Below are 70,607 nucleotides of genomic sequence, written 5' to 3'. Positions count from 1 at the left end.
GGATTTTTTAAATTCGACACCCATATACAATATACATTGTTGTACATATATTGTTACAATACATCAACATACGCATCAATAAAGCCCGAATGGTTTATGTATGAAAATTATACATAAATATATATTGCATTTCGTCAAATGTGGAAAATTGTATTGATTTTACAACATAAGTATGATGCATTATTAGATTATGTCAATGGAAGTGAAGACATTTGGGAGTTTTTTTAACAGTATACAGAGAATATTTTTACGGTAAATAAGTATTTACTACCTATAATAAGATTTTACATACGTTTCATATTATACATAAATATTGTAATACATATTGTAGGAATATAGTCAAATCAGAAGTTTTACTAAATACCCAGGCAAATAGTCAAACAATTTCATACAATTTTATTATCCGCTTAGATATTTTGCTAAACTTTATTTCAAATCAGACAAAAAATAAAAATGAAATATTTGGTATTATTTTAAAAATTTAACTATATTTTTTTTATTAATTATGTATTGCTATTCTAAAAATAAAAACAAAATACTATGTATTATTTATTAAGATGTAAAATACATAGGTACCGTATGAGTGTACTTCAGAACTATATTGTTTTAAAATTAAAATTATAAATAAATATAGATAATTACTAATTAGGTGTGATAGTACGTATATTTTTTTAAAAACAAAAATATAGACCGGTTTATCTATATTTATTCATATATTTAAATATTAAATATTTTTTTCTTATAGAATAGCAATAAATAATTAATAAAAAAATGTAGTTAAATTTTTAAAAAAATTCAAAATGTTTCATTTTTATTATTTGCCTGTCTTTAAATAAGCATTTAACTAAATGTCTAGACTTTAGATAGATAGTAAAATGCCTGAGTTAACAATATGCCTACGATATATTATATATAACTATAAACATTTAATATTATAATTGAACACAAAAATGTTATAATATTCAATCATAGTTAAGAACTTCAACAAAACTTTAATAAAATAATAAAGTTAATTTTGAATTTTCAACATTTTTGTTTATCATAAAATTATCACTGATAATATGATTATATTATAGATATAGCCATACAGTTAATATTTTTTATTTTTTCATTATTGTCTCAAAGATTGTTTTTGAAAAGGTTAAGAGCTTATTTGTACTAAGTTTTAACACATCGTGTTTGTAAATCAAAGTTTAAAATTTAAAATCAGTTTATTTGATGAGTTATAAAGAGTTCTACAAAGTAACGTTAAGTAACAACGTATAAATTACGTTTTGAATTTTTTGAAAATAAACAAATATAGTTGTCTTGAAAATTTAATCGAAATAGGCTTGTTCAAAAATGTAATTATTCAATATATTCGTTGATCCGAGACTATGAGTTGTAGTTCTTTACTACCTACACTTATAGTACTTATGTTCTTATACGATGATATTGTGCAACTCATTAAATACTTATTTTAAAGATTATAACTAGCCAATTAGTAGCCATCAATACTTGTTTAATATTATTCAAAAAAATGTAATATCTCTTTTGCAAGTATAACTATTTTGTATAACAATTAATACGTAACATTTTATAAAACTTCTAAAGTAATCATACAATCGACCGATATACGATAAGTAATTATTTGAATAACAATTCATTCTACATTAATATTATATTGTGTCATTATTTATATTGTTATAAGATAATATATAGATATATAATTATGCAGTTGGTTGAGATTTGTTTTAGGTAAACCGTATAGGCCATAACTCATAAGGTAAATATTTATCTTATAAAATATTCAAACTAGTTATGAAATTTTAGAAGTATTATATCCAAAAGTCAATAACCGTAGACCATAGTTCTACCTTCATGTCCAAAATAAATAATGTTTATACGCTATAAATTTGTTTGTATTTATTAAAATATTCGTTATAGTTATTAATTATTATTGTCTTTTTATTATTTACTATATATTTTACGTGTATTACTGTGTTTAGCGAAAAACAAGTTTCTATAACTTCGCGTTAAAATATGCACAGTGAACACGTATGTACAACGTGCACGGCGGTTTCGACGACAGGTCTCTCGTACTCTAACGAGTGGCGTAGTCAAGGGGGGATGGATAAGAGGGTTAGAGCCCCCCCAATTGGCCTTATTTTTATATTATTTTGAAATATTTAAATTAAAGTATGGAAATTGTCTTATAAATTTTAGTTATTTAAAATAGTAAATACGTTAACAGCAAATCAACGTTAATATGTTATCAGTATTTTTATTTTGTTGTTTTTGATTTTCAATAACTCAAGTTAGAACTTTAAAAGTGTTTCCCCCCCTAAAAAATCCTAGTTACGGTACTGACTCTAACGTCTTGTGGAATAACTTTTTATAAAATTAAACTAGCATAATATTGATAGATGCACTATTTTATAAAAGAAATCAATTGCATGCAATTGTACAGTAGTATAAGTAGTCGTCGATTGCTGTAGAATAGGTATACCTAATATATGTTAAATTCGTATGATCATATAACGTTCTTGGTTCCTGTATAGTGTTAAATTAATTTTTTAAAATTAAAACAATTTGAACCAAGTTTACATGTCTTACGCCTATTATTTAAGAAACTGTAACCAGCTTACACGTGATATTTATACTTCTTTAAAATCGGCTTTTTTAATTAATTATAGTTTTATAATTTTAGCAACAGTTTCATCTCATTCATATTGTCGCATTAATAACAAATACTTATATTTATTTATAATTATTGTATAATACAGGAGAAATATAAAAGATTTCACAATTTAAATGAGGAATTTTCAAATCTTCAATGTACACCCTATTAGTATTATTTTAATAGATGATGTGATATGGATAATATAAAAAGCAAGAAATTAAATATGTGAATTGGACATGTCAAATGGGTTTCCGTCTACGAAAAATGATGTAAGATTTATTATTATTATTTCATCAGATTATACATAAACGTATCACAATAATTATGTATTGTATACGATAAAACATGCGTATACCGGTACACGTCTCGCAGATTTGCAGCGATATACGAATCGATCGTTACATGCAATACACGTAAGGTTGCGTTCTATTTTTCAACAGTACGGTCTGGCAATACTTCGTTTGTCCAACCGGTGTATAGCGTAGGTATCGCCCTATCTATAAATAGATACATCCACTAAAGTTATTTGTTTCGGTTTATTTTTTTTTTTTTTTTACCAATCCGTTCGCTGTCAATCATTGCGTCCGTGGCCGTCGCCGAATGACAGCTCGGTGCGTCCGTTGTATAGAATTACCCATTAAGCATTTGAAAATAATTACCGGCCATTTTTGGTCATGTCGGAGAAATGTCAAACCCGCTGCCGGGGTCCCATGGTGTCGCCGGTGGGTAAGAAGTAGCTATGCCTCTATTATTTTCTCATATGGTCGTATATTGTCAAAAAACATTTGTTGAGTGGATTCAAGACAATTTTGTTTTTAAAAACGAGTTGAACCAATGAAATAAAGTGATGTAGATAGGATCCTCTGGATTTGGAATTTAGACTCAAGAGAATCATAATATTGTTATGTTCAATTCCCGTTCTGGGGAGGCGGGAGTTGCAATGAATTATTTTTATTTTTTTTTTTTACTGCCCCAAGAAAAGAAATTCACAAAAAAAAAACCATAAAGAAAACATCATCGATATACTACATTTTGTTGTTTTGGTCAGAATTTAAAATAAAGAGTATAGAAAAGTTTTATCCTGCGGGCCAGTGATCTTTGAAAAACTCGAGTAACTACCGTTTTTTCAGCATACGCATCTATAGGAAAACCTTTACGAATAGGCCACTACTACGGAAATAATATCCATTTATAGCGGTGACTTCTTTTACCACTAGAACAATATTTAATACATTCGTTTCGTCTTCTGTTTTCATTTTGAAATTTTGCACTGCTATAATTATTATAGTTCTCCAATCAACAACGTATGATGATAAAAATTAATCAAACTCCCATTTTACAATACATCACCTATAACTAACCTATTCAAGTTTATTATAACAATTATACTGGTTCGAGTGATGGTAACTGGACCACAATATGATTATGTTTTACGATCAATGTTTTTTTTTAATGGGCGACTCGTTTCTCTTTGGTACAATTATCGATAATTTTTTCTAATTAATCATATATTCAGTGCGATTGATATGTTGCTACTTATTTATACAAAAGCACGTGTTTAGAGGCGAAACTAATCATCAAAAGATGAAAAATAAATAGAATATGCAATTTCAATTAACAAACCGTTATAATAATTGTATTTAAAGTTTGTTGGACTTTTAATTTATTTTCTTATTTTTATGTTCAATCTCATTCTTTAGATTCCTTAAATTTCTACTGGTTCGCACATTTAATTTGTACTGTTTTTCTAAAAGTTTTACTTTTTTTTTAGTTGCACAATTTATAAGATTCATAAACTGACAATAATTACTTAAGTTACAATGAATATAATTCAATCGATAATCCAATTTGTCAAAATGAAACTTCAAAACTAATAAACTAGAAAGTTGACTTATTTAAAAAACCTTAAAAGGAAATATGAACCACAAGTAACCAATAAAATAAAATAATATTTAATCGTTGTTCTTTAATATATACATTATTTTTAAAGTTGTCTCACACATATCAATATTTTGTAAAAGCGTTTTTGCGTGAAAAAGAACAATATCTATGATCAAAGTTTGTAACCTTATTTAAACATAATACAGAAGACAATATTCACTGAGTCGTATCGTTTTTATGTCATCAAAAAAAGCAGTTAAAATAATGGGTTTTAACCGTTTTTGTTTTATTTATCATATAACGTAAAGCAAGTATTTCTGTAAGTCTTCTGTATCATGTATAAATCTTGTCTCTTAATAGTTTAATTATGAATGTAGCCTAAATAGTTCTTTTTTCAAGCGAGAGAACTTTTTTACATAATATTATCTCATAAGTCATAGTAAAGTAACTATAATAATTGGGACAATTTGTAAGTTACTTTTAATCTGAATTAGAATATTTAAATGTATTTAAGATTTGAAATTATGTATAGCTTTTCCCAAAATGTCATTGTAATTGCCTATATCAAACTCCTTAAAAAGCGACTTTTAACATCCTTTATGGTATTTTTAATTGTGTTAAATACTAAATCTCTAAATGGTGTTTTTTATTATAAATATGAAATAAATAATTATTTATTATGTAGTTTTCAGAGTATCTCATTATTAAGTATGTTACTATAATGGATGTGTTAAATTTGAATTCAGTTATAAGTATTAAAATAATATGTAATAAGAATATTATTTTTACAATATTATTCTTATACACGATTACGGTTTTAAAATATTTAAACAAATGTTAAGTAATTTGTAGTTATTTGAACTTTTTGAATTGACTAGTTTCATTACAATTTACGCTGATCAAATTTTTATTTGTCGATCAAAAAACTTTCAAGTGTACTTAATACAAGATTTCTTATAAATATTTAAAAATATCAATTATAAATAGACACAGTTTTATTTTACAATAAGAGTTTGAAGTTTAAATTTTGATGAAATCGAATATTTAAATGAATAACAACAGTTTTTCAACAATCGATTTTATATATTTTGATATTTTGTAATCGTGATGACTTTTCTTCATTGCGTATATTATTATTTTTTATACGTAATACATTTTTCAAAATATTTAGATTAATTTCAATAGCCATATTTACAATATTTATATTGTTTATTTATCATTTGTGGACACATTTCTAGCGAATTTATTTTAATAATTTAAAAAATCATAAAACAACTTTATTTAAATGGATTTGTCACTAAACAATAACCCAAAAATATCCATCTGTAGAGTAGAAAATGTGAACTACGATTTACTGTATCTATACCATGTAAAATTTATTGCTCTGGCACACTTTTGAGTTTTAGATTTTTTTAATATTATAAAGTCTGCGTGTTATTATGTGAGAAATAATAAATCTTTTATGAATTGTACATTATAATCGACGAGTATTTGGACGTACATACTCCATACACATAGTATTCCTGTTATTTTGAAGATGTGTCCATTGTAGTATCGCAAAAATTAAATTAAAAACCATTGACGAGACTAAATTAAGGTCATTTTATAAATTACTTTTTTCTCGTAAATTCCGTTTGCCGTACTATTAAATCTATCATGCATTTTAATATGGATTGCGAATACAATAACAATGATCTAGATAATAATTAGATAAATTACTTATATACACACTTGTTAGTATATCTATATTTATAATCATCTTAATAAATATTCACAAACTTATTATTCTGTATAATTCATAGATATAGATAGACATGGGCAAGGAAAATCTTATTTTAAAATAATAATAAACAAAAAACCTAGGTAATAAATAAAAAACCACTGATGTATAAATATATATATATAAAATATAATAACAATTGTTATTTGTTCAGTTGTTCATATATTAAAGTATAAATAAACACACGTGTATAAGTAAAAAAAAAAAAATAGTAACTTAATGTAATGTTTAAATAAACAAATCAATTTTACTGTAGTAAAATATTTAAAAAAAATTTTATGGGCCAACATGATTGATGTTAAAAGAAGCATCACTCTCCAGGAGGCATTTTATTTATAAATAAATGACCAAACCAGCGATTAGGTTTGGTACGATTGACTGTTGTCTGTTACTGTTTTTACTTTTTTCTAGCCCATGTATTATAATAAATACTTATACCATATGTAAAACATAGATTTTGTCGTTGTTATGGAACGTGGATTCTTTTATTTTATCTTTGTAAAACACCGAACTAGAAAATTAATATTGAGTCTTTTTTAAATTTTTATAAATATTATGACAAAAAAAAAAAAATAATAAACACACATGCATAAATTCATGTCAAAATGTCAAATGATATAAAAATATATTTTTAAAAATTGGGTTGTCAGACACAATATATTCATACGTTTTCTATTTTACTTTTAAAATAAAACATTACACATACCTTAATCAATATCAGTTTCATATAATTATCATTGTAATACCTAACTGCATTTTGGAAATCATTGAACATAAACATAATATAAAACTAATATGGTTGTATGTATGGTTTTATGTGGTTGTACATGTATGGTTATATATGGTTATTGGTTATATTAATATGATTATATTGGTATAGTATTATACGACGGTTTAGATAAAATTCGGAACTTATGTTTTTACATTTCCAACTACCTATACCTATGTACTTAAATTGTGCATATAAAATGCGAGTTAAGTTAAAAATTAATATAATAAAAAGTGATTTAATGTTTAAATCGTGTATTCGTGTGTCTCGTATACCTAACGTATTATAATTTATGTGTTTTCGTGTGACCAAAAATATTGTTTAATATCGATTTACGTACCTACATATTATTATCAATCATAATAATTATTTTAGTGGGACAGTTGGTTGAAAATGTTGAGGTCAATCAAACCCAAATCAACAGAGTGAACTCACACAGTTAATTCAATTTTAAACCGTCAATAAGCCCATTTCTATTCTAGATTAAAACTTTACAGATGATTTAAACGCGTTCTTAAATAAAGCGTTATAATTATTTTCATTAAGATAGTTTTTCAAAATAGTCATATAAATATTTCACATCAAAAAAATGATTAATACATCGAACAATACTAATTAGTATAATTCAGTTCTGTGACATATATATATTAAAAATATGAATATGAATTTAACAGAGCTAATTTATAACAATTTATGTACCGATCAAATATAATAAACTAATAACTAAACTTTATTAATAATTGTAAAATAGATTTCAATACATGTGTATTGAACTTAAGTATTTAGTGATGATGAATAATATTTTATTTATTTTATTTTTACTAAGAATATTTTTATAGACAACTGGGCTTCAATGAGATAACACGTGTGGAGGCACAGGGTTATCTACATCTTAATTCTTAACATTTAAATATTTCAAACATAAATGTTTACAATTTAAGAGCGGAAGTTAATATATTGTACAATAATTAGAGACACAAATAAGATAAAAATAAATAACAGGATATAAATTATAAATTAAAGTGAATTCAAAGATTTCACGTATTAACAGCATCATGTTCATACATAAGCAAGTATGAAATATGCTTTTTAAAATAGTGACAGTTGTATAATATTAATAAAGTAAATAGGCATAGAGTTGTAAATACTAATCCCAGTAACATCGAAAACCTTTCGACAGACCTTTTTTTGTTGTTCAGGTTTAGGAGTATTATTTGTTCAATACATACTGGTATTAATACTAAATTTAAAGATAATATTATTATCTTGGTATGTTATAAAACCTAGAAAGGTAATAATTCTTTACGTTAACGTCAAATTTAATATGTTATGCTCATAAATAGTAATTAAATGTTTATCTGAAAAAAGGTTTAGACTAGCTTATAATTAGTTCTAATTTAAAACTTAAAATCATGTTCTTTTGAAAGTAAAATCGATACAATGTTTGATATTAGTGATTAGGATATTAATTTATCGATAAAAGTATGGCATACGGTTAGAAACTTAAATTTAAAACTATAAATAGTTAAGATAAATTATAAAATTTTATTTTACATATATTAGAATAAAATATATACAAAATGTATATTATTATATTCATGATTCATATGTACTTAATAATTTTTTTATAGATTTTTTTTCAATATTGTTATTTGTTAATAAATAAGTAAATAACTATATAATATATATTTTTTACATAAAAAGCATTTATTTTAATTGTTAAAAACTACACTATAGTAACTGGAACATATACAGTTTTGTCATTAATAAATGATATGTTACACTTAGATACATTTAAGCTAATTCACAATAGATTAGTAAGAACATTGTTTACAAACTTTTATTTACTAAAGTGATTAAAATAAATAACTAACTATGAAATAAATATTTTTTTTTTTTTAATCAATTTTATCAATAATAGTTATGATTGGTTTCTAATCGTAAAGTAAATAATGACTTATTTGTTTTTAAGTTGCATCTTAAATATTTTTTTAAGCAAAGATAAGTAATAATATAAAATATGTATGTCCTAAAAATGAGAACTTAAATTATTTTTAATTGATAATTATTACAGATAAATAATATAAAATATACTAGGCAGTAGGTATTCGGGCTTAATATTAAGTTATCGTATAAAAAAGCAATTAAATTAAATTTTTTTAAATTGACAGAAATATCTAATTTATTATTGAATCAGCTATTTAAAAAACTATATTAATTAATGATTAAAATAAATTATAATTACTACATAATTTAGTTATTAATTTATAAGTCATAATATTGAAATTTTACACAAATCGTAAATAACTTAATAAATTCAGATATTTAATGTTATTTTTGTAGTGATTTAAAATTCAAATGGCCTTTATTTTTTCAACATAAATATAAGATTTACAAAAGTACTTTTTGCAAAGACTACGTAACTTTATATATAATTATTAAATTTGATAAGATGTAATTTTTGTAAAGACAGAGATTTATGTTGTTTTTGAAATGATCAATTCAGTCATCTATTAAATAGTATTTACGTATATTTTTAAAAATCCTTATAATATATTAAATGTTTATTTTTTTTTTCTGATAAATAGCCCGTGCAAAAACTAGCATACGATGTGAAATGTAATGATTTTGTTTAATATAAAACTTTGTAGCATAAAATTAAAAAAAAATTAATTTGAGAAATCAATTATTAATAATACGTTTCTCAATAATAACAATTCATACGGCCAATAGACTATACTTATAATTTTGAAAATTATCTTGAAATTATATTGTCAACATATTTTTATAGATGTAACAAAAATTGAATTATTATTGAAGTTAAATATGATATCTATAAAGCTTTAAATTTTTAGAAGAAGAAAATTATATCTTACATATTATAACATACAATTGTTATATAGTTGATTGTATGTATGTAGTATATACGCTTTAAAATAAGCATGTTTAGCTAATTATTTTTTTGTTATAATTGTATTATGCATTTTTTTATTTGTTTCTACGAGTACTTAATTATAAATATATTCATTTTTTTTTTTTTTAATATTTTACTGTTACTTTGTTTGATTGTATTTTTGCCCTTTTTTGACTTTCAAAATATATTTTGTTGTATTTTATATTATTAATCCTTTATTTTTATAATAGTTATGACTTGACCATGAGAAATCCATACAACAGTTTTAATTGATATCAATATTAATTAAAAGACAGATACAAATTAAAGCTATTGGAAGAATTTAATTATTGTAAATAATAGGTTTTATAAAAATATTAATCATTATTCATTAAATAATTTATTAAAAAAAATTATATGATACGATAATCTGCATCGAATATATAATACATATACCTATTATAGAGTATGTTAGTTTTGTACAAAGAGTTTGGACTTTAAACAATTCACAAAAATTCTCACAATTTAAAGCAGTTATGAGAGACCTGCAAATATGTGTAAAGGCATAATCATGGTAATAAATTTAAATGTATGTTTATTATAATTATTATTATTTAAAAAAATATATAATCATTGAATTTAAATAGGTTTAATAAATAACATAATAATATATTTGAATATACAAATCATAGTATATTATGTAGTATGTACAATACATATTATTATTATTTATTATGTAAGTACCTCCTCTTGTTTAATTTATTTAAAATTTGAAATATACAATATTAATTTTTTACATGCTACATACAACGGATAAAAATTGTTAGATTTAATGATAAATCTCTCGAAGCAATATAAATATGATTCAGATATTTCTCATCTAATAATCTACAATAATTTAAAATTATAAAAGCCTTAGTGTATAATTTTTAATTATATTATCGTTTGATATTTTGTCTTGGTTGGGGGTTTTTTATAATCTATCTAAATTCATGTTTTATATAGGTCATAACATTTAAATATTAAAGATATATTTTAATTCAATTATTTATTTTTTTTTAGTAAAGCTATTTGTATATAATACGCATGAGCACAATAAAATATAAGATGTTCATAATTATATTTCGTAGTTGAGAATTAGCAATTTATAGAATTAATTTCATGGAGTTTATTCAACGAGGTCATAAGAATTTGATAACCTGTCTGGCATTTATCATAAATAAAGATGTTCGTTATTGTTCGAGCATTTAAACAACGCATAGACGTTATAAATGTAATAAATAATATTTTTAATATTTTTTTAAAAATATTTTAGAAGTACCAATCCACGTGTTTCTTATTTATAAATTATAAATGTATAAATCATTTTTAAATAACGTAAACACCTTATAGTATATAATATATATCAGAAAATATATTTAATAACGTTAATGAAAAAATTATCTTATTTACTGATTATTATTAACATATAGTAATAAATTAGTTTACTGCCTTCACTACAAGATTTTACAGAATAAAACGATCTTATATTAAGTGAGCACAATGTGTAGTTGTCATATTATTTGTAGGTACCAAAACAATTATTCGTTTTATAAGGATTTTTATCAACTTATATTTAACGACACCTTTTGTTTATACTCTTGTATAACATATGATATAGATAATTTAATATTATTGTCTTTAAGTACAATATTGCTTTATTTACACAGAAATTATTACATTTTTACTATCTTTCATATACCATCCTAACATTTATCACGTGTATTTTGACTGATTTTTGTTTTTTTAAGTTGTTCATATTTTTTGTGTTATCGGTTAGACATTAGACAATATAGTATTTATATTATTAATTGTTGATAGTTAATAGCCTTCATATAAATAAGGTTTTGAAATTAGAAATTTTAAATACATATATAGAAATATAGAATGATTGGGCAATACTGTAAATAGTTAATATTTTTAAGGATTATAAATATATGTTTATTCTACTATTCAAGAGTAGCTAAATATTAACGGTTTCTCTTTTATATCACATATGTAATATAATAATTTTTATATACAATGATACACAATATATAGGTTACTATATGTAATATTTAACTACAATAGTGTAACAAAAAAAGTTATTGTTATAAAAATATTTATGGATAAAAAGTGTTATTATGAAAATATTTTAAAAGTGTAAATATCTAATTCAATATTTACAATATTAAAGTATTTAGTTTAATATGACTTAAATTAGGCACTTTTAAATTTTTATCTTCTATACAAATATTAAAATTCAACAACTTTTAATTAAATATTTCAATAGAAATTAATATAGGACTATGAATTTAATGTACTATTCAGTTTTAAAAAAAGTCTGTAATTTATTATAATTTAATAAATTACCTAAGAAAATTTTAAAATTCAAAATAAAATTTTATTAATTGAATTCGTTATAACATGATTCATTGGTACTTTGTTTATGGAAAACTATGATTTATGATAAAGAAAAAAAATACACTTTGATAGTTGATACAAATAAACAACCTTCTTAATAATTAGTGTGTTGATAGCAATCAATATATTTAAAATTTGATTTAAAAACTTCTAAATAAGAAAATGTCTGTTTATATATCTGTATTAAAAAATAATCAACTTTATTTTCGGCTAAAGACTCAAATAATTATATTTATTATAGTAATATTTTGTGACATAAGATTAAAATAAACAAATTTCAATTATAATAAAACTAATTGATTTTCCTTATGATGACTTACACATCTACCTACGTCATGGTTATGAGTATATTGCGTTTCCATATAATAAATTGAAAAAACACCGTTCACAAATAGTATAGTTTATTTTGGTTATAAATTCAGTCCAGGACATTATATTATTATATTAGTTATAATCTCAATTTACCTAATACTATTTACGTAATGAAATAGAGAATATGCTTGCTAATATCTTGATAATTAAATAAAAAATGAATATTCTATATTGATATAGGTTATAGGACATAGATAGTACCTACTTATATGTTTATTACGTAAAAATACTCATATATTTTAACTATAAAACCAAACACATTTATTTTTTTTAGTTATAATAAATTGATAAATTAAATTATGCGTTAATTCAATTAAAAAGAACACTATGTAGGTAACTATCTACAATCGACTATAATCTTATAATCTACAGCCATTATTCAGCAAGCCAAACTTTACGTAAAAATGATAGGTTATTCAATTATTTTAAGTTGAAATTAAACGTGTGAAAACTCTATATGCTAATTAAAACAAGCTGTTTATATATCGTATCATGAAATAATACTGGCAACAGTTTCTGGATGTAAATATACATATATATATATATATATATATAAAAAAAAAATTCAGTTGCAGTAATGACTTATTTCTCTGTGTCACGATTGTCACCGTGTAGATTAGATAAAAGTAGGCATTTTATCGAGAAATAAAGAATACAAATGTATAATGAAAATTGTATTGCTCTTTAAATGTTTAATAGTTTTTATCACACTTTAATATATTATGAGTTGATTTTTTTTTACTCGTCCTAAAATTAAGTACCTACTGTATTTTTGGTACCTAATTAAAATTGTTATAGTTAAATTTTTGATTTGCTTATTTATATATAAATTAATATATATATATTAGCGTGTGTTATGTAAATTATAACTTTGCCCTCAATAAAATGAGAAATATATTCGTTGAATTATTTTACAGAATAGGTCGAGTGATACAGGAAAACACGAGTATAAACCACCTAATTGGTAGCAACTTTAGCAACTATAGAGATGCATGATAAAAAATCCGTTATATATAACGTATCGCGATTAATCTACAACAAAATAAAAACAACAATTTATTTAAAAATAATAATTATTTTAAATTGTCTACACTCAGGAAGCTATATTTACTGGTTAGATATATTGTATTATTAATTTTAAATACAATGTATATTTAAAGTAAAAATAAATTATCGATTACATGATGCCTTAAATATACTTTTGTTAGTGTGTATGTGTAATAATAGTCATGAGTTTAAAAAATTAAATAATGTTGACTTAGATTAAGTTCTATCAAAACATTTAAAAAAAGTTATTTTTTTTAATAGAAAAAATTTAAGGTTTGACAAAACACTTACACTTACTTAATTGATTATAGAATAAACATACCTAATAATGTTTATTCTGTAATGCTTATACCAATATTTCATGTAAAATTATTGTATTACAATAGCCTTATTTATCTCAACCTTGGAACTACCATTTGAGTTTATTTTAGGAATTCGGTCAAAGAACATTTTAGAACATAACATCCTATTTATTTTAATAAACAGGTTGAATAAAATTGCTCAGGTACTTGGTATTTAGATGGTTTATTATTTCATATTTACATGATAATTGTTTTAAAATTTTCGAGAAAAATTTAATATCTTATAAAACATGAATAAAAATAGAGAATAAATAAAAATAAAAAACAAATAAAATAATATTGATGACACCGACAATCTCCTCAAAATTATTTTCTAGTTAAACGTCAAGGTGTAAAAAACACATAATATTTTAACACTTCTTTCCATTGAAAAAAAAATCCAACAACAGTCTAAGCACGTGCCTATATATATATAATTAACATAAATAATCTCGGTCGTATGAGAATTATGACACAGATTATACAATTTAGTCTGTAGGAACTGTTGGTGTTGCGCGTGACTATTGAATAAGTATATAAAGATTACTGATTGTAGTATATTATTAGTATATACGAGTATTACGTACACTCCGTGTATTTTCATAAGCTTTTTATTACTATTTACTATACTTTTACTAAGAAAAGCCCCAAAAGAATTAATAATATAGTCGTACTATAGCGTATAGGGTGTTTTGTATCTTCAGATGGTAGGTGCTCTACGAGTCTTTATGGTTTTCAGCGTTTTATTATTTTTAAGTTTAATTTTTGATATATATTTACATAATAATATTTACCGTCGGTGTGAATATATTATTAATACTGTAGAGCAAGTGATGAGACATAACTTAAGAACAATTTATTCTAAGCACAGATTGTTGTTTTTTCATCTAACAAAAATTATGTCTAACGCCTATTAAACCTCAAATAAAGTTATTAAACAAATAAGTTAAAATAATGTATTTTAATTTGTAAGTTATTAGGGCTATTAAAATATAATTATTTAAATTGTTACGTTATCAATTATTATATTATAATTGGGGAAAAGCAATTTTATTTTTCAGATTGGTCTTACAGAGTTTCATTCGATTTTCTTTTAAATACTTTTGTATTGTATCTGTACGCATGTGCAATACTTGTACAGCTGCTGACTAATATATAAAAGTAAATATTAATGGAATAGTTATTATTGTTGGCGTTATCTTTAAATGGATTTGTTATCTTAAAATAAAAGATCTATTGCTAATTATATATATATATATATATATATATATATATATATATATATATATATATTATATGCTATGTGTATACATATATTTATATATATATAGGTATAATAAGTATATAAAGTTTAGGTGTGTTTCAAAAAATAATGTCATTATACGTGTAAAGATGATAAAATAGTATAATTCAAGGTCTATAGACATTCTTTTACTATGTTAACTTGATTACAATAATTTGTTTACTTATTTATAAATGACAAATATAATAAATATACACAAAAATAATGAAAATAAATATTTCAACGATTAATCGTATCAGTGTTCTTGAATTATATTTATATTTTATATTGCAATACGAAGTAATGTAGACATGTAGTATCTACTAATTACCATGCGTGACTAAAAATGTATTTAATATATTAGAACATTTTATAGGTTGTCGTAGAATTGTAGTTATTGTATCCATTTTATATTAATATAAAATATAATATGTAGTCACATGCATATAAATTGTACCTGTGCGCGCGTAGACAACATAATGTCATATTATTATCGTTAATATTTAAGCCCTCTTTAAGGTGTCATATAGATATATTTCACTATCATATTATATTCTTAATCATTAATGACAATACAACAGTATAGGTAGTAATGCAATTTCATCGGTATAAAACTCTTATAACTATGATGAGAAACCTCTAAAGCGTAGCAGCGTTATAGTTTAATCTTGAAACAATGATTAAAAATTAAAAATTTTTATTCCCTTTACTGCTAGGTATAATTAAAACATGGATTAATAGCTGTAATACTCACGGAAAAACATGATCTATAAAATCTTGAGAACAGACCAAAGTAATCAAAATATACTTTTATATATATATTACATTTAACTGTCATTATTTTTATGGTATATATATACTACCTATAATCTATATAGTATATTGTATATATGTAGATGGGTAAGTAGTTAACTATTATATTTATGTTTACTTCTAATGCTATTAATGAAACATCCTGCTGAACAAATAATAGAATATAGTGCATAACATTTACATACCTAACCTAATGACATAACGATTTTACAACGGTCTCGAAATAATTATATAGGTATATTAGTATATAGGTTTTTTAAACTGACAATATATTTTCCTAGATTAGTTCCTCAATAATATCGTTCAAAAAACTAAAGAAAAAATAAAAACGCTTACTCTAATAATATTTCAGGTAAAGCTTATCAATTTTAGTTTCACTTACAGAAATCAGCCACTATTTAAAGTTATATTATATTATATTACAAATACGTGTATTTTAGTCTATATTGTGGGTGTTATTTTAACTTAGCCATTTTTACTGTATTTCACAGGCTTTCACGGGGCTAAAACAAAGTTTAATATAACAGTCTTTCTTGCGGACAAGTGGAAAACTATCGTATATTAAGGGCGAATTATTGCAATATAATAAAATTTATGTCAACTGTGGAGTGAATTTTGTATATGTTCTCAGTTGTATACACGCTAAATGCACAATAATGCGATAACACTTATATTGTATTCCAAATACGATTAACAAACGATTGTATTAATATATGCATAATATTCTATAATATAAAAGTACAGTCCAATATTTTGTAATATTCTAATTATTATTATAAAAAAACATGCTTAATAGATATAATGTTCAGTTATTATATAGTAAAAACTTTGAATAGCGGAATCCTCAGTCACCATTTCCGTCCGCTATTCAGAGAAGTTTAATAATTTTTGAAATTGATAAACTGTAAATGTGTTCAAGAAAAAAAAACGCTAGGTTAAATTAAATTATAGTATTATTATTTTATATTTTAAATAATGATATAATAATCTTAATATATTAAAAATATATATTTAAATAAGTATAAAAAAAAAGAAATACATAAATATAATTCAATTTTGGGTGAAAAAAAAACGATTTTTTGATTTTTTTTTTTTTTTTTTTGTTATCGTTAAAATAATGTAAGCGTATTTTTCTTTCTTTCTTTTGTCATGATATTTTGAATATATTAGTAAAAGAAAATATCACGTTTTCTTTCTTTTTTAGAGAATCATGAAATATTTTTGAGGAAACATTACCCTTTCTCTGATTAGCTTAAGATTTTGTAATTAGCCCAAGTTTGACGGCAGCAAAAATGATCAGTGGATTTTTGATGAGAATGTCATAGTATTGTATCGTTGTAAATTAATAATATGATATGTCGATACTTTTTATCATTTTAATGAAAAAGTTTTTTATGGTTATGGCCTTATGGGTTTAATCGGTTTAGGTGATGTAGAAAAATAAATTTATCTAGTATTAACTCTTTAAATTATGGTAAAGAAACTAGAGAACTTGACGAGTTAATAAGTATAACAAAGGATAGTTTTTGTCTTATCTTGGTTCCTTATAATTAATAAATAATATAACAATTATATTATACATATTATTATTATGTATGCATAAACTGGAATTTATGCTCTGGAACTATAATTAATCGTAAGTACATGCTAAAAAAACACAATTATCTAACCCTGACATTAAACCCGTGTCAAAGGATCGTAATTTTATTTTCTAACATTTTAAAGCTTTAGGTATGCGAACGTCATGGCTATTTTTAATTGTAGTATGTAGGAGGTACCTATACGTATGTGATCACCGATCATTGATCTCCGCCTACTGCCCAGTTACAGCTAGTGTTTGAAGATATTTAAATTTCAACTTTGAACCGTAAGAACAATAATTTATTATTATTTAAGTATTATTATATTTACCGTTGTCTGTAGCACATTTCTATGAGTAAGTACCTATATTGTTTTTAAACAACTTGATATAGTGTATTGATGTATATAAATAAAATATTATGATAGTATAATATAGAATTAATCAGCAAAAGTATGAAAATAAAGAATTTTTCGAACAGCAAATAAAAGAAATATTATTGAAAATTTTAGATTAAGTTCTTGACAGTGAGCATTGTTTTTTATTGATTAATAGTGTGTATAATTTATAAATAAAAAAATCTTTTTTTTAGAACTAATAAATAAAATTTGTTATGGTTTTAAATATATTATATTGTCATACTGATCATTAATATGTAAACATTTTATATAAATGTATTGTTAGGGGGTGTGGGGCAAAGCCACCTACGACTTATGTTGATATCAAAAGTATTTTGCACCTAATGAACTAATTCTTTGCGGACGTATTTACTAGTAAACTACTATAATATACTACATTCTAGTATAATTAGAATTTTATGATAATGTAAGACTACGCAAATAATAAAATTAATTATAATATTATTAGTGACCAATACAAATGTATTAAGCAATTAAGCGCATGATATTTCCGTTCTTTAGTGACTGTACCCACAGACAGTGCTTAAGTATGATAGTTTCTCAAAATAGGTATTTAGTATTTACTATTTTAGTCATAACTACGGACATAAATTATGAATTAATAAAAAATGAATTTGTATAGTTTATTATTTATTCAAAGTTCAAATTATAAAAAAATATATTTACTCAGGTAGTGCATTTGTATCACCTGCCCCTTTCCGGGCATCCATGTATGTGTGTAAGCTATAAATTATTGCTGATTGATAAAATGACATACAAATGTTTTATAAATATTATCCATTACTTCATAAGTGAACTGTGTAACGTGATAATATACATAATTATCGTATTAATTATTTGTTTTTTGTTTAAACGACGCGTATTATACTATCATTGTGAAATAATATTAGAACGTTTCAGTGTATTCAAATATATCAGCTTTTTCGTAAAATCTGTGCAAAAATGGAACGTTATAATGGAATAAAATGAGTCGTGATCTGTATACTTAATAACATATTGTATTGTAATACTGCAAACAAATACTGAATTTTACCATTAACCATATCCATAACTTCAGTTTTATTGAGAGTCTGTTTCAGACAGATTCCGGCGTACTTACATATATTTTATATAACAATATTATTATATAACCTTGCAGTATACAGGTAATGATTGTATTATAATATATATTCTATAACTTCATTCAACTTGAATATGTTAAAAAACACAAGTTTAAATTTTGTTCTTAAGCTACACTTAGATGGGGCGTGTATGTCGTCGTTCATAAGGACTTCTTGCAAATTTTGTATTAATAATCAGTGCGTTTACCGGAAACGCAGTGCGAAATGTTATCGATTTAACTCCGGTTCAGGTGTGAGTATGTGACTACCTTCCACATAAATTAAGTATAGGATAATAAGAGTAAACAAAAGTATATTATTTTTTCAGAATTTATTTTAGATCAACAAGAAAAATAACTTTGCACATTATAATGACATAATATATTAATAGGTTTTTACGTAATAGTACCTCGAATAAAACTATGAGAAGTAGGTTTATAATGTATATAGGTACCCTACACCAGTGCTTCTGAAACTTATTTGTCATGGGCCCCCCTAAATTTAATGTTAACTGTCAAGGCCCTCTTAATCAAAATCATTAATTATTTTATGGCCTATCAGGATTAAGTTAGATGTATATTATATATTTCAAGGTCCACCAGTTATATAGCCACGGCCTCTGGCGGTCCGCGGCCCTCCAGTTAGAGAAGCACTGCCCTACACTATGTATGATGATTCACTAAGTGTTAATTTATATTTTTATTTTACTAATGAATTGATAAATTATAAATTTATTTATTTATGGTGGTACCACATTTAAAAAAAAAATGATATCTGACGACCTTTTTAAAAATAAATTGTTGAGCTATAATGAATTTTTGAAAATGTCTATGAATATCAATCAAAATTCGAATGAGAATGTTTTGATTTATTAAAATAAATATAATAAGGATAATATTCATTATAAATGATTTAAAAAACATACATATTAAATATATTTAAAATTGTATCAAGTGTTTAGTGTACGTACTGAAACAATTTTTATGAATTAAATATTGATCGATTATAATATTAATCAGTGATCAATAATCACTATAATTTTTAAATCACCATATCTTTTATATTTTCCAAAGCGTATTATTATTATTGTCCTATTATCCTTTTATTGTGCCAAGTTAAATAACTAAAATAAATTTATTTTTAAAAATTTAATTGAGTACTTACATCATAACTTTCAAAGTAGTTATGTAATTTACAATTTATAAGGAAATAAGACGATGCTCACCACAAAAAAAGTTCTTAAATGGTATAAAAACATCCAAGTGTGTGATAATATGGTACTTGAGACGTTGAGACTTGAGTATGCTTATTACTTAGATATTCCAAAAATTTAAATTTCAATAAATTCATTATTAAAAGAAAAAGTTGTGGTAAGCTTGGTAAATCACCCATTTCACCTTGTACATTATTATTATATTATGATTTTATACATATATATTTAGTTAATTATTGTACTAAATACTAACGATATTTTAGTGACATATAGAATTCTGCGGAGTTATCGATTTATATATTTTTATTAAATAATAATGACTACAGGATTTGGTTTATGCGTCAGCGTCGTCAATAAACTTATTGAAAACAATATCATTGGTAATAAGTATAATATATTATACTTAGTTATATAACTTTAAAAATATGTTTAATATTTTAATAGTCACATTATTATGTATATATATATATATATATATTATACAGTATTCAATAGTTCGAGTAAACACTGAAATATTAATAAAATACTTTAAAAAGTATTCAATTCACTGCAGTGATGTACTCTGCAAAAGGATAGATGTTATAGCAAAAGAAGATCTTAAATTTTTTTGTTTGGAACGACAGTCTACAGAAGCCTAGGCTCTACTTTATCATAAGCATTATTATTTAAAATTTAATTGAATACAATATAAATTATAATGAAAATATTAGAATTAGCTAGGTAATTAATGAATTGCTTATATTTGCTAGCATTATATATTTATATATTATAAATAAATAAACTTCTTTTTTTTAATGTTGACTATATATTTTTAGATTCTGAACGAAGTGATAAATGTATTGATTCTACAATGATGTGATATTATTTTTATTTTTGTGTCTGTTATTACGTTTTTGAGTAATAGTAGTTTTCAAAAGCATCAGGAAAAACCCTAAAAAAATAACGAAAAAACGGGAATTTTTACGCATAACCACTTTTTGACAAAATCGATTTTTTGATTTTGTTGTAACTCGAATCAATGTAAATACTTGAAATTTTCACCAAATATTCATATTAGCATTATATATTTACGATTAAATTTTCTAAATATTTAGAAGTTTTTTAAACTATTTATAAACCATTGAAATTTTTGGTTTTTCTAAATTTTTTTCTTAAAATGCCGATAAAAAAATTTGGCTTTCCAAAAAATCTTTAAAATTTAATACAAGATTCATTATAAGTTGTAATTATCGTAGTAAAAAAAATCAAAAATTGTTAGTCACAATTTTCGTTTATATGTATTGAAAGTTCAAATATTTACGAAATATATCAAAATCGCGAAAATTTGCAAGGAATTTTGAAGTTGAAAATTTATAAAGTTTTTGTGATTTATACCTAAGATTAAAAAACCCAATACAAGGTTATTCATAAGTTTTCCTTCAAGTAACTGTAAACAAAAATTCCAGCGTCAATATAGAAAAAGTTTTATGAGCGTATGAAATTTAATTTTTTACGAAATCGCGTAAAATAACGATAATATATTACAATTTAAATATAGGTAATAATATAATATATCCTACTAATTATCATTGACTGACAAATCATCTCCATTCAGATTAGTGCCTGACTTCTAAGTTATTTAGTTTTTGTTTATTATGTGAATAAATTATGCTTATATTTATTAGTAATTATTATACTTTTAAAATGTTTTCAAAATTGTCCGAATATATTAGACTAAAATACATTATATATATTTTATATAAAACCAATAACCATAATCATATGCGTGTTTATGGGTCTTGCCTGTCCTACACATGCAGGCATGACCTACGAAATTTGATCTAACTTACATTATAATTTGTGGTGCATAATATAACCTTACTTTTTTCTCAATTTCTGATTTCATATAATTTTGTTTTAATTTTCATCATGTGGAATTATAACGTTTATATTTATAAGACCACAAAAATTGATAATTCTAGTGCAGTAACTCTGTCCTCCTGGATATGCTACTGTTGTGCACGACCTGCGAATGAGGCCTAGACACGCCTATGGCCATAATTAAGTTAATCTATTGTCCATAAAGTTTAATAACTCAGAATATTTCGATTAAAAAAACTATCTAATTAACAATTTTCAGTAAAGGAGAGCAGTTTTTAAAAAAAAAAATTTGTTTTCTAAAATCTCTCCTTCTACTATCTCCACATATGATAGGTAAAAAAGATCACAATCATTCAAAAAATATTTTGTGAATTTTTTTCTATTAAACAATCAAATCTTAAGTTAATAAAAACGAAAATTATGTTAAATATATATTGATTTTATCAAATTTAACAAAATAATACTGCTTGACTATGTATATTTTCATGTAAGTAAAAATCAATATATTTAAATAAATTTACACATATATGCTAATAGGTGAAACTATATATTACGATTAATAGTAGTAAATTTATAACCTAAAATAAGGTTTTACCTTATACCATTAATTAAATATTAAAGACTACTAATACTTTAATAATTACTTAAATACTTCATGACCAAGCATAAATCAATAAACATATATTGTAGGATTGACAGTGATTAAAATAACTTATACTGTTTTAGTTGGGTACATCGCAATCGTTATTACAATGATGACGTAGCTATTTCATTTGCCGTTTATTATACTAACGATCAAAAAAAAATTAAAGTTATTTTATAATAAGAAAATCATCATAGTATTGATGCTGTTGATTAAATAAACGATAACGTAAAGAATAAAATACCTATGGTGAAATTTCCATTTTTTGTTAGTGATGAATACTTTATGTCGGTGATACGATTAATATTTAAATGTTTTGTTACTAATGACTAGCGATTGTAAATTAAAAAAAAAATTAAAATTATATCTTCAAATTTGTTTTTAGTAATTACCCATATTAATATTATAAATAATAACTTATTACTAAACTTGTATTAGTGTTCACTAGATAATTTGCAAAAAGTTGAAAATAAAAAAAAATATTATAGATTACGTTTACATATTTTCTGACGTCTGGTTAGGTATTTAAAATTCATGTTACATCAAAATTTAACGTTTACAATAAATTTACATTGTATATAGTCTATAGTCTTGTGCATTATTTTAGTCTATTGGGGTATTTAAAAATTAAATATTACATCATTATATTCACTTTTGTGAGGTATCTTATAACATATGTTTCGTTATATTATATATTTTTTCAAATTCAATTGAATATTACTTTTATTTTTACATTTATTAATGTATATAATGTACATATTATGCTACAGTTACACGTCATGATTATATTAGAAATTGCAATTAATTCAATTAACTGATGATGAACATAAATTGTATTATTATTTATTTATTTATTTATTGACAAATACATTTTATCTGATATATATTTCTGAATAGTACTTGAGATAACAAAATATTTGGATAGCAGACTTTGTAAATAATATATAATGGATATTAGCTTTATAAGAAAAGGTAATTTTTATATTATTATATTGAATACTATTTATTACTATTTAATATACAGTAGGTATATGTATACGAGAGACATACACTTCACTTTTGGCGTGCAAAATCCAATTACACTTGACACATAACCAATAGTTTTTATACTGAGTAACAGTCTAGTACATAAGAAAACAAACAAATACATATATATTTATTATTTATGTATATACATATCTTTACAAAACTATAGTGCGATGTCGATTTTTGTTTTTGGGTTTTATATACGTTTTCCGAATTATTGTACATTTAATTTATGATTTTGGTATTATGGTTATAAAATATTATTATGCGTAATTTGTTTCTTGTATTATGGTGGTTATCTAATGGTTGAAGGACACTTGCCGAAGGTAGGTAACGTTAGCGACATTAAAATAATTTAATATATAATTAAAAACAATATAATTAATCACAATTCATCAAAGTTTAAGAATTTATTTTCATTTTACTAAAACTTCAGCAATCCTATAGATTAGGTGACGTGGTGTTGATTTCCATAAAAATATGAAATCGTGCAACTTTTAATCATAGTCGTATAGATTGCAGTAAGGGTAGATACACAAATATATTCAATACTATTTTAAGCACAAAAAGTAAAAACAGGTTGTAAGTTCAAAAAACAAGTAGTTTTAACACTTTGTAATTTTGTAAAAAAGAAATTAGCGCTATACATTGTAATTTTATCATCTTATATTTTGTACGAAATATAAGTGAACGCGGAACAGTTCCTACACATTTTACGCGACGACGTCATGTGGTGCAATAACATTATATATTATGCTAGCGCCTAGTGCGGGAAAAAGCGGTGAATATCCTTGAAAACTGACATTTTATGAATAACTACATGTAGTATGTACCTATACTAGTGCAAATCAAGCGAATGCGTTAAAAAAAACACTTTGAACTGTCGCACAATTTATATGAGTATATACATTATACATGTACAACTATACAGCCATAGTCTGAACAGTATATTATATTATATGTAGCATAAAGCCACGTACAATATTTATGAAGAACGGTTAATATATTGTTATTACTGAAAATAGTAATCAAATTTTCAATTTAATACCGGAACAATAATGTAATTAAGATAAGTGTTTTAATAGTATATACGCATTATAAAGTAGGTAAGTATTATCACTGATATCATCTTATAGTATTATATCATGTTTAAATAATACAGAAAGTTAAATAGATAACGTTTTTCAGTAGAATATTACTATCGCATTAATCGCAGTTAGGTAGTAGGTACTATAATTTTACAGCACGAATGGCCCTCTGTCGATAAATGATATCAATAAACAAATGATCACATTCTAGTATTCTACCCTATTTGGGGATTTATATTTTATCGAACCTGTGACCCTTTATTAAAACGTATTTTATAAAAAAATACTATTTACTTCAAACGAATGAAATTACGTGTTTATAACACTCGCGTTTCGGCGGTGTACAATATAATAATAATTTATCACAGTTGTTTAACTTACAATATTAATGGTCACCGGAACACGATAATGAATAGAGATAAAACATATTTTTTCCTAATCGCTAGTTTTTGATAGTTTGGGTCGTATACTATATATAGCTTCATATTTTTTCATATAACGAAATCTTATATCTCACCTAATCCTCCCTCAATACATCGCTAAAAATATACCTCTATAATATATATATATTATTTATAAGCAAGAAACATGTACAACATGTATATTTTGTTTTTATTTTATATGTAGTAAAAATTCAGGTGGTTTAAAGTATGAATGATGCGGTGCAAGAAACTTGGACTACTATTCATCCAGCAATGGGAGGGGGCCCCAATCACCAAGCGCGTATTTTCACTTTTTTAATTGTTGATACTTAAATATTTATATAGTTTATACTAAATACTATATAAACATTTTAAAATCATAACCAGACCGAATAATATAAACAATATACTTGCTTTATATTTTTCTTATTTGATATTTGATATATTTTTAATTTTATAATATTGTATAAATGATAACATCATTAAGTAAAAATGATTTTTAATAATTTTTAAAAATATATGTTTATTACTTTCAATAATTTTCTTTTGGTAGTTGATCAATTGTTGGGCTACAATATTTTTTTTTATTTTTAAGTAACAGAAATTTAATTTAAAATAATCAATATTAACTCAACATCTGATTTAATATAAGTACGTAAAACTAACAAACGTCGGTGCTTAATTTTTAATTTTGGGCAATAAAGGTGTTTGACAAAAAAAATAGGCGTGAATGATTTTTCGCTGTACCCCCTTAATTAATAATGTGTTTACCAGACATCAATTAAGTGGAATTAATAATAATAGTAATTATTCACTGAACGTATTTCAACCACGTTATCATTGGTTATTTTATTGAAAATTAAAATTGTACGATGCACAGTGAGCAATGATTATAATATGATAATGTATCATATTATCAGCAAGTATACAATTAACCACCCGCATTTCCTTAATATATTCATTGCGTTCTGTGATCATACTCTGTTCGGGTATATTGTATTCATTAATTTAGATAAGATTGATATACCCAAAATGCCAACGAGTACAATAATATTTATCAATATATTGGTACAACACGTTATTTGTAGCCGTATTATAGGTACTAAGCCGAAAGGGAGTTCTTTACATTTATATTATTCCATACAGAACGATAAGGCACGAATGTGACTTATGTGAACAATTGCTTTGGTTCCAATTCGTAGAAACACTAGACAACTTCGTCACCACCAAGGCAGTGAGGTCTATCTATAATGTGTGTATACGCCTAACCTCGACGACGTTAACAACAACAACACGCGAGTACGATAAAACAAATCATCGGGTGGTGGGGTGGGGTCGGTAGGGGTTGACGGTTTCTATTATTTTAATTTTTTTTTGTTTGTTTGCAGGGTGGTGGTGAAACTACGAATATATTTGGTGTCGCGCGCGTAGATCATTTCGACGACCGGTCGCTTCCTAAAGAAGGAAACAAAAAACATTATTCGGTGGGGCTAACCGCGACGACGACCCGCACGCAATGAGTTTGCGCCGTGTGGCATGTCGCCCGCCCCCGCCGCCGGGGCGTCCCCTCCGCCGTGCCGCTGTCGACTACCGAGACCGGCGGCGGCGTCAACAACGATGGCAGCGACTGCGGCGGCAGTGGCAGCAGTGGCGTTCCTCCCGTTGATAATCGCGTCCGATTCTCCGTTCGGAGCCGCTCGATTGCCAGTCGTACCGGTCGTCGCACGCGCACACCGTCTCTGCCTTTCTCACTCGCTCGCGCATCACCGCCGCCGCCACCGTCACCGCTACAGCTGTGCGTCGTCTATACCGCGGTTCCGTCCGTGTGCGTCGCGCCGTCCATCCCGACCGCCACCGAACAGACGTTTAATAAATAACAATAATAACAACAATAACGAGGACGTCTCATTGCGAGCGTACTGTGCTGTTGCTGCTGCAGACTAACGGCTACGCCCGATCGGATAATATACCGAGCGACACTCGAGAAACGGAAAACTTCACAGTACCATACGCGCAGATAGTACCCGTGTAGTGTTGTACTGGAAAATTCAGGCCGTGGACACGCCACTGGCAGCGACCTATCAACCGACCGCGGCGAAGGAGCAATACTGACGGTCATCCGAGCGTGCTGTAGCCGTCGCTGGTGGTAATGGGAAAGAAAGGCAAAAAGACTAGATGGCGGGAGCTGCCCATCACTCTGGGTAAGTGGCGTATACGTACAGCGTACACTTATGTACACTGTTATTAACGTTAACATTATGGAAGTTATTACCAGTCGGGCGTATTTATGATTTATGCAATATTTATAATGTTGCGACCGTGTGTAGATAACACCTCACGCCCCTGGTACGTGTACTTCTGGGTACCATCTGGTACGACGATTTATCTCGGCAATGTCTTTCTGCGATTATCTCGGAGATTTATTATATTATGAATGGTATTCATGTGTCTATTGCAAATGTATGATATTTCTTTTTTGATTTTTCGGCCGGGTGAGTAGGTACCTGACCCGGGTCGTTAGAGATTGGGACACCCACGCGTTATAGGATCACGATTGGCGGCCAGGGTACATGCGCCTAACCACAAATCTAAAACCTCGTGAAATATAGGTGATTGATGATGTAAGTTTTTAAAAGCTGAATTATATGATTGCAAGTATTATAGCATAATATACATGATATATTCCATTCGTTGTATGACGATTTTCTCACAAATAAATGATAATTTAGTGCATTTTATGTTTATATAATTTGTTTAAAAACAAAATTGTTTCAACTTAATAATAGTTGTAGGTATGCATTGTAATTTTTTAAATCTAAACAAATAGAAATTTATAAAACATTAATCTGTATACATCGGAGTCATCTTGTTTTCGCTATTAGATTTTTAAATATCTTGTTTAAGAAATCGTTATTATTTGGACAATAATAATGACTGATTTGTGCTATTAACAAGTGAAATTGCATCAGTGTTTAATATCTTTATTTTCAGTAAGATATTATATAAGACAACCATAATGTATTTATTATTATTTATATTTTAAATAGTATTTACAGTTCGTTACATATTAAATAATGTATTTATTAATCAAAACGCAAGTATCTTTTTAAATATTTATGTATAGGTGTTTAAAAAATGCTCATCAGGAGTAAGTGACTCTTAAAGTTAAAACCTTTCATTAAATCAGTGTAATATACAGTCAGCTCGCGATATAACGAAGCACAGTATCTACTACCTATACCAAAAATCTCGATATAACGAACGAAACTGTCGTATCTTTAACAACATCGTGATATACGAGTATAATGCGAAAGTCGATGTAACAATAAATTATCGATTTAACAAACTTTTTTCTCGATCCCTCGAAATTCGTTATATTGTGAGATGACTATACTTACATATTGTATATGTACGCATATTATGACTATATATTGGCTATATGACATATATAGTAAGTACCTAAATATATAATAGCAGTATATAAGTACTAAGTATATACTATATTAAAATCAAAGTGATTTTCCTATTTTTACAAAATTACACCATATAATATCACATACCCGTGATTGGATAACAGTTTCTGATTAAGACTAAGACTAAGTATGTGTATAACGTTTTACCAAATACCTATCCAGGAAATCGGTTTATTTCATTTACTGCTGTCGGCTTGTTATGATTGCATGTCCGATCATAATTTGTTCTCCGAGTTACGTAACGTTGCGTCCGCAAACTACATTTAATTTATTTTCGAGGTGAGCGATATCATCCAGAACGTTATGATTAGGTTACTTTTGTTTGTAAAACTGCCATATACAACTGCTATATATATATATATATATAATATAGGCACTGTCCCAGGAATGGTCGAGTAATTTGGATAAATGTTCTGAGGAGGGTGTAAGTTAGGAGAGGGATAAAGTGGCCAGATAATCAAGTAAATCCTTCTCACCTATTTTTTAAAAATATTATCATTTTTGATATCCAATAAAACACCAAATAGGGAAATATTTCAACCTATACCCAGATTACGTATTTTTTATGAGCATATTATACCAATTATATATATATGGTAAAACTGTACATTCATGTAGCGCTGAATATATAATAATATACTTAGGTAATAAGCCACTTCTTTTTTCATAACAGCGGTCGACGGTATAGAGGTAAATCAGGACATTTATTGTTTTTTATAGGCTAATTTAGTCATCGTCATTTACATTATGCTTTGATATCAATTATAATATATTTTTTAAATTAAATCGTAAATTATTAAAATGTTAGTATACTATACCTATTGTTTTTATTATACGCACGTTAACGGCTGAGATAAATATGTTATTAATGATGCGCCAAATTTATATTTTCAGGAAGTCGGTAGGTAGGTACTAGCCACTACTAGGTAAATAGTACAACATACGGCAAACACAGAGATACTAAAAATTATATATATTATGAATTATATACTATTATACACATGTATACCGGTCGCGTGCGCATTGGTTTAAATGCAAACTATATGATTTGTAACACGATTGATCGCCAGACCATAAACCGCGAGTACTATTATATTTTACATAATATACGTTATGAGCATTATAGCAAAGAAAATGTGGTTAACCGACTGTGTACAGTTGATTTCGTCCCTATAGGCTATAACGATTACAGATTACAATAAACATTAAAATTTGTAATATATAGGTATAGGTATTACTATCGAGTGTCTAAGTACAATAATAATATCATTGCTGCCGCTGCGATCGTGAACAACGAATATATTGCCTTAACTATATATATGATATATATTATAGTATATACATACCTGGAATCTGGCCTTTACCTACTTACGTCATAAATTCATAATATAAATTGAAAATCACGTGTTTTTGGATTCAAATACATTTTATAATGTATATAATCTATATATTTAGCGATTATGGTGACCAAGGATAATTATAGATGACATGTTTTTCTTTCGATGAAAATATTAAAAGCATTCTCTCCTTTGTTATTTAAAATTATTTTTTCTGTGCGTTTTTTGAATTTATTATTGATTATCCATAGTCAAAACTTAAAATTCAAAACACTTAAATATAAATTGTAGTAATCTCATTGTTAAAAATGTTAATGTTAGGGTTTTCTGTATATCAAAATAATTTTTCAATGAAATCAAAAACGTCTTTTTTTACGTTTCAAGTGATACTAATTTTTTTATCAAACTAAAATTCGGAATAACATGAGTTTTCATTAAGTTTATCAACTAAACCACTATAATAACAATAAAAATGCTTATTAACATAGACTAACACTATTAACACACTAAAATTCGCTCGTTTTATGCTTTTGTAAGTAACAAATTGTTTTATTTATGTATTAAACATATGATAATACAGTAGTTATTATTATAATTATATATTTAATATAATTTATAACGGTAAGTGTTTTTTTCTTGCTTCTACTAAAAACGTACCCCAGCGAATTTCCTTTAAACACTAATATCAATAATTATAATAGACTTCGTACGCTCAAATAGTTTCAAGAAATATGGAAGAATAATTATATTTAAACAATTTTCAGTAAATATTATGAATTTAATAATACATATTATAGTGGTTATATTTTATATCAATATAAATGATTTAAACCAAATCAAATCACTTATTTTATTTGAAATTAGTTCAAATGTCTTAATGAATCTTTAATTAAAACGATTTAACCAATATAAATATTTTTAATTATTAATTTAAAAAAAAACTTAACATTTTAATTTTAAATAAAAGTTCAGTAATGAATGTTATTGACGTTCTAAGTGTTTAGTGAAGTAAACATTTAAAGGCTCATTGAATAATATTTTATTTTGTGCAACTTTCAGGGACAAGAATAAGGGATTGCCGCGGTGCTCTGTTAGATCGATTTCATTGTATGCAAGTGCAGGGGTTCACATTGCCGATAATTCTATCATTAGGTTAAAGGTCAAAGAAGCCATTTGAATAAAATTAATTTTTTTTTTCGTTTTTTAAATATTGTTGATAAATTCCGAATAATATCTGGTCCCAGTGTTGATTATTATACACGATTGTGTATACATATACATTTTTTGAATAAATATGGTTATGCTTATGAAAAGCTATACATTGGAATTAATAGTAATAATTAGTTATTAATTTATAATATAATTTAAAATAATACAATTTATATAATAAGATTCTTTATAATGATTAATTTAATTTATAATGATGCTATAGAAAGTAGATATGTTTTTTTAAATATATAAATAGATTCGTTATGGGTAGGTACTTATATAAATAATGCACAACATTTCGTTTAATTGGTCGTCGGGTATTCGATTGAAGTGTGGCCAGTGTGGGAATCATAATGATATTTCATTATGAATAAATAAAAAAAAGTTGTTTATCGTTAATTGGACCGTGGCATAATATCGTTAAGTAATTATATTGTTTTGCGTTCGATATATATTATATTACAGGTATATATTACACTATACATGCATATAGCTAGTGTGTTCTCGACATAGTTACATACCGTTATAGGTTAGATGTGTTCTTATTTCTCAATAACAATACGTAGTCTTAATTGTTTGAAACCTAAATATTAAAAAATGTAAACACTTCATAATAATTTATGGTAATTCTCGTGAATATAGTTTAGTATTTTTTCTCCGGTTTTTATAGTTTTGAATAATATGTGTAAATGATAATTATGTAATACATATTCTGTTAAAACTATCATTGAATTTGTGTGGTATACGTACATACAATTAAATATTGACGATTAAAAATTTAAGTTGAAAAATTAAATGTATAACTCAGAATTGCTACCTATTTACTGTCACGAATAAGTGTTCAGTTTTGTAACATTAATTTTGATTAAGGTTAAGTGGTATATACCACATACTATGTATTTTTAAAACGGATATAAAAGCATATTGACTATGTGACATGATTCGATTTATTCACATTAATTAAAGAAAACATAATTTTTATAAATGTTTTCACTTTATAAATTTATTATATTCATTATAAATATATATTTTGTTAATTGAAGTAATGTTTATGTTGAAAAGAATTATAATTATTTAAAAAATATCGTGGAAAAACAATTTTTTATTTTATTTTATTATATTGTATAGTTGAAAAAATGAATATTCATTGGAAATTGAAATATTTAACTGGCCTCATTGTATATTAATATTGTCAAACATAAATATGATTTAAATCGTAAGTTGTGATTATGACATGTGCATTGTTGTACAATATGTCCTATAATTCAAATATAGTTAAAGTATTATAAATTATTACTATATAAACTTGTAATGAGTTTATATTATTATTAATGATTATAATTACATAAAATTATAAAACAAATAAATATGAATTATTGAAATACGTTTTTCAATAAAAAAAAAAACAAGTTTTAATATAGTTAAAATGTATATTTTCTTTTCTTAAAAAAATTGTCATTTAACTCTAACCTTTAGGTTTTGCGTGTTAACGATAAAATAAAAAAACTGAAATATTTTAAGTGTCATATTATAACATTGATACTATAGTATCTATAGTCTTATACTTAGCCAAAATGCTATTCAACCAAGTATATTGAAAACACTTTTATTGGTGGCGTACCTAACATAATATAATATTATTATTCTAGAAACAGCTTTATTCCTTATATATAGGTATTACAATCTGCAAAAATACACTAACACCGATTTTGTGAAAATAATTTCGTTTTGAGGATCACGCCGCTTGTAGCTGATAAGTGACTACAATAATGTGTTTTATTTGACAAATTGATCCACGTTGTTCACTACATCATTTATTTTATTCGTGTAATATATAACTTATCAAGTGGATTTTTTTTATAAAACATTAGTTTTATTTTATCTCACGTTAGTATTATGTTATGGATATTATATTACATTATGTTGAACTTAAGAAGGGGAAGTTGTTCATGGCACATGTAAAATAAAAGTAAATGCTTAATCGTCTAAATCAATATAAGTTATAATAACTGGTCTTATCAGTTAAGCAACACGACTGCATACGCAATGACTTGAAACAAGTTGACAGGAAAATTCAGATGATTTATCATCATAATTGATACTTATTCCCATAGTTATATTCATGGCATTATTTTTTGGTAATCTTAAAGAAAAAAATATATAATTTATAGGTTAGATTAGGTACAGTTTATGTATGTAAATAATTGTGATTCCATTTGAACCACCGTACACAGCCATCACAGTCATATAGACAGTAGACGTACATTTTGCATATTATTACTCTTATAAACATTACATTAATTTAATTACATATTAGTAGCAGTAAAATACTTATACCGTTTATTCTGATTCATGGCCACGTGTTTTTGTCAAATAAATGATACATTGATATTTATTTCACTTTATTTAAATGCACATATTATTCTACAATGTAATTATTAGAGTAAAACGTAGGTACTGTAGACAAAAATTAAATCCTGCAACTATAATGTATTTTTACATAATTGTATTTCATAATTTCTACAGGGTAATTCTTTTAACAGTTAACACATATTATGCTGACATATAAAAAAATATTCCACTTAAAATTAAAAATGAATGTTGTCGTTCAAAAAGTAATATAACTTAAAAAATGATAAAAAATAAAAAATATTTTGCTTCTAAAATGTTGCATTTTTATGACTTAAAATTATGTAGTTTTTTTTTTCAAAAACATAAATACTTTTTGAAATAGTTAGTGCTTTTTGTTAAAGCGGTCACTCAGTATAATTATAAATTTTAATTTATTGCATAATATAACGAAATTTTCATTTGTTTGTAATAAAATATGTAACGTTTGCGTTTATTATAATAAATCATTTTTTTTACCAGATATTTTATTTTTTTTTACGTAATGTTAATCTATTATGATTTTGTCACTTAACATCACTGTCGGTCACTGATCTCTCTTCTCTTTCCCTCATTGTTCACGCGTTCATAGACTAATTCACTAACGGCATAGTTAAATATATTTTATAGCTTCCGCATGTCAAACAGTACTGTTATCTTGTTTTTTAAAACCGGGGAAATGATTTTTACGTATTCAATCAATTACTATTATCTCCCCTGCACATAAACTTAAATATTATACCTAATTATATAATATAATCGCTATTCACTTTCTCACTATAACTTAATTGGCTTTTTACGCTTGTTAGATACAATCGACATCATTATATTTAATATATGATATGATATTATCAATCTTAGATTTATTTTAGCAATATTTACCTTTTAGTAAATTACTATACAATTAATATTTTTTTTTCAAATGCCTCGGAGCTTTATTATTTAAACAACCCAAAGGTTTTTATATATATTTTGCATACTATAGATATAAACTATATATATCTTACATGTTTTTGGAGTCACTTCCAAACTTAATCATATGGTTTCAGATAATTAATATGAAAATATTATTTTAAAATTACCCGGATGGTTAGATATATTTTTAACTACAAATATATTCCTAGAAATAGCTAGATGTATATTTTTATATTAAATTCTAAGAAATATTGACTAAAAACACTGAGATCAAATTTTAATTTTATTTGTGATTTATTTATTACAAAAAAATTAAAATTAAAATAGAAATTTTGTTATTTTTATATATTTACCTTTAATATACCAATAAAAATTAACAATGTGCGTTGAAATATTTTTATATACTTATTTGCATGTAGTAAAATTGATTTTAGAAAACATTTACTGACATAAAAACACAATAGAAAATAAAAATCAAACACATTATCGTGAAACAAAAAAAATATTAAATGTATATACCTACTATATTAGTATTTACTGTTTAATATGTATAAGTACATTATTTATTTAAAATCATGTAATCTCAGATTAGATAATATATTAAATTTTAAATGTATATTATATGAATAATATGGATACTTAAATATTTTTGGGAATACTACTATGTATTCAATTAGTTAATAAATATTTCGCACTCGTATTGGTTAGGTATTGGATTTTCACTGTAGTCAGCTGAGTTTTCGAATAATTATTTAAATTATAATTAATAAAAATAATAAAATAGATTTAATTAAATATGTTATATATAATAAAGAAAATTCAATCGGAGAAATGATAAAGCATGTAATAGATTACAGATTGTATATGTGTTCATGATTTTTATTTTCTAAGAGATCACTTTTATTTGGAAATTTAAAATTTACGAAATTATTTTTATTTCAAAGTCAAAAACTCATTTATTCGAATTTTTGATAAGTAACTAACATAATATTTCTAGAAAAATCTAAAAAATGTACGGTAAAATAATTTTAAATAAATACCGTGTCTTGTAGTTGAATTGTTTTACATTATGAACGCTTTTTATCCTTTCTTAAACTAGGAGTGTACAATTATTTAACTAGCAATTTTTCGAAATGAAATAGAAAATTTATTATTGGATTACAATTTGTAATTTTTTTATTTATTATATTTATTTTACTAAAAAAAATAACTAGAGATATTTCATCAGATTTATCAAATCTTACTTCGTAGTGAAAATGACACTATATATAATATTAAATTAATTTTTATTGGTAGCCATGTGTAATATTATAAATTTATAACTTATAAAAAAAACTCATTTAAATTTTTTTGCAAACTGCAGAAATAATTTATTTTTGATTGCTTAAATTTGAAGTCATCATAGATATTTTCTTATATACCTAACAATTGTTTACCAACAATAATTTTGCTATTGTTGATTTGGTTTTTATTTAACTGATTTAGTTTGCGTTTGAAAAAAGTATTTTTGTATAGTGAACTGTATTGATTTCCATTTAACTTCGTATTTAACTACTGGCAAATTCAGTTCCTGTTTTTGCAATATGATGTTTAAGACAGTTAAGTATGCACATTTACTTTGCAATTTTTACAGTCTTGGGATTGTCAACTTATAAATAAAGTAGGCATAGTTAAGAATGTGCATTAGCCATCACTGAACGTTGAAACAGAAGTCAACTGAACATTATTTACATACGAATATAAATTATTATGTACAAAAATAATTGTAATAATAATAATAATTAGGTAATAATTAAATTTAAGAATTTTACGATTATAATAATTTGAAGTAAACTCTCTTCAAATATAATTTTAATTATACAAGTTAAGTTATACAGGTTATCAATTCACTTTAATTAAATATATTTGTTAGATAAGAACCGATTCGGTACAAGTCAAAAATTCTATTATTTTATAACCTCAAAATCCTACTAAGGTCTTCGGACCGCAAACAGTTATTAATCTTTAGATTTTGTGGCTCATGGATAGATATATTTTATAAATAATAAAAATAAAATGTTTCTTATCTTTGATAATTTTTTTTTTTATATAAAATATATTATTATTTATTTTATATCGGTCAAATTATTTTTTAAATATTTTAAATGTTTAACACAATATAATATAGGTAATATTTATGTATTGAATATATATTTTCAATTTATATGCTTTGTACGTATTGTGATTATTGATGTTTCAATAAATAGGTAATAAATATATACTATTATTATTATTATTATTATTAATGATTAGAAAAATATATGTTGTATTTGGGTTATGATGGCCGTGTGGTGGTTTCAATGCGTAATGTTATATAAATTAAAGTTGATAAAATTAATTAGTGACTGTGATTGTCGTGAATATATTTCACTTAGTTATATCGTCACTGCATTTTTAATAAACTTCCTTGGCGTGATTTTATAGTTACGTAGATAGAATATTTTTTTGAATTAAGTTATAGACAAATATTATTAAGAAAATAACAATATATTATTACTATTACATATTTTTCAAAATTATTTTATTTAAACCTTATAATGCACATGTAATTTTTTTTTAACTAAAATATAGTAATACAAAACTATTTTTTTACATAGTTGAAGTAAAATGTTGAGATATTTTGAATATACCAAATATATTAATATCGTATTTAAAATACATTATTTTATACCTAAACTCTTATTGTATTATCTATGATAATAATAGTATATAGATTATACTGTGATTTACAAAAAAAATATATTAAAATTGTTATACCTATTTAAAACTTAATGTATTTTTTCTCTGATTGAACAAAAATAATTAAAGTCATAAATGTATGCTTTATGAGAAAAAAATCAAGCTTTTGATTTAATGTAACATTTTAAGCATATGGATAATAATAGTATTTTTTAAGAAATTTTATAAAAGTTCAAGGTGAAACATGGCCTCTATAGCCTCTTGTTTTTGAACCCCTACTGAAAGTTGTTTATTATAAATCTATTTCATATTGTTTATAGATCATAAGAAAATCTTCAATAATATATTTCAATATGTATTACATAATGCAATAAATACTAATTGTAAAAAAAAATAACTAAGTACTTTTAAAATGCAACTAATGATGTGAAATGTCTTAACGACAAAAATCAAAACAATAATCTACTAAAGACATTGATTGATGTATCTGTGAAACAAAACATACGATAAAACATAAGAATATAAACTACTGACCCTAACCTGAGTACTAGAATTTATATAAGTATTAGAAGTGTATTATTGATCTATAGCCTTCAACATTTTTCTTTTTTTTTTAACTCGATTAAGAATTGTATTACAGAAATAAAATTTGAGTAACACTTTAGTATTGCATATAATACAAATATAATATGTATGATTTGTGTATTATATACATTTAAGTAAAGCAACGTTTAAAATATTTCGATTAAGAATATTTACTAATTTTCATAAATTATTTTTTTTTGTAATATAGTTATATTTATTACCTTAAAAAAATGAATAATTAATACATTTCATCATCACAAATAAATATATAATATTTTCAGTTTACATAATTCTTATTTTCTAAGAGTAGTCATAGGTACTTGTAAATTATTTTGTGAAAGAATAAGCTTCAAAATGACAAAAAATATTATTTTCTTTATTGTTTATAAATTTGTTTATTTTATAGCTATTCTTCCACATATGGGACTGAGACCAATAATTAAGATTTTTTTTTCTAATTTCATTAAAATGTTCTATATTAAAGTAAAAATTTGGCATATTCTTAATATTTGCATGTTAAAATGCAAAATAAAATAATTATGTATAATACATGGTATTCGTGCCAATAATGTATGATTTCATTCAATGTTTCGTCACTATTAAGTATAAATTATACTGATACAAAACTTCTTCGCTTCTTAATATATGATCTGATTTTGACCTAAGTGTTTTAAAAACAGATTGTAGTATAATAATATTTGAAATAACGCCAAGTGCAAGAACACTTATTATCTACATATTTTCAATAAATTTATCTTTTACAAAGGGAAATTAGAAATATTAAGTATAAATTATTTATTTTCACAAAATATACTTTAATTTAAAAAAAAATTAAAAAACAATTAGAAATTATATTTTAGGAACTACTTTACAATTATATTTTTTAAATATAAATACTTATATATATATATATATGATACAATGCTATAGATTTCTAAAAACACGTGTTATGTTTTTTCCATATACAAAACATGTAATACTGCATGTTTGTGTACAAAACTCATATTGATATAATCTCACTTTTTACTAAGATAAAATTGAAGTGCTACTCAAAGAATTATCGGTGAATGTATTATTTTAAATACATTTTTAAGTCAAGATTCACACAATTATTAATCCGTTTCTGGTGCTTATAATAATTTAATATAATGTATGCGAGGCATGATAGTATTAATAATTAAATGATTTGAATTTTGATAAATAATAATAGATTGAATAAAAATGTACGGTGTATTGTATGGTGTATTGATCCAACAGGAATTACATGTTATTAAAATAATATCAATGCAAAAAATAATAACTTTGAAGAGGACTGAAGGACATACGTTACATATTAGGTTACAAATTTACGTCACATTTGGCTCGATTGGATCCGCGTGATATTAAAAATTTTCCAGTTATATATATAATAAATTATTGGTTTTATTTAAAAAATAGATTATTAATATTTTATAATTTATACGTCAAGATATTTAAAGTTGTTTCTTTCTACTTCAATACTTGGTGTACCTCTAGTCCCCTACTATAGTTATAATTATAAAAGTATATTTCATTAAAATGCTTTCACCTATTATACTATGTTAATTGTCATAATATTTTAATTTTTGTAGTAAAATAAAAATACCTACATTGAAATTTTAATAAAAAAGGTATTTTAACCTTAAGCTATTAATGAATGAATGTCAATAATTATATTGTGCTATGACAAATAATAATTTCAAGAAGTATTATATATAGCTAGGTATAAGTGTATATTATAGTTTTACATAAAGTAGTGAAATAAACATCATTCAAAATTATTCAATGGATCAACAGTGGTAAAATATAAAAATAGAACAAAAACATTTCTTTTACATGTATACAAATTGTTTTGCTATTGAGTAATAAAAAAAATTTATAAAATGTTATAAATGTATACTATATAGTATATAGTATATATTATATTTTTAATTATATAATAATAAAACTTTAAATATAAGAAAATAAATAGGACAATTGGTAAATTGTTGAATAATTAAATTAAAACTGTATGATCCATACAAAACAATAATTACTGGAAGTAAATGTCATTAAACTGAAAGACAATTCCAACATATTAAATTTTTTATAAAGTATTGACTAAGAAAAAAGATCAAAAATAAAAATCTTAAGATCGATCAACTTGCTTTTTTAAAGTTATACTCATAAAGGACTAAAGATTCTTGCTTTTTAATGAAAAATTATAAGTTATTGTCTTAGATTGGTAAAATGTGGACATGTGGTTACGTCTTATCTGTTTTAGATCACGGTTGTCGACCACACACGATCATTTACTACGCGCATATACGCGCACGTACTTATGTGAATATAAAATTGCATGTATTGGAATTTAATTAATGGTCAGTTGAAAATCCCTTAGGCCTATACAGTAGTATACTACAATTTATTATTCTGATGTCAAATCATAAAAAAAATTACAAAACACTAATTATTATAAGTTAATCCGTATTTTCAATTTTTTTCACCCACTATACAATTTAAAAGCAACAACGTTTTCTTTGTTCTCTTACTAAATTTTTTAATAATTTTAATTAAAAAAAAAATTGTAACTTATAAGTTTGTTAAATATACATAAAGTAACGCTCATCACTCGATTTGATTCCTAATGTTTCACTAAATCGATAATTTAAGTTTTAATATCCATCTAGAGGAGGGTTACATAATACCCAAACCCCTCATTGGTTGCGCCATTAACTAAATAGATACTTAAAATTTAAATTTAAAATGCTTCATAAGTTCATTCTGTCTGTTGTATTTTATAAGCCTAAATGAAATATAACTGATGATAATAAGATAAATTATTATAGTCAAGGTTATACTGCGTCATTAAATCGATAAAATATGTTCAAATGCATATTATTAAAACAGTATTACGTCGAAATACAAACACGTGATAAATAATATTATATAAATGTTCAATTGATGAGGGTTATAGAGGTGGGATTTTTAAATCAATTTTTAAGAAAACAGCAAAGGGTGATTTATTTATTTTTTCATCATCGTAAATTGTTTAATGTGTGGTACAAACACGGGATGTCTAAGTGGACGATAGTATAGACAAAATGTTGGTGTCAAATCACTGTAAAGATTTTGTTTTTTGCGCCTCCCATAACATGATACTTTTCTCTTTCATCTAGTCGAATTAAAATCCTATATCGTAAAATTGTGTACCGTTGTTGGCTAAAATCATCTAATACTATTACAAATCTAGTATTATAGGTACCTATGCATTACGATTTGCGTGGTGTATATTTAGGATACAAATCAATAGACAATAATTACAATAAGGAGTTAACAATATTGCGCAATAGTCTGCAATCTAGTTCATATTTATAAATGTTATCCGGTGAATTGCCGTAATATTATTGATTGATTAATTCTAAATTCGTTCTAAGACTAGAATGAATAACCAATACACCATAATAATATTTATCCCAAGAGGAAATAATATAGGTGACGATAGAGGATATAGTATGATATACGTCTTATCTTTCTGACACGTAATTCTTTAAAAACTGGTAACTCATTTTTATGGATCAAAAGTTGATGATAACAGCTCGAAAATATTATATCATACATCAGAGTATAGAAGCTTACTTTTCCAAGACTATTCTACAGCACAGTACACCAATATTATTAAATTTATATGCAATAGCGGACGAAGACGTGAAAACGATTTTAACGACAGAACCTTTGAAAATAATCAAACAGACGCGGAGAAAAACGGTGAACAGCTTGCGAGTTTTTTTTTAAGTGCATAATAATATAGATGTTATGTATTTTAATATAATATTCGAATACAGTTCAATGCTATTCGGTTTTCGAATTGTTGGTGAATTGGTACCATACGTATGTTGGTACTTATACATGTTGATGTTATATTGTGGCTTCTCTTGGCAAAACGAACAATAACTATCTGGAATAACTCAAATTCATTCCACATACCTATATATATATACGATTTCCATATTCTATTTCGTTTCTATATTCCATATTTTGCATATCTGTTGTAATTGACTCCGATAATAATTTTTATATTCTCTGCGGTTGATGATAAAGTGGTACGCACAGTATATTTTTAACATATTCTCAAAAGTAGTATTGGTCACATACCGCGTAAGATCAGGTGACTTAGAAAGCCAGGTGTAAAGTATCGGATGATCAATTTTGAATTACCCTGTAGCTTAAAAAAAATCGTACTAGGTTTTTGACATAATATATATCTCAGTGTACCCAATAGTTTAGAATATATAAATATCATTGTATCGAGTGTAGACTTATCCCGTTATTTTATTTATAGTAAAATAAAAAAAAAAGACACTATGCAGACGCACACTGCAGATTGTTTTAAAAATATATGAATATATACATTGACAAATGGTCGGAAAATAATTCCACGTTTATATAAGTATAAAAATAAAATAGTAAATGATAATATAGAATAACCAACATTGTTATTGTTTTTCCAAATTACAATTATATACCTAAAAATCATTATCGTTGAAAACGGGCATATTGTAATTATTATTTCTATTAATTCGTGTTTTTTTTTTATACGCCTACGAAAAATTGTATTCTTACGTATGAAAATATAAAAAAAAAAAAATGATGTCTCCGAATAAGTATTAATTATTACTAGATTTGATATAATAGTCTTTATGTATAGTCTACGTAAAACTTCCAAAGCATTCACCATTCTACTCCGTAAAGTGGTCGCATTCGTGCGTAAGTAGAAAATAAAAATACTAGAAATCTTTAAACGACATAAACTAATATCGAGTATATTTCTTTACAAATATGCAACGACTACGTACATTATTGTAATACATATATAAATAAAGCGTTTAATCCGCAGTACATGTATTGTACAAATGTTTAATTATGCATTATTGTATTCATTATTATATTCACACGCATCAATTCGTTGCACACAGCTGTCTAGACGTCTGCGTTACGTAAATCCGTCGTTATCGTAGTTGTCCCGGTAGCCAGAATAAATCGATATACGTTGTCCACGTAATCGCGTGGATATAATATTATTCTTATAGCATATACCCCGACACTTGTGTTTTTATTAATTTTAATTTACGACTATCCGTCAGAATTCCTTTCTACCTGCGCAACTATGGTTAGTGGTTATTAATATTTAAAATTTATATATGTTTAAAAAATACGAAAAATATTTAAAAAAATATCGAAGTATTATCGTTTCAAAAAAATATATGTTATTTAAAAACGCATCCGTTAGCGAACTAACATAATGTATTATTCTAGTTATAACGTATATCCTTTACACTATATTTCCCATTATCTCCGAATATCACATATCTACGCAAGCATAGCCTTTTCACCATATTTACTGAAAACATGTATAAAAGCAGCACTTCGTGATTTATTATAGTATGGTCAATATCTATGATCGTTATATCGTGATATTTCGATGATTGTCCTTCTGTGAGCAATCATTTGGATAAACCATTACTTCCGCTTCACGTGTTTCAAACGGACGACCATCGTGTTTCATAATATCCAGTGCCGTTACACCAGAATATTTTTATTTTTTTACTACATACAGTGTCTGTAATTTATTTTTTATTTTGCTCGAATCAATTGTTACGTTTAAAGTTACATCACATCATTTTGACTGTTTTACGAATTAACGGAAGATCTACTAGGGCCTAACAAGGCCAACAAAAAAACATTAAAAACATTAAAAACATTAAACCAACATTTATTCAATAAATAATAATAATAGTAATGGATTATTTGTTATCAATGAAAGATATATTTTATTGTCATAAACGTAAAATGTGTTTAGACGACCATCCCCACGACGGGTACCGTGAGGTGGTCCATCCTCGACTGCAGCATAAGGCATAACATACAGATGTTCGATGCATATAGCCACTAAATTATATAGATATACAATATTGTACTGCACATCTGCACGTGTATAATCGAGTTAAAAAAAACTATATGAGTACACTCGACGTTCGTTTTTGATGTGAATGTAGCATTCATTAGGAAAAAAAAATAATAATATTGATGATGGTGAAAAAAACGATTAAAATACCATATTATCACATTACATATACACATCTGTGGGTTGTCTGTAGCAAAACTCAGCTGAGTCTAATATAATTTGTGTCTGAGAAAGGTATCCCTCGAAAACAAAAAAAAATTATAATATCAAAATTAGGATTTATATCGCTATTATTACACCGTTGTCCGTCATTATTGTTGTAACTTCTAAAATACATATTGATATAGTATATATTATATGTATAATACATCTCCGGCTGGGTAGTTTTTTGTTACCGCGTGTATTATACAAACATTATATTGTATGCTCGACGCGGGTTTATTTACCAAAAAAGTTTCTTACATACCCGTCAAAATAATCTATGATAGATAACGCTTTATTATTAATCGTATTTGTTTAACATGTTAAACCGATAAAAAATCGTGTTGTATTCTAAATGTTTCCAATACTCGTATTAGACATTATTTTTTTTTGTTTAATCTATTGTTAGTGAGTTTATTGTAATTTCAGTTAGCTCTTTTTATTTAAAAAAAAAATGGTTGCTAAAACTATCGATATGAAATACTTTAACAACCAATGCAAATAAAGAAAAAATATGAACCATTTTGATTTGTTCATCAATGTATAATACAATGTAATATACATATCTTAATAATATTATGATCGGTACCTAACTCTATAACTACAAAGAGCATAGCGTGTCATTATATTTATTTAAAATAAACTATGTTTGTTCAGGTATTTTTGTGGTTATAGCAGGAACAATTGATAAAATACAACGCAAATAATGGTAGTTTTTACATAAATTTGATAATAAGTTGCCCCCGCAAATTTAAATCGTATGTTATACACAGAACAATACATAAAAACTTTATAATGACCCTTACATTATTATGAAATGTGGATCTATGTTTTCTTAAATACCAACCACACAAAAGCCACGAAGTCCCGAAAGGGCTGTGCTATATTATATAATGTATAAATATACCTTCTATTTATATATTTTTGACGAATATACCAAGTCCGTTTAACTATGTTTGTACAATTAAAAGAAAAAAGACAATTCTATATCTCTTTTACGTGTTAGATTAATATCATATATTTGGTATTTAAATGCGTTTTTTTAATTTTACATATTGTATTTAAAATATTTGTTAATTACATCTATATTGATTAAGTACAAATATCAAAAAGTTTTAGTATTTAGGTATAAACCATATAAATATTTTTGATAATTTTTATTAAATAAATAATTGTATGGATGTTTTTTTATTTTACCGAGCAAACAATTAAGAAACTAATATAGAGCAGCAAATATAAAAATGCAATTTCAAGTAGGGATTTAAAAATACGAGTATGTTAAATACATTTTGAATATATTTGTATTTTTATTTGAATACTTACTGAGAAATATATTTAAATAATTAATTCAATACTTTTTTATTTAAGTATATTCAAGTATATAAAAAATATTACAACAACCGGTAATGCATGATCGTACAATAGATACCTATCATACTATTACGATACTTGAGTACTGGATTTAACTACTTAAAATAGCATACCATTATTTTTAAACTAATGATAAATTAACATAGATTATCGACATATAATATTATATACATTTATGAACTTAGTATATATATTTTGAAAAAAACATACATTATATTTCGTTGTTTTATTATTATAATTATTATTCGATATGGTTTAAGGAAATCAGATAGAAAATATTTAATTAAAAAATACTTGTTAAATTTATTTTAATTACTGACGTATCTACTTCCATGAACTGATATTTGATAAGTAAATAACCTACTTAAAAAGTATATAATATAATATTTTAGCAGAAATTCAAACGGCTTAATATCCAGGCTAAAAAACAATTAATTTTTTTATGGTTCGTCTTAATTATCAGAAAAAGTGTGACACTAAAATTGACTTGAATGATTATTATTAGGTTAATACTCAATATCAGACAAATTTAATAATCAAATATTTTATGTAAATACACTGATTTCTTATAATATATTACAATGCATCGCAAAATCAGTGATAAATCAGAAAAAATAATAAAAATAGCTTAGTGATCAAAAACAAAAACCAGAAATTACAGTCTAATTATTTTAACGTTGTAAAACATTTTATTCAGGAAATAGGTCTGAAAAAAGTACTGTCACATAATAATAGCATTTTTGGAATCTTGGAATTAACTTAAAGGGTCATAATTATATTAAATATAAGTATGTGTTATAATTCTTTATCGTTTAAAAAACAAGTTATAATTTATAATTTTTTCTTTGTTTTATATGGTAGGTAATTTTCTATATATATATAGGAATAGAATCTATGCAAAATTTTTAATTTATTTATATAAATACTGTGTTATAGAACATTCGATCTTAATGTATATAAATTTTGGGATTCATACATATTTTTAAAGTATGAATATAATATAACAAATTTTAGAAAGCCAAGTTTTAAAGAAAACTTATCAAGTATAAAAACAGAAAAAATTAATTTATTACATTTTATAATTCATTAGCTATATGTACCATAACTAAAAATCGCTTATTACTATTATAATAATATAATGTTAATCCTTTGTTAAAATAACCAATAAATATTACATAATTATACGTATTTAATTATTTAAGGAAACTATTAAACGTAATATTAATTATTTTATTATTTTTATCATTCTAAAACATAAAACAACTTAAAAATTTAAATATTTGGTTTTTAGATGGAATATAAGCATATAATGTTAAGTAGGTATGTACTGTTCTAATAATATTAAAATATCATGTCCAAACAGTTTAAAGTACCTTCATGTCTTCATAGTAATTTTACTGAATGCAGCGAAAATGAATCATATACATTAAGTAATAAATGAATTATAACTTAAGTTTTTAATTATTATTTTACATTATTGTTACATAATATGTAAAGTAAAGTATTAATAAATTTAAATAAACTAACCATCAAACAATACAAATAATTAATTTCTAAAATATGGCCGTTCTAAAAGACTTGGAAAACACTTGATCTGTTGTCGCACATTATAAATGTACAAAATACAAAAACATACATTTTTTAATAATATTTATATTAAAATTATTATTTATTTAAAGTAAATAATACTATAAACCATATTATAAGTAATGATCAATAAGTATGGCTAAGATAAAACTTTTAAATATCTGTGATTCGTTTATTAGTAGATCTTAGGTTTTAATGGGGGAGGGAATGGAACTGTGTCGTAATGGTTATGAAATATAATATAAAAATTCATTGTTTTAATTGTTTTTTTAATATAGTTTCAAAATAAAATGTATGTTGTTTTTATTTCGTTTATATTTTAATTATCTATCAAATTTAATATTTTTCAGGTTTTTTACAAAAATGCTATTGGAATTTTTGATAGACGACCTTATTAAAGACGATCAAGGTGACCCATAATACGTAATCTAAAACTTAATTCATTCAGTAATATAATAACTAATTTACAATGTCGCTGATTATAAATAAATAAAAAAAAATAATTATGTTGTTTATATAGTATACTTAAATAGTCATTCATTGAAGATAAACTTTATATAAAATATATTTTAATTTAAGTCTGTATAGTTTTTTTTTCTGACGCATGATTTTATTACCATGTATTACCAATATAATGTGCTATGTCACAGATATTTTTACTAATTCCTTTTATAATAGACAATTATTTAATGAGGTTAAATAACTATTATTATCTATACATCCTTTGATCATTTTTCTCTAGGAACATTGATTAAATTTTAAATATTTTAGGACATGTTATACATAGCTGAATTATTTATTACGTAAAATGTATTATTCTTTCAGAGAAATTACTTAATATAATTTTGAAAAAATATTTTAGTTTAGATATCTAAAGCTAGTTATTTGATAATAATTAATAATGTTAAAATGAAAACAATATTACTCGTTAAAAATACGATTGTAGTATCTTTAAAAGACGTCATTACACTTAGTTAATAGATAAAAAAATACTCTCATGTCTCACATAGGTTTATTATTTTATAGAGAAACTTATAGTATACATTATAAGTGTCTACCTATTCTATCTACTTTTGCTATAGAATTTGTCACAGAAACGAGCTTATGAAGTTAGACAAATATTGTAGGCACGCATTTTTCAAATGATGAATGAGAAAAATTTACTTTTTTCATATTTAAATTTAAAATCTACTTGAGTAACACTAAAAATAAGTATATCGCACGGGCAGAATAACCATTTGGACTAGCTATTTTTATGTCCATCTTCAAACGCTGCAGTGTATATGGTTTAGAAGTTGCCAAATAGTTCTCATGAATTATACATCAATAATTTAAGTTCATACATTTATAATCATCCATGAACATTTATTAACGATAACTTTCTTTTAAACTTGAACCCGATGTCGAGTGATGATAAAAAAGAACACCTTTGCCATTATATTATGATATATTCTCTAGATGTTTTAATCGTGGCCCTTTAACTAATTAATATTTGTTTTTGTTACACTCAATGTTAAAAATCATATTCATTTTTTAGAGTACACCAAACAAAATATTTTAAACGCAATTAATATTTTTCTGATTTCAAAATTTTCGTGGGTATTTATCTAACTTACCTATTACGGCTATTGTGTGTACTGTATATTATAATAAAATACTATACTTATCGTTATAGTACTGTATATATTATATCCGGTATTGTTAAACATTTTACATGCAAATGTAAAGAGTACTTATTTAAGTACTACTAATTATAGTCATGAACAAGTGAACCACATACACAACTACACAAGGAATAGTCAGCATTGTCTTTGCTACAAACGGATCATTTAACGGCTGACGTACCGTCACCGTATTTAAAGAAACGTTTGAGTTACAAAATGCAAACGAACAGAGATCGCATACAAATATATTGAAAAAAAAGTTAGTTAAAGTACAGTAGTTAAATATACCGCAGATATAGGCTTAGGTTCATGGGTAATAAAATAAACGTGTTTCGATATTTTCAGAGATACTAAATGCATCATTTAATGTGGTTTTTTTAATGGAATTTTTCTATGTATTTATTATCTTTTATATTTTTAAAATATGGTTTCTCGTACTTGAGACGATCTATGAAATTACTTATTCGATGTGTATGTGGTTTTTGTATAATATTGTAAATAATTTATTTTTACAGGACATAGTGTTATACTATATTATACAATAGTGAATAGGCCTAATTTTTGCTCTCGGGTTATTGTGTGGTGAAATAGAAATACACTTCTTATGAAATACATCTGTTTGGGTTTTACTTCTATATTATTTTTTTTCTTCGTTTAAATCAATAAAAAATGAATATATAATAATAATACAATAATATTAAAAAAATAACAATAATAAATGCATATTATTATGATTTATACCTATAACCGGAAATAATAATTATACTTAAATAGTTAAATATAATATTATTTAACTGTTACAGCGGACAAGCCGTATGCGGCTGTTGAACAACCTTCCGGGCGTCATGCGACGGACCCGAAACCAGCGAATTTTGCCGCGGCGGCAGGTCGAAGAAGTCATCACGCTCAACACCAACCGTACCAACAGCATCAGTTACCGAACCGAAATCATTCAACGAGTGTAAGTCCACAGAATCATCACGTGGAATCTTCAACCGTCACGTTTAATGAGGGTAAATAAAAAAATTATAAAGTAGATACACCTACCTTCTTCTCCAACGCTAACACGCGTAAAAACAATAATTATGATGTTTTACCAACTGCAAAATCTATACACATATATTGTTCATAAATACGTAGATTATAATTTAATACTATATAATGTATAGCATTTACGAATAAACGACTTGTGACATTTTGTTTAAAAACTTGAAATTTTAAGCATCGCTTGTATGTATATTTTCTCATTTATAGGTTTAACATAATAATGGTTTTAAAATTCAAAAATTATTAATTATTAATTAAAAAATAATTTAAGTAGGTATACGAGTTATTATACAATAGAATTTATTAATATTTAGACACCAATATAGGTAGATGTAATTACCTATGGCATTAAATCATTACGTTTGATTTTGGAAAATTTTATTTCATATTAATGTTTTTAATTAATAATTACAATTAATGAATAAGATATTCAATTAATAAATAAAATATCTTCACATTAATCTACAAGATAGTTTTATTCACTACTTTTATTTTAAAAAATAATAAAAATTTAATTTAATTAAAATGTCAATGGTCTATAATAGTAGGTATATCATAATGAGCTGTGGAGCTAAACATTTTAAAACAATATAATAAACCTATATACAATATAAATAAATACTATGATTAATAGTTACTTCAGTACTAAATACGAATTACGGAGGAATAACAATATTACATTAAAGATTTGCACGATTAAAAAACATTCAGCACTCTTACCAAAAATATCTTTCACAGAAAAAATAACTACAAAAAACACATAGAAATATCAATATATTGCTCGTTTTACTTAAAATCTAAAAAATTAAAAGCATAATTTAATATACGTAATATTTTATTAGTAGGTAACACATTTATTAAACAATGTATTTTATTTTTGCTATATAGGAAAAAAATGTGGCGAAAGGGATTCACGCATATTTTACAACCCAGGGACTATTTATAAACTGTTTAAATATTTTTATTCAGTTGTAAATAAAATTGCTAAAAAAATTGAAATTTTCGTCATGAATTTTTATATTTTCAAATTATAAAATATTTATTTTGATTGCCTTATAATTATATAAAATTTCTTTGTTTGAAATAAATAAATACTAAAAATCAAAAGCGTATTAGTTCATGTAAAAATACTTGACAAAACGCCTATTTTAATAAGATACTCAAGCCAATTTTTTACATATGAAATATGAATGATCATTATTGAGTTAATAACATGTTTCATAGGTATGAAAATATAACGTGTTAGATAATTTAATGACGGCATCAAACAGCTTATATTGCAAACATAAAATGTATATATTATTAACTGTTCTTTGATATATATATTTTTTTGTAATAATTATTTTAAAATCTTAAATATTATATCAAGAAAATATTTTTTTATTTTTATGAGACGTTAATAAAGCTATTCAAAATAATGTTTATTACTATGTTATATGGAATGGTAATAATATTAAATTATATAACTTTAAATGAGATTATGTGAGAACAAAATTATGAAACTACATTTATATGGGTGAATATTTCAAGTATACAGAAAAAAATAATGTAATTATTAGAATTAAAAATTTATTATTTTTATATATAATTTATAAAAAAAAAGAACAATTATTTACTATAATATAAATAGTATCTAAATCCTAACAGAGATTGTATAATTTAATAATTAGTAATGTACCTAACAGTAATACAATATATTATATTATGATAAAATTACGTAAATTATTCAACACGATTAAAAATAATATAATAAACAAAATAGTAGGTAAAATGATTAAAATAGTAAGTTTTTAATATAATATATTATACTATTTAGATTCATTATTAGTGTTCATTTATTAAAGATCTAAATCCATTGATTCTGTCCACGTGATTGCGTCAGAGAACGCATGAATATCTCATACCAAGATTCTTTGAACTTTCTTAGGAGACAAAATTCCTAGAAAACATTATACTTTACAGCTTGTGCTGGGTGTCTGTGTTAAAAAGAAAACTTTTTGTTGTTCCCCGTTTAAAAAGCATTTATTTTAACAGTTCTTATTCTGTTTGAGCGACTCTACGTTTTTATAGTAAAACGCATAGGACTATACTATACTCATATAACAGTATTTCAAGTTTTGGATACCATGGTTGGAGGTGCATAGAGGTGTATTATCGAAAGTTATTCTGAAAATTTGGACAACTTTTTATTAATTATTCCTCTAAACTTATACAGTATACTTTGACGATCAAATTGGTTATAATAAATTACTCAAGATATCATAATATATTACAGAGATAAGTTTTAAATAATAATTTATGCTCATACAATATTATATTATAGTATATTTTTATTGAGTAATTGAAAACTAAAATATATATCATATTATTAATGGTTTATTTAAACAATCTCAAAATAATTTTCATAACAATGAGAAAATAAATATTTTCTAAAATTTTAATCATTAAGACTCATTTTAAGTATAAAAATAGAAAACAATATTTATTTTTAAAATTCAATCTATATACTTATGCAATTATAAATATTTATTTTCAAACTGTTAAATAATAATTCCAGCATAATGTACGAGTATATTTTACATTTTAATCTGATAAAATATAAATATGTTACAAATATTTTATCATGTATAATATACGTACATAGATAAATAGATTTTCTAAAAGACTATTATAATAGCATAATAAATATTTGTTAAATTTGTAATCACTTTAAAACTCTTCACGTTTATAAGTAAAAGAGTCAACGACGTATTAATATTGACTTATACATTTATAATATAAAACATAATGTAACAATAATATATTCTATATTTTGAGATATCTGAAACACAATGTTTGATTAATGAGCACTTAAAATATTTATTAACAATAAGTAAACTTTATATGGTTTTCGAAAAAAATAAAATCAGACGAAACCGCTAAAATAATTATTATAAATTTACGAGCTAAGTATGACGGTTATAGTATATTTAATAATATTATATTTCTTAGTGAGTTGATATCCATTAAATTTTCATTGAATGATTTTAATGATACACGATTTCGCTCTTATATATTTTTGCGCGTAATGGTGTGGTACATAGGGCACTTAAGGACAATGACCTAGTCCCTTATTGATTCTACTGTTTCAAATGCATGTGCGTAATATTATCAACATTGTTTTTTTGTATACTTAATATATTTATAGATCACATATGTGAAAGATAACAAACAACATATCATAATATTTTAAACAGCATTATATGTCATGATTGTATTTTATTATTAGGTGATTTCCGACAAAAATACTTAAATATTTTTTTTACAAAATTGTTATTATAACTACAATTTAATTAAAATAAAAATATAGATTGTGATACTCAAACAATAATATTTATTCATTCAATTAAAATATTTAAACAATATTTCATAATTTATATTCATATATTTATTCGTGAGTTTCACTTATATTTTATGTATACAATGCTCATGTTCTCATGGTTCTATTTTATAAACAGTTTAAGTACAATAAATCGAGGTGTTTGAAATTTAATATGGAAAATTGTTTTCATAATAATTTAGTTTTATAATACATAGCTTACAGTTTGCTTTAAATATATTTTTTAATGTATTAATTTATCATGTACTATAGTATTTCCACTGTATTATTCAATTTTCATTTCTATAGACGAATACACAAAGATCACAACGCCTAGACAAGACGTGCTGTTCAAAAAAGGTTATTTGGGAAGACGTAAGCATAACAGTGTACCAGTTATTACTGAAGCTTTAAATGAAAATGAAGGTCAGTAACATTAAATCGAAACTATCATCTTATAGAACGAATTTTTAATCGATATAAGTATAATAATTGTGCGTTTTAGACGGTGTTTCAATTGATATCAACCCTTTGGACGAGTTGTGTGCTCACGGCGAATATGTTGACCCATCTGCGATGTACATTCTTAGTGGTACGTAATGACTATAAATTATAATATTTTAATACCACATACATTTATTATGTTGAAATAAGCGTCGTTTAAATTCACTTTTGATTGATCATTATTTGTTTTATTATACTAATACTATATAATTTAACTAAAATATAAGATATATAATTATTATTTATAAATTGGCGATAAACCGTCTATTATTAACATTTATCATTGATATATTATGTGATCTATCAATGTATAAATGTAATTAATAACGTTTTTAAGCGTTTTATATTTTAATATAAATATCAATTTATAAATGCTACCAAATGAGGAACCGAACAAGAGTTGTTTTTATAGTTTAACACTTAAAGTTCATTCTATCCGAGATGTATACGCGTGCTTGTTATTTATCGTTTTTCTCAATCTTAAGTGTTTACCTACTGTCCTATTTTATATGTATTTTTTGCTGTAAATTTATTCATTTTACAGAACTCGAAGTTTAATACTTTTTGATAGAATGTACTTAAGTCTCATAATCTAACATATATTATAAATGTAGAAAATTTGAACTACTATTACATTAAAACTGCTTTGAAGTATTCACAGAAAATAAACTGGCCATTTTATAGAATTCAAGATTTTTTTCTACATTTGAAAATCAAACGAAGTCCGTTTTATACATAAATCTCATTTCCTATTACATAAAGTATCTAAAAATTGCAACGTTAAAATGAAATGGTAGGTACACAATAACAACGACAACATAGCTATTGGGTAGGTACTCAATTTAAAGCGGTTTTTTTTTTGTCTAATTGTTTTAATTAAGTACTATTAGCATTTTTTTAGATACTATATTTGATTTAATTTTAATACAATAAAAAATGACCTTGACTAACAAAACACAATATACTTACGTGATTTGTTGGACCCTCAGGTGGCGGATACGAGATTTACGATCCGTATACCGGTAATGTGACTATGCTGATGGGGCCGCCACCTGGTCACTATCCACCAGTCGGACATCCAATGCTACCGGCTATGTCATACCAACCAATGCCAATGCAACCCGTCGACTGGTATAACTCTTCAAATGCAACTTCCGACTGGATATCCGGGGGTGCCGTGTACCAGCCGAATAACAGACATCATAAGAGATCAATGACTGCCGATGCTCAGCAGGTAAAAATCTATTATATTTCAATCTTGTTATTGATCTTTGACTTTTGGCCACCGCAACTCTTTCGAATGGCGATATTTTATATTTTTATGATTTATATGATCGACGCGAGGCTAGTTCGCAAAAAAATATAGGTGACAAATCATCCTTAATCTATACGATTTTTCGTCTTCAATATTAAAATTAATTTTCAATTTATCACAGAACGGCAGTGCTCAGAGTTCAGAAGTGGGCAGTGGTGCCCAGGAATCGAGTCTGGACGATCAGCAGAGTTTATATCAGTCATCACAGCCGTATAATATGTACCCTGGGTATATGTTTGGCACTCCTCTGTACAATTATAATGGTAAGTAACCAAAACCTAGAAAAAATATTTTTGGTTTTCACCTATTTACGGAATAAATTCTAACAAATAAAAAATATATAAACAAATAACAATAGGTGCAAATAATAAGCGTGTATCATATGATAATATAATAATATTATTAATATACAATGCGCTTGCAGTAGTTGTATAATTATTTTATTCCATTACTATTTGTATACAATTAAGACTTATTTGATGTAAAATCTTTCAAAATTGGTTTTATCATATCAGGTGGATATTGTACACAAGTGCTAACTGTCTGTCTGGGATATAAGATGTTTATCAGTTTCGTAAGCAATAAAATGGTATTAGGCAATAATTATATTATCAAGTACTTATCAACGAAATACACTACGATCGGCGATGACGATGACCTGAATATTATTAACTTATAGTTCATGTCCATTTAGATTACGTACAAGTCATTGCCAAACATTCCATACGTCTAATTTAACTTTGGCTTCGATAGCCAGAAAATATGCTGGTACATAACTTACATCCCGACGATTAGCACACAGCCGTAATATTATTAGGTGATGAATGTTACCAATCAATATCACAGCTCCCGACATCATGACATAGACAACGTGTCTATTCTTCTCATTATTTCCTGTTTGAACTCGACGCCAAGTTTTTCCGTTTCAGCCTGAGTTTATTATATTCATATTTATGAACGTTGGATAAAATGATCACAGTGTTTTTAAACAGTCTTATTGTTCTTTATCCTATATGGTGTAGTGGAATGGAGCCAAAAAGCATAATTTCAAATTACTATTTTTATAACGAACATTTTTTCTAACTTGAGAGAAGGTGAATCTGTACACGTACACATTTATAAAAATAATTTACTAGTTGAAAATCATAGAAACGATAAACGATTTTTTTATTTGTATTTTTAATGAGTTAATTACGATTTCTAAATTTTACCAACACTGACGATCTACATTCTCTGCTTTAGTATATTTTATTATTATATTTAATATTACATCACACTTAATAATTACTTCTAATTATACTTATACTTTACCTTTTTATTGTACACACGTATATTTTAATATATAAACATAATATGTATAAATACAATTAAATAAATTGAAAATACAAAGAACATTCGACACGTGTTTATTTTATTCGATTGAATAGAATTAAAAATAAAAAAAACCAGTATCCGTATATTAATTGATTTTAAAAATTAAGTATATTCTTATATATATATATATATATATTCCTACTATATTACCAGCCAAAGGCTGTGCATAGGTATTGAATATATTATTTCTATTTAATCATCGTTAAGAAGTCACAAATTGGGTAATTTATTTTTAAATCTATAAATAGTTTAAAAGCATTTTTTTTTATTAAACAAAATACAATAATTTTCTATTTGATTTAATTAAAAATTAGAGAAAAAAGTTTAAAATAAATAAAAATTGAATATAATAAAAATGTAACTCGATTAATTTAACCTAAATTTGTAAATTATATATTAATATAGGTGAATTTATTGTTAATTATAGGTGTAAGCATTCAAGTTCCACAGTCACAGTCTCCTCCTTCACCTTCAATTAGTTGTGATTACACTAACGGAAAACGGCGTAAGAAAAAGAAACGTAGAAAGCGAGGAGACGTAAGTATCTTAACACAAAACTTAACTTAGTGAAAATACTCAGAAACTAACTCGTGTAATATCAGTTAGATTTGAATATCTGATCCATATTATTTAGTTAAATTGTATTTATAATATTCATATAGGTTACTTTTATAAATTTAATGAAATTGGTTGATTGTTTTCCTTGCACAATCTCACTAAGCTATTTTGAACATTTTTATTTATTATAATGTTTGGATAAATTATATTATTTAAAAATAAAAGTAAATTGACATTCCACTAGGAATAAGTGACGTGAAAATAACTTACAATTGACATTTCAAAAATAAAAAATAAAAAAGGAATTAGTTACTCTGGCAATCACCAACACTATTCAAATACAAAAGAATTAAAGGTAAAAGGTCAATAATGTGGTTTAAAAATAAATCTATTTACGCTATGAGAACGTCTATTGCAGTACTCAGTATCAAATAGCGATTATTTATATTTTAAACCATAATATGAATATAATGAATATTACAACGTTATTAAAAAAAACTAAATGAAAAATTAATTAAAAAAATAATTTTAATAAACACTTAGAAAAACAAAGTGTCTTTGCCTAGTTCAAAACATGTATATTTAAATGTATGGAACAAAAGTTCAATAAATATGGCCATCTTATAAATTTAGTTATATATATTTTTATTAATTACATGAAAATGAAAATAAACAAAAAATAGTGTTTTATAATTTGTGAACTAAATACTACTATGTACATTAGGGTTAGGTTAGCTTAGTCTATCTATATTCAGTTCACTAGTACTGAATACAGATAGACTTAGACAATAATAGACATAAAAAGGTAGCATACCTAATATTTATCAAATTACATAAAACAATTGTCTATATTAATATTTAGGTACTTAAATAATATTAGAATCAAATATTATTTTGTTTTATATAAAAATCAGTTTTTAATATTTAAATAATTAAACAAGTGATTGATAGGTTAGGTTCTTAATGCATTTATTTATGAAATTATTAAAAAATATATTATTTTTAGGTAACTGATGAATATTCAGATTCTAGTTCAGAAGAACAAAAAAGTCAATCGGGTGCTAGTTGCGACCTCGTACTGGACTCGGAAAAGACCTCTGATTCAGGTGTGTTAACAAACAATAGTGGTGGTTCAACGCCAGTGAATGTCATACCCGTCCAGTTGTCTCACAGCGCACCACCATTCCATATGGAATGTCCACCACCATTTGAAATATTGCATGGAACACCGATCCTCGTTCATCATCACCCGGATCAAATGGCCACATATTATCAACCGATACCACAATACGCGGAACAATTAGCCCCAATAGGTTACCAGGTTATACCAGAAGAACAAGTTGAATCAGCAGAGATCAATGATGACCAACCGGATGCGGAACCAGCTCCTAGCTATTCAGCAGAAAACTCTGACTCGGGCATTAGCTCTCCAAACAGTGAAGTAATGGTCAAAAGTTCTGCAGATAATAAACACGAAAAACCACAAGCTGTCAATGGCAATAGTGGACAACCGGTGACTAAAAAAAGTAGAAATAAGAAAAGCAAACAACGAGAAAAAACTACTACAGAATCAATTATTAAGACGAAGAGTAAAGACTTGCCGAAAAACCAACACGAAGGAAATAAGAAATCGTCAAAAATTGCTAAAGAACCAGCCATTATAAAAAAATTAAACGCCAAAAAGAATAAATCTAGATCAGAACATGAAAAATTAGAAACTACAAAACCACTTAAAGAAGAGCAATCAAAACCAGAAATAGAAAACATTTCAGAAGAAATTATTCAGTTGTCAATCAGCCCGGACGCAGAGTGGATACAAGAAGAAGAATTCTGTTCGTTGGAGTGCACTCCCAGGTCTACAACAGACAATATTCAATTTCAATTCACAAAGACACAATCGCTTGATTCATGTGAGTCCGTTGAAGAGGAGACGTTTGCGACGGCAGTGAACACCGGCAATTCTGATACGGAGAATGAAATTAGACAGGACGAAGTGGGAAAACAAGAATTGGCATCACCTATTAATGCAGCTATCCCGGGACCGATTACAGAAGCCGTGACAAAATGGCTAAATGATCAGGGTGGCTTGATGTTATCTCCATGTTTAGATGATTCGGGCACTGATGACGGCGAACTCAGCGAATACGACGATTTTGAAGAACACTTAAGTACGACTAGTCCAAAAAACGTGCAAGGCAACCCTTACCCTGCGCTGTCTCGTAGTGACGGGTCAAGGGTTGCTGGTTCTTCATCTCACGATCAACGACAAAGCGGACTTATATCCAGTGGCATATGTTGTTTAACTCAATAATTATTTAGACAAGGTCATTATATTTAAAACAATATATTATACATTGTAATTATTTACGATAAAACCTGTACAAAAAAAGTAATACGATAAGGACACTACTTACAGGGCATGAGAAATTCACATACAATGGCCGACCTCTTGAAAATTAGGCCCTTTGTACAGTTCCTCAGGCATACATTAAAAATTAACAAATTAATCACTTCTTTGAATAGTCTTTTTTAATATATCTCATTCTAAGTTAAGTTTTCAATGATATAAGAAAAGAAAAATTTGCATTTAAATTCTTTTTAAATGATTATTTTTAGGTCATTTCATTATTCATATAATGCAAATTTTTCTTTCATTTTTATAAACCATGGAAATTTGGTGTAATTATGAGACTGCTTTTTGGATCTCCTCTTCAGGAGTAATTTGTTAATAAGTTCATTATAAAATTTGTTAATTGTTATCATTAAAAATAAAATATTTTTGTCGTTAACAATCAAGTTTAAAATGGCATAAAAATTAAATATATATAGTAACCATAAAAGAAATATTGTTATCTTTGATTTGCATGTTTAAATGGATATGAATGGGTTCAGTATCTCTGATCTAAATATAAAGTAATGAAATGTTTTACTGACAGTCAACAATGTTATAACATAACACTGTTATTTTTATAATGTTTACTACCTAAAGGCTATAATTTATTACTTGTGTATTGCAGAGATCAAATCAATTTTATTTGAAAATATAATTAATTTGGAATTACTACTTCTCCCTATTACTCCCAACATCGATTTTTCAAATTTACTGCTATACAGACAATTATTTGTTATTTGAGTATATATATATATATATATATTAATATTCTGGAGGATGAGGTTGTAAAGTTCCACTAAAATTCATTAATATGTATTGAAAGAAAAAAAATAACTTAATTGTATTGAGATTTACTAGATATTAGCAATCTCAGTAACGCTCAACTACTTATTTCAAATCTTCAATAGTATATACTCAAAATACCTAACTTATTGATTATTTAATTTAGATTCTGAAATGGTTTAATTGACCATCAAAATTAAATATATTTAATAGATACTATAATTTAGAATACTTAGTTTTTAATTTATCATAAGTAGAACATAAGATAACAAATAGTAATAATAGTAGCCGATAACAACGGTACTGTCTGAATTTGGTGCTTATACTTAAAAACATGATATTACAATTTTAGTTTAACTTTAATAATATGTAGCTAATATATAAAAGTTGGTATAAAAATAAAAACAAAACATTATTAGTTTAAATTGTTTGGGTGATATTTAAATGTGCATAGAATGAGGCTGCCTGGATATTACTGTTGTGTTATTATATAGAAATTTAATTTGTTATGAAACATTTAATAATTGGTTTAGGGTGTTCCAAATGTATACAGCGTTATTATAAAACATTATTTTTTCTAAAACAATATTATCATTGATATTTTTTATGATATGCAAATGTTTAATTTTTAAAAAGTACATATTAATAATATAATTTCCCTTCCTCGTATCCATAATATTTTTCTAAAATAAATGGGTATGTTTACTTACTTGAAAATTAATTAATATTTAAAAAATGTGATGTCTTGATGTTTTATTCACTCTTGCAGATTTTTCAAGCTATACTCGTTATAGTTTTAAAGATTTTAATGCACAGTTGTTACAAAAGTTATTTCAAAATAAAATTGGTTGTACATTATGCATCAATAAACATAACTTCTGGCATGATTGATGTGTAAGCTAGGATAATATTATTAGTAAAAATATATGTACGGCCGTTTTTATTCTGTTAAATATTTAGAAAATATGTTATGTTATTTTTTTTTTTTCAGTTGCCTATTATTATTGTTATTTGACAACAATATTTCTATCTTATAAATTATGTAGTTATTAAAAATTGCTTAGACGTAATAATATGTATTGCTGGGTTATTAATATAATTTGATGTCAAATACTGTGTTTAGCAGTTTACTTACACATAAAGAAAACAGTTAATAATAAATGTATACATACGTGATACATGAAATTTCAAATCATTGTTATAATATGATCCGATAGGTTCTAACCAATTTTAAATTATATTACCAACCTATAGATATTGTAATACTATTAATGCACTAACTAAATTATATCAACACTTAAAAAATCAGTATTAAGCCAAGGATATTTTAACGTTTACTATTATATTCATTTTTTTTACATATACATAGATACTTATATATACAATATTTATAATGTAACAATATCATCACCCCCATTCCCTTATCTGGTTTGGCTTAATTTGTGCAAGAATATAATATTATGTCTGTTTATATATAAATTAATAAATAAGTATATAAATATTATATATATGGTTTGTATGTATAGTATATATATATATTTATTTATGATTATTAATTACAATATATTGTATTACTATTTTGTTATGCAACATGCTACAAGTTTAGGCTTTTGATAATTAAGTGCCTTAGGTCATTCCTTTATAAGCGAAATTATTCGAAACGGAATTTGTTTTGTTTTCGTTCAACAACATCGCGTTACTTTGTCTCGTACATAAGACATTGAAGATCGTTAATTTATGATTGTGTACTGGTTGATATATGCATGCTAATTATATTTTACTTTCCAATTTTTGGAGAAAAAAATAGCATATTTAATGTTTATTAAATAAATATATGAAAACCAAAATTGTTTGTTGTTTTTTTTTCTAAATATATTTTAAACAGCGATAAAATTTAAAAAAATAATAATCTATTTAAAGTAACAAAATATTAAAACGATTTCAATCTGTTATAAATTAACCTAACCTTGCTGCTCTCATAATAGTTAGGTGCGGCTCACATCTTGTTTATTAAATTAAAATTTAGGTACTCATTATTACTATGGATTTTAATTTAATTTTATAAAATTTTTGGCTCTTGGTATCAATATATTTATTACTCTTAAATATATTCATGCTGGCTATCCCTGATGGATAATAATATCAATAGTTCAAAACTTTTAATTGGTTTATTAGCTGGGCAATCAATAATTATCTAAATCTTTGTCGCTAGATGGTGCTGTCATATACGAATATTCGTCTTTTGTTTTTAAATTTTGTATTTCCATCCGATGTCATGCTGAAGTTTAAATTTTTCTCGTGACTACCGATCCATAGATATGCTACCATTATTTATGACAAAAGAGAGATTCGAGATATAATGATTTAAAATAGACATAATAATTTATCAATTTATATGTCAATATTATGGTATACTTATTTATTTTCTGTTATTCTTAGTTATATCTGTAAAAGTAGATTATCAATTATAATTTTTCCAATTTGGACTGTTTGGCAAAAAGAAATATGAAAAACGAAAAACGAAAAAGATAAATAAATCAAGTTTAGTTTAAGCGTGATATTCGTCCAAATATCCAAATTCGAATAAATTAATAAGGTTAAATGCCCAAAAACGAATTACTAATTAGTATTATATAGGTGACAGGCTACAAATAAAATGTATGGTGCAATACAATTACATTTTTTTATTAGGAAATAAAAACTTGTTTTTAATTAGATTTGGATGTATAACTATATGATTTAATTGATGAATAGAGACAAATGATTATATTAAAAGTACATTGCTCTAATAATAATAATGTTCGCTATCAATATATTTATATATACAACTGAACATTGTCCTACTTAGTTATATCAAAATCAATTTCCTGTGAAAGACACCCACTTGTTTCATTGTAAATAAAATACAAATCTACAGTTGTCAATAGAATTTAACATGTAGAGCTTCTAAAACAAATATTTATATTTTAATATAACCAAAAAAAAAAAAAAAAAAATGAAGTTAATAGTTTTTTTAATTATTTTGATTATTGAGAAATTACATTGCCGGTCTGCAAATGATTTTTTGAAAGATGTATTTTCAATTAAAGACGATCTAAAAGAGCAAAAGTGCTCAACGATGCAATGCCAAACAGCAGGTAAATTTATTTAAACAGCTATTTTATTAGTGTACAATAAATAATAATATTATATTATAGTTTAGGTAAACTTTCCTCAGAATATTTTTATATTTATTTATTTATTAGGCCCCGTAGAAATAATGATGTGTCGTAATATATAACAATTAAAAAAAAAAATGTAAAGTTAATTAATAAACAAAATAGTATTACTAAGCTCTAAAAAGTTATATTGTGATTCATTACTGTTATAGAATATCTGTTGAAGAGTATGAATAGATCAGTAGACCCATGTGAGGATTTCTATGAATTCACATGTGGTTTATGGGTAAGAGATCATCAAGTTAAAGACACTAAAGTATCTTGGTATCAATATAAAGAAGCAGAAAAAAGTATAACAAATAATTTAAAAGGTATTTAAAAAATTCATATAAACTCTATTAAGATTAAAGTTAGTGCATTACTTTTAATACAGTTATACAAGCAAACGTATACCTAACAATGTATACTTCGTTTATAACATATTTAGAATAAAAAACTTTAATTTGAATAGCAATACGTTAATAACATAAATATTATTTTTATTTAATTATAAACTGCATAATTATATTTTTTAGAAATTTTGGAAGATAACAATTCTGATACAATTTTAGATCCAGCGCAAAAGTTCTATAAAAGCTGTTTAAATTCTGGTAAATTTAAACATTTTTATCAAACACGAGATATTGATAATATTTAATATTAAATTTTAATAAAATTCATAGTTAATAACAAAATAAATATTGAATATTTAAAATCGATTGTCTCATTATTTGGTGGATGGCCAATCAGACAAAATGACTACAGCGATAAGTTACAATCTTTAGACTGGATAAAAATGTATATTTATATGGAAAAAAACTGGAAAGTGTCAACAATTTTAGATACTGGCATATCAGTTAATTATTTGAATACCAGTCAGTACATTTTAATGGTAAATGGGCGTAGTGTGTTTACAATAATTTTATAATCGGTATATGTAACAATAATATATAAAATTTTAATATATAGATAGGTCAGCCAGACTTAATGTTGCCGAGATCAATGTTTATGAACCCAGATCGATACAAGACTCAAATGAATGCTTATTCGAAACTTATCGCCGGTACGGTATTTTTGTTGTATGAAGAATTTGGATCTAGATTTCCTCGAAGTAGACATTTCGGAGACGAAATCGCTGATGAAATAATTAAATTCGAAATGCAATTGGCCAAAGTAAGTGCTTAAAACATTTTAAAATAAATAAATTGTATGTCCGTTATAAAACCTTAAACAAATAGATACAAAGCACCGGAGAAATAAAAAAAAGTGAAAAGGTATTAAAGAATCGAATAATGACAATAGACGAACTTCAAAAAGATTTAAACAATGTATCAGATACGTTTCAGGTAGCTATAAATTAAAAATACTTCCACATCATTTGATCTGTTATTCTTACACGTGTTTATGTACTTATATCGTATACATAATATACAACACTTTTAACAGGTGGATTGGTTAAAAATGTTTCGGCTTCTGTTTAAAGGCACGGATGTGCTTTTAAAAAAGACAGAAAAAATATTTGTAAAAGAAGAGAACTATATAAAAGATCTTGTACGGTTATTGGAAAAAACGCCAAAGCGAATTTTAAGTATGTTATTACATAATGTATAACATAACACATTTATAAATGTACTATGAAATTGCACATTAAATATTAATACAATTGGTTTTGTGTTATTGTAGTCAATTATATGTCGTGGTGCTTTTTAAGATCCGTGTTATCTGATATCAAAGAAGATTTGAAAAATCTCGTTCAAGACTTTAATGTGGTATTTACTGGAGATTTTAAAGACATTTCTAGGTAATATAAAAATAATAATATATTTATAATATTTTACTGTAAATACGTAATTACTAAAGTGTACATTTTAATGTATAAATGGGTCCAGCGCACAAAATAAATAAATAATCAAGGTGTTTCATCAACTTACTTGAATCTCATTAAAATTAAAATCTATATTATTATACATATTCTGTACCCCATAATATTATAATATTATTTGGATAATTAATTATTTACAATCATAAGTGTTCCAATTAGTTAAAAATATATAAAAAGATTAAAAATAAATCTTAATCTTTTAGCATTAAATATCATTTTTATCTACAAATAAGTGAAAAATAAGTAGGTATTAGGTGTATTAAAATTTAGAACAGGGATGCTTTAGTTAATACTTAATAATAAACTCGTGTTACTTCGTTATTCGTTAATTTGAACTAATTAACGTTCTTTAGGTGGGTGGATTGCGTATCAATTACCAGTTCATATTTTCCATTTAATGTTGGATATAAATACGTCACTAAGTACTTCGACGAGTCTGCGAAAGACATGGTAAGGCATAATAACTTAAAACACATTTTATATCTACTTGATATGATAACATTATTATGATTATACTGTTGTTTATAGTTTAAATTATACATTGTAATTAAAATTCACAGGCTATAGAAATGGTTGATAACATACAAGAGGCTTATATGGAACGATTAGAAAACATAGTATGGATGGATTCAATTACTCGTCAATCCGCTATCGATAAATTGCAGTCAATGCACAAGTTTATCGCATATCCTGATTGGTTCCATGATACTTCATATCCACAAAATAAACTAAAAATCGTAAGCATATTAAAGTAGTACATTGGTATTAATAATATTTTAATTTGTGTTATAGAAATATATTATACCCTAAATCTTTTGTATAAAATGAATGCGATGTTCTTTTTATATGATATAGTTAATACTATATCTTATAAAATATATAACAACATTTCAAATTTATGATTTATTTGTATTTTTATTTATTCTTTAGGAAGATAATGGTTATAATTATTAAGAATGTTACAAAAAACCAATTGCGCTTTATGAACTTGTGATAATTATGTTAAACGAATACTGCCTGTTTTAGGTAAATATGACAGACAGTTATTTGATGAACTTGGAGATACTACAAAATGAATCAAACTTAAAAAAGCTTTCAAAATTAAACAGCGTTCACAATCATTCTGAGTAAGCATTATTTTATAAATTGGTGTTTTTGGTTTTGAATTTGATTTTGAAGTACAAAATATGGGTCAAATGTTTCAATATTATCCAATTGATAGTAATAAATTATAATAAATGTATTTAGCATATATTAAAATTTTACCTTACTGATATAAGTATAATATAATTTTATGTCCGTTTATTTACTCATAAAATATTTTATAGACAAATAATAGTTTAGTGTATAAGGTATATAATACGATTGATGCTATTGGTGATTTTATTAAAGGCAGAAAACATTTGTATTTATAAATATTACATGACGTACGTATATGTTTGTTTTATAGATGGACAACGGATATAGTTAGTGTAAACGGATACAACGATATCTACTCGAACGCAATAGGTAAAATAATAATTTTAATCTTTTTTATTAAGATCTATTTAAAAATCATATTAAATATTATTTTTATTCGTATATGTGTAAACTGTACATATATAATACATATTATATTGTTAATTGCTTAATTCCTTTGATAGTTGAAAAGCATTTTAGAGTAGAAACTAGAACATTTTTGATCAAAGTAATTCCACTAGATTTTACATTTTATTCATGAGCAAATATATATGCAGGTAATTCAATCGACCGTCTTGCTATACACGGATAGCAATCTGCATGTTAGTGCGCATTATCAGTATTTAATTTAGATTATATTCTTTAATCTTGAATGTTTGTCTTTGATAAATATAATATCTATACATCATACATATTTTATTTAAATTGGTATAGAAATACCTATGGTGGTGATAGCTTCAGTGTATGTTTACTTAAATAAATATGGAACATCAAAGTTGAGGAGATGATATTTTATTTCTATAGTAAATTATGTCGATAATGACTATATTAGTTTGTAGATATGCAAAAAGAAATCCAATTTTTTATTTTACGATTCATGATTATTATCCATTTTAATATGCTATCGCGCTATCTTTCACGACAGTGCCGTATTATATCACATTATTATGTAGATATATTATATTTAAAAATAATTTAAAGTTATTTAGATATTTAATAAACATATTCTATTCAGTTTTACCAGCCGGAATGTTACAACTTCCATTTTACCACAAAAGTCGAATTCAGTGAGTATATAACAAAAACTTCTTTATTTATAAATGGAACACGTTGGTGCTCTCAAACGTACTTATAAATATTTTGTTTTTAATATTTTAGGGCTCTAAATTATGGAATGGTGGGCTTAGTTGTAGGACACGAAATAATGCATGCATTTGACGATTCTGGTCTGTATATATTCTAATAATTAATTCGCAAGAAAATGAGATTTTGTTTTTTTATAATTAGGCAGAATGTATGATAAACATGGCAATAGGCGACAATGGTGGACTCAAGAAACAATGGAAACATTTTCAATAAAAGCGGAATGTTTCGTTCAACAGTATAATAATTATAGTTTGACCGTTCTTGGTAATCAAGTTAAGGTAGAGGATTAAATATTCAATTTGATTTCAATCAAACATTTATTACTATTATATTTAAAATTTAATTTTAGCTATGTCAAATTATACATCATGTTATGGAGCCTTTGTGGCTCTTTTTAATACTTATTATAATGCGGCATGCTTAATAATTAATTGAAGGTTGAACTAATTTTAATAAATATGGCTATTTCATTGAATACTATTTAATAAGAAAGTCAAAATAATAATAATCTTTATTATTTGTAAACGTCGAAACGCAGTCTAAACGGTTTAAATTTCTTTACACTCTTCCAGATATTAACATTTTTCCCGGTTATTTAAAATTTAAAAGCCCTTATATAAACATTATAAAAAATATTGCCTTTTTTTTAGATAAATGGCCAAATGACTCAAAATGAAAATATTGCAGATATAGGGGGTTTAAGTCATGCTTATATGGCATACCAAAAGTACGTTTTGAAACATGGAGTAGAAAACCGGCTACCCGGATTAGAGGATTTGTCAGCTGAACAATTGTTTTTCATAGGATTTGCTAGTGTAAGATGTCGTCTATTATCATTAATATTATACGTATGGGTACGAAATTTCTATCTACACTAAACATACACTTTTATAACGGAGAGATAAATTATCTCTGGCTCAGAAACTTCTGAGCGATAAACAAACTAACATTTAAACAAAATAGTAAAAACATTTGACGATGGTTAATAACCATATCAATTTATACAATTTAATGCAAAATTCATACGTTTAATATCAATATCTCTCACATACTTTGTTTTTTGAATTTAAAACTTAATTTGAATACATTTACAGATATGGTGTGAATCGACAACTGAACAAACATTATTAAACGATTTATTGACCGACGTCCATAGCCCGGGTAAAATTCGAGTATTAGGAACGTTATCAAATTCTAACGAATTTTCCAAAGCTTTTCGTTGCCCAATTGGATCTCCTATGAATCCACCAAAAAAATGTAAAATTTGGTAATATATTAAAATAAATGAAGAAATTGTTTTTTAAATTTTTATTATCCGTCTATAAAATAAATCGATAATAAAAAATCACGATGATTTAATGAAATTAGATTTCTTAATGTGGTACACTTAAAAAAGATGTTTGAGACTATTTTTAATAGAAAAATTAATAATATACATTATGTTTTTGTACACATCTATCATTATTTAAACTTTAAAAAATATGGACATAGCATAAAATATCACAAGAGATCAAAGAGTAAATATTTTGTCTACCAAGAAGAAGTTTTTATGAAGTCATCTATGTTAAACGTAGTTTAATTTAGTTGAATTTCCATATTATGGTCAATCGAACTTGTTATAAAATATTGTTAATATTCTTGAGATAATAATTTGTCATGCTATTATATCAAGAGTAATACATTCTTTATAAAAATTATTAACAACAATAACTGACGATTTTTTCACTAAATTATAGATTCTGAGGTGTACCTATAAGTTTCAGACTAAATCGATTGCCTTATTTTTTTTTAATTCAAAAATATTATTTTTATAGTATTGAAATTTGTATGGTTGTGTGTATATTATTACTGTATACTACAAACCTATACACATATTTCTACGATTAAAATTTAACAACAATAATATATGATATACATTTATAATATTATAATAATATACTATTTGATCCAGCAAAAGTTGTTTCCCCAATAAAGAACTATTTTATTTTACAGCTGACCCGAGAAATGTTATAAACGCGTTCGTGAGTTCATGTAAAATTCTTAACAAAAAGCACTAAGTTTTTTGAACACCCGAATTGTTTTTTTTTTTTTATAGACAACTTGTTTAATTTTTTTTAAGTAAAAACCTTATTTAGACTATTACAAACATTTTTTTTTATGTGCCCAATCGGTCTATCCGTTTTCAAATTATTTGGTTACAGCAAACAACATTTCATTAATATATACAGTAAATCTTCTTTATACGGGACCTTAGTACCAATAATTTTTTCCAATATAGAGAGGTATATTATTACATTCTATATTATTTGAACCGGTACTATTGACATTTTCTGTCTAATAGAGGGTCCGTTATGGAGAAGTTTTACTATATATAGATAATAAATGCATTGTTTTTGAAAAAAGTAATTTAACTTACCATATTACTATAAGAAAAATAAATTGCTGTAATATAAATATAAATACATAAAATATATTTAATGTTATAGACTTACTAACCACGCCCAACGCATTAGTGGCAGACTATGCTGATGATTAAGTAATTATATCTACAAACAAAGACCCTACTGTCGCATCGTATAACCTTCAAAATCATCTTTCTCTTATGGAGACTTGGTATAATAAATGGAGGATTAAGCTCAATCAAACTAAATTAAATCAAACAACTTTTACTCTTAAGCTCGGACATTGTCCACCCGTCACTCTCTAGGTACTCAAATTCCATCTACTCTGACTGTAAAATATTTTGGCTTAACCCTAGATCGACTACTCACCTGGGCTCATCATACGCGTGCAACAACTACTTCAATTAACCCTGTTTAAAACTTTACTA

General features: G+C 25.1%; 2 protein-coding genes across 3 annotated transcripts; both read left to right on the top strand.

Moving 5' to 3' along the window:
- Window positions 1–27,273: 27,273 nt before the first annotated feature.
- LOC113551880 lies at window positions 27,274–62,201 on the top strand. Its single transcript, XM_026954432.2, has 8 exons — window positions 27,274–27,833; window positions 49,846–50,055; window positions 53,757–53,873; window positions 53,953–54,039; window positions 54,941–55,185; window positions 55,388–55,529; window positions 57,068–57,177; window positions 58,205–62,201. The coding sequence occupies exons 1-8, from the start codon at window positions 27,782–27,784 to the stop codon at window positions 59,507–59,509; spliced, it is 2,268 nt and encodes a 755-aa protein (XP_026810233.1). The 5' UTR covers window positions 27,274–27,781; the 3' UTR covers window positions 59,510–62,201.
- A 1,087-nt stretch (window positions 62,202–63,288) lies between these two features.
- Window positions 63,289–70,279, top strand: LOC113553494 (neprilysin-11-like). Of its 2 annotated transcripts, XM_026956851.1 has the most exons (18): window positions 63,289–63,510; window positions 63,744–63,902; window positions 64,107–64,181; window positions 64,254–64,462; window positions 64,540–64,743; window positions 64,809–64,916; window positions 65,017–65,158; window positions 65,254–65,371; window positions 65,806–65,902; window positions 66,013–66,189; window positions 66,479–66,579; window positions 66,903–66,961; window positions 67,647–67,698; window positions 67,790–67,857; window positions 67,919–68,055; window positions 68,428–68,592; window positions 68,872–69,044; window positions 70,264–70,279. In XM_026956851.1, coding segments are annotated over exons 1-18 (2,187 nt in total). In that variant the 5' UTR covers window positions 63,289–63,368; the 3' UTR covers window positions 70,265–70,279. The 2 variants fall into 2 exon arrangements, with proteins under 2 accessions (XP_026812652.1, XP_026812651.1); XM_026956850.1 differs by lacking the exon at window positions 70,264–70,279 and having other exon boundaries at window positions 68,872–69,117.
- Window positions 70,280–70,607: the final 328 nt, after the last annotated feature.

This window comes from Rhopalosiphum maidis, chromosome 2 (genome assembly GCF_003676215.2).
Source record: "Rhopalosiphum maidis isolate BTI-1 chromosome 2, ASM367621v3, whole genome shotgun sequence".
NCBI lineage: Eukaryota > Metazoa > Arthropoda > Insecta > Hemiptera > Aphididae > Rhopalosiphum > Rhopalosiphum maidis.
The sequence above is the reverse complement of the archived record's forward strand: the minus strand, read 5'-3'. Positions and strand labels throughout refer to the sequence as shown.

Coding starts and splice junctions, on each gene's coding strand:
- LOC113551880 (XM_026954432.2), top strand. CDS start 27,782: ATGGGAAAGAAAGGCAAAAAGACTAGATGGCGGGAGCTGCCCATCACT. Junction 50,056..53,756: donor AACCGTCACGTTTAATGAGG/GTAAATAAAAAA, acceptor TCATTTCTATAG/ACGAATACACAAAGATCACA. Junction 55,530..57,067: donor TCCTCTGTACAATTATAATG/GTAAGTAACCAA, acceptor TGTTAATTATAG/GTGTAAGCATTCAAGTTCCA.
- LOC113553494 (XM_026956850.1), top strand. CDS start 63,369: ATGAAGTTAATAGTTTTTTTAATTATTTTGATTATTGAGAAATTACAT. Junction 64,744..64,808: donor TCGAAATGCAATTGGCCAAA/GTAAGTGCTTAA, acceptor TTAAACAAATAG/ATACAAAGCACCGGAGAAAT. Junction 65,159..65,253: donor AACGCCAAAGCGAATTTTAA/GTATGTTATTAC, acceptor GTGTTATTGTAG/TCAATTATATGTCGTGGTGC.